This window comes from Musca vetustissima, unplaced genomic scaffold (assembly GCF_032173495.1).
Source record: "Musca vetustissima isolate MV318-11 ecotype Yass unplaced genomic scaffold, APGP_CSIRO_Mvet_v1 utg28317, whole genome shotgun sequence".
NCBI lineage: Eukaryota > Metazoa > Arthropoda > Insecta > Diptera > Muscidae > Musca > Musca vetustissima.
In genome coordinates this window covers 105,747-167,965 of record NW_026874637.1, presented here as the reverse complement: position 1 = coordinate 167,965, position 62,219 = coordinate 105,747, and the positions used below count along the sequence as shown (strand labels likewise).

Sequence of the window (62,219 nt, the reverse complement as noted above, 5' to 3'; positions counted from 1 at the left end):
GGAGCTATATCTGAACCAATTTACACCAATTTCAATAGGGTTTGTCCGTCGGCCAAATAAGTGGCCTCTGCCAAATTTGATCCCATTGGGATGATAAATGCGACCTGTACTTTGTTTAAAAAATACATGGACAGACATGCGTATATCGACTCAGAAAGTGATTCTATGCATATTCTCAAAAGGAACCATGTGTCTATCTCGTTTCCTTTTGCCTGTTACAAACATATGCACAAAGACATAATACCCTGTACCACAGTCTGGTGAAGGGTATAAAAATCGCGGCGAGATCAGGGGAATTATCAAGATGAAAAGGAAAATTTTAATTTTTCCATAAATCCAACTGGACTTCCAAACTGTACAATATTGCATAATTAAATGACACTCTCTTAGAGACGAATATTTTTAAAATGTGTATTTGTTTTGTTGATACTTTTACGAACTTAACTCCTAAGTATTAAACAATTTGTAGTAGAAAATACCTGCTGCATCCATCTTATATTCAATTTGTCCTAAGGTTATGGAACCCATAACCTTTAGTTTCAATTGATCCCTTTGAAACCTTGCAACAGATTCAATTAATTGCTTTTCTAATTGTTTGCGGATTAAAATCACTTTTTTAAGATTAAAAATTCTCAACAATTGCACCAATGGCGTAAGGAGATTTTATCGCCACACAAAGGAACAATTTTATTTCACACCCATTTTTTATTTTGATATATTTTTGGTTAACACTTTTTTATTCATTATTTTCTTCAGACATTTTTTATGACATTATAATGTTATCCAAAAAAGAGATTGTGATCTTTTGATACGCACAATATATCATACAAAGCCACAAGATTACATCGGGACTTCTTTAATGCCGGCGACAACAAGAAAACACACATTCACATGCACAAAATGAATGGGGAACCCTTCATTCTCAAGGATAACAGTTTAACCCTTAAGTAGGGGGTTACAATCAAAATTTAACCAAGCGAAAAACATTCCTAAGGATCTATAAAAAATGAATTACACACAAGGCGGCAAACTACACAACAACATTCCTTTGTGTCGTATACTTATAAAATAAAAGAAGCAGGAGTGTGAAGTAAAAGAACTATATTTTTTATCAATGAATTGGGGGATAAATAAAGAAAGGAGTACGGCCATTGTCATTGCCATCGTTAAAATACCACATCAGCAGTAACAACAACAACATCAAAAGAATGAAAAAGGTTAAGACAACTAATGCAACCCTAACTTTTAACACCGCCACAACTCAACTATTTTATAAGGATACTCATATCCTTGTGACAGGATGTTAAATTGTTCATAACAAACAATTGATATTGGAATGAATAAAAAATAACCGTCTATAAGGATAACTGAACAGAAATGAAAGGATTCATTTGCCATGCTTAATTTGTTTTCTCTTCTTGGAGTAGCTTCTTTCAATGGAATGCATTGTCCTTTGGCGTACAAGTAGAAGTGTGTGTGTGAAGGTGTTTTGATTTATTAATGGGCATTGTTGCCCCTGTATTGTATTTAGCAAATGTGTCTATGATATGGAGCAATTGATACTTTTGTGAAATGCGTTTTTTTGTTTTTTTTATTATTTGACAGAAAATTATGAGCCATGAAAATCAATAACTTGTTTGTGTGTCGAAAACTAAATGGGCCATTACATGTGGTTCTTGAATCGATATCGGCAAGAGATTAAAGAAAGAAATTCTATGCTCGATAGATCTGGTATTTTATACGCCAGTTATAAATGTTATAAATTTTATAAAACGAACAAAATTGCAAATCAAATCTGGGAGCTACTCTGGCGGTGATTTTTTTAATTTCGGAATCATTACAGGTTAGAAAACTCTGCTTGGTACTTTAAGGGTCAGGACTAGGGTTGTCAGCCATGTGGGACTTTACTGGATTGTCCAACTTTTTTGGTGCTTATCCATTTTTAATATAACATGTTCTCAGTTACTCATAATCTCCTATTTATACGAAAATTATTTTTGTACATATACGGATTTCTGACCACAGAGAAAGGTCCTTGAGAACCGTATCTGCAACATTGTGAGCTAAATTGTTGTATATCAAAAAATTTCGTCTTTTGACATTTAAAGGTCGATTTGATTCAAAATATGTAGATAGTTTTAATAACGATGTGCTGAAAAGGCACAGAATATATAAATTTACGAGCTGAAAGACTTTAAGAATATGACATTGAAGATTCGAGGTCCTTTGAGGGGTCTTCTATATAAAACAAGCACTCTACAGACCTTCTATAAATTGTAGGAATACGACGAAATATCTTAATAGGCCAAAGATCTTTATTTCGGATATGGTAAGGTTTTGCAGATGAAGGGTGGTCTTTCGCAGGATTTTAGGCTATTGATCTACCGGCAGATGATCAGACCTAAATGTCCATCTGGTTATCGTCACACCAGATGGAAATGTTAATGATTTGGGAATGGAAAATACTATCCTCTTGCGTAAGGTTGCGCCATATTTAGTTGGAAGATCATGAAAATATATATCATACATTTTGTTTTGCATTTTATTTACGTTTACTTTTGAAACCACGAAATATATAACACTATATATATTTAGAACACTGTACTAAATGCACTTGCCCGTGATTTAAAATGCAAGTGTAACACAATGTTGTACAGCAAAGGATTTTAAAACACATAGCCACGCTTAAATACTTTCGTCCTTAATAATCCTCTGAGCTTATGCAAATAAGTTGTAATCTCTTGTGGGATTACAACTATTTACAAAACTAATGAGTAAAATATTTAAACCATTCAATGCTAATGATCTACGCCTACCAAAACGCCTCGAACAGCCTTAAGGTAGAACATCCACGGTGTGTTTGTAGAGCATGATTGCTCATTCGTGTGCTGGTATTACGCGATGTAAATCCATGATTTAGTTAATCGCAGTGTTTTTAGACCCGTGTTTAGTGCCTTAGTTTAAATACAAAGCTGATAGTGAGTATTAGCAACGAAAACATTTTGTAAGCAGTTTGAATTTTACACAAAAAACACATCGTTGTTGAACACGCTTAAGGCCAATGTGTGGTGAAAACATTTGCAAACAAATTGTGTGGTCGAACAATTGCCAAGGGCTTATCCCGAGGATTGTTTTTTCAACAAATGCAGGACAGGATTGGTAGATGGTCGACATAAGAACTTATGCAAAATCTCTTCTCAATTTTCAAAGGGCTACTTATGTCCTTTCATTTACCGACAACTGGTGGTTCGATTGTGTATCTGTGCAGCCGTTCTTCACTCATTATCCTTTCTTTGCGGCACTCTTTTTTTCTTGTAGATAGAAGACCTAGTTTTAACAAATACTTTTTAATCTGGAGCACACGCGCTGTGTCTGTCGTCATACTTAAGACACTCTTTTGCAGAGATTTGCATCTGGATTTTTAATTCCTTCTAGTCCTTTGAATTTCTTGGAACTATAGCAGTTTGTTTGGCTTGTTTTGCAGTTTATTTTTGGGTGTTTCAGTTTTCACTTTATTAGGTCTATTTGCTGTAATCAATGAAGGCAAGGGGTGCTGTTACAGTTTCTCTTCGGTTGAATTTGCGTAAATACTTTTCTAAGGCCAAAATTCATAATCTCAGGCACATAGCCCTAAGGTATTTAAATATGGATTACAAAGATTTATCAACAGCACCTGCCTTTTTGTATTTAAATATTTCATTATATTGAGTAAATAGCCACTGGTTTACATAACAGGAGGTCTCAGAAATATGTGAGGGGTTATTTCAACGGAGTTCGACCAGAATGCATATCTACTACAGTGAGATCAAAATGTCTCCATAAATAGCTCCATCAGAATTATATTATATGTCGAATGTTGCGATCCCCAAGTTTCAGTTGAAATCACATATAAATATGTCTTATATTTAATGCGCATCTTATGGTGAAGGATATAAAAAATTCGACCGGCCCGTTTTTACTTGTTTAAATCGATTAATGATAACCTATAGAACAATGTTGTGTTAAAAACTCGAAATATTGGTCTACTACTCACAATATACCCATCGCCATATTTGATCGATGGACGGACTAGCTGAAACGATCAAAGAATATATCGCAATTATGAACGGATTCTCACGAAATTACAAACATTCAGGTTGGAAAATTGGGCATCTTGAACATAACGGAAAGTATGCTTGAACTTTGTACTAAGGCTATGTAGAAATATGGACCGAGAACACAAATTGCCAAAACTTAAAAAAAGGGCATAGGGTCATCACAATGACCGCTTTTTCTTTTACTATAGAAAAAAATTTGTGGAGACCACAGGGCAAAAAACTTGTCCTTTTTTGTACAGAAAAAAATTGCATACACCTCAGGGCAATTTTTCCAATAGAAGAAAATTTGTGGAGACCACAAAGCAATTCTCATGACACTTTTTTAGAAACAAATTCGTGAATACCTTATAGCAATTTTTTCTATAGAAATAAATACGCGGAGACCTCAGGGTCTTTTTTTTTTTTTTTTTTGTATAGAAATAATGGAGGTCTATCACAGCAGTTTTCTATGGATACAAAATTCACTAAACCGCTGGGCAATTTTTTCTATAGTACCCCAAATAATTTTATTATATATCGACGCCTCCGAAGAATAGTATGCTAAGTCTGAAAAAGTGAGTTTTTCAGCAGAAGCTCTCAAAGTATGGAAGTTTCTTAAATCTTACGTGCCATGCTAAGTACATTTTTGCTTATAACTTTGGTTTGGATTGGCCGATGATTACCAAAATTTCACAGAATTTAAATTAAGGACCGTAGTATCTAAAAACGTAAACAACTTTAAAACATGCTAAGTCGGCTTAGCATACTATGGTTCGGAGGCGTCGATATCTATATTGAACATTTTCTGCTTCGATATATTTCCGGAATGCCACATTACTGCCCCCTCTGCGGATAAAGCCATCAGAACATAGAAAATGGACGTTACTCTTATATATGTTAGTCCCAACACCTGGTACTGTATTTAACATTTTCTGCGACGAAATTTTAACCCATTGCAAACATGTTATGCGAAAATATTAGGTTGGGGAAAAATAAATCCATTATTTTTATATCAATTATAAGACTTTATTTAACATGCTTCAGAATGTCTGATTGGGCCAAATGTGCACCGTTTTATTTTATGATTTGTTGCCATTTTAAAGATAACTTCATAATGCCTCTCTCATAGAAGTCCTGCTCTCTATTTGCAAAACAACTCTAGTATTCGATTTTCACATACCAATTTTTTATCATTAAAGAAATTTTGCAATGCAAGAAAAAGATGATAATCGCTTGATGCCAAGTCCGGACTGTATGGCGGATGCATTAAAACTTCCCAACCAAGCTCCCGAAGTTTCTGGCGTGTCATTGTATATGTGTGTGGCGGATGACAGTAGAGATCAGAATTTAGCGTTTGGCCATATGGAAGCAACTCGTAGTAAATAATCCCCTTCCAGTCCCACCAAATACATAGCAGAACCTTCCTAGCCGTTAGTCCTGGTTTGGCCACCGTTTGAGGTGCTTCTCCGCTCTTTGACCACGATCGTTTTCGTATGTGAGCCATTTCTCATCTCCAGTCACCACCCGTTTAAGAAATGGGATTTCATTCCGTTTGGCCAAGGCTTCGCAGATGGCAATTCGATCCATCCGATTTTTTCTGTTAATTGGTGTGGCACACACACATCGAGCTTCTTTTTGAATCCAGCTTTATGTAAATGTTTTAAAACAGTTTTATTGTAGCTCCTGGGCGATGTTACGACTGCTAACATGCCGGTCAATTCCATAATGGATTTCTTTTCCCCAACCGTATCCGTATTTGTTGAAAAATTTACCTATAATGGAGCTTTGCCGACAAATCTGTCAGGATCATCTGAATTGCATCCACCTCTGATTATCAAAATATCTGCCGACATATCAACAGCCACACTGTTCAACATTTGAACGACTGAAATGTAGCTCCCGCTGAATATAATGGTCGATGGAGAACATATTCCGACTACCAACTACCGTTCTATAGCCTTTTCAAGTCGCCAGCGCAGTGCATTAGTATTTGTGATAAGCTGAGAAGAAGCAACTGACACGAAGACGCTTTTGGCCGGTCAGTGGTAAACTATGCAACGCCAGTTAGTTTTGCGAATGTTATACGCAGCAGATATTCAGACCTTTCATTTGGATTATCTTCCTAAAGATGTGAAGGGTATGATCTCCATCGATACATCCAAATGTTGCCGATGTAGTAACTTCTTGAATGTTGTCGTCGTGGCAAGGTGTTGCTATACTACTGGATTTCCCCTGACAGGCACGTCTGGGATTTCATGATCAAGAGAGGAGGAGATAAAGGGATAAGGTGACAAACGTGAACCTGTAGGTCAATAGGCCGATCAGGCATAATAGCAGAGGAGAAGAAGTTGCCTTCACAATATGAGTAATCTTAGCGCAGCCAAGAACTGAATGGTCGGACCACATAACACGTTAAACACATTCAACTCCCCAGTTAAGCCATTAGCCAATACAAGTTTCAACCTTCCTGAATTTGCAGGAGCCAGAACCAGACAAAGACTAAAACAACAAAACAAGGAACCAATCTATGCAGTAATCGCTATCAACAGGTGAACTCGAACAAATTAATAAAACAATTAAATATCTGATAAAATTATCCAATAGAGCTCATAAAGCCCGATTTATATGCCGAATGATGTTAATGAACTTTTCATATACAGATTGCCCAAAAATCTAAATGTTGGGATTTCTTTCAGATAGAAAACCATTAGTATCATACCATAAATTCCAATTTGAAAATACTATACACTAAGACGATGCTGAAAAATATAAATAATTTTCAAAACATCATAAATATTAATGAAAATTATCCTTTCAGAAACGGAAGTGTAGCATTTGGCATATTTTGACAAATGAATAAACAAATCAACTCATCTTTCACTGGAACTTAACTAAATGATGTGAGAGCATTGGATTGGAAACGATACCTTTAAGAAGAAAACAGTGATTAGAGTTGTCACTGGGGACTCATTAAGGCGCTAAAATATGTCTCCCTTTCACCGACACTGACACATTCACATAGAAGAGTATTGAAAATATTAAAATTACTCGCACAACGGACATTGACACTTAAGGTTGCAAGGGTCGTCGAAGGAGAGGCAATTCACGAATGTATGTGGAGTTCTATTTGTCACAACCAACACTTCATGTGTGTGGGATCATCATGGGAAGGATTCTGTTCCTGAAAACGAAGAAAATATATTTATTATTTTTTGTTCACTTTGACAGGATATAGACCAAACCAAAATGTTAATGATACTCTTTTGCATGGGAATGCGTGAGAAAATGTCAATAGGAATCCCTATTTTATTTTAATGTTTATTTTCAAAATTTAAAGGACACTTGGATGTCAAAATGTCAGCTATGGACGGTGTGCACTGCACACACAAACACGGCTCCATTAGTGTCATCCATGTTGTAGGTGTGAATGGAGTCTGGTTGTAGGTGCAACAAGTTGCAGTAGTCGGGTTTTTGGTAATTTGAGATCCATGAGAAAATTAGATTAATGATTTTGCTGTTTTTATTTTTCGAAAATATTAATGATGAATTAAGAAATAGGTTTCTTAATTATTGCAGAAGATAGAAAAAATTGCAAGTAGAATTTACAGACAGATGTTTCATACACTACTCCAATTTTTGTCACATCTTAATATAATGATGGTAAACCATGCTTCATAGTAAGAATTGATGGTGAATGATGCTTCATCGTCTACAAACAAACGTCAGAAGGCCAGTCTTACATGCACACATTTCGACTTTGGGGATCTAACACTGCAGTGGTATTTAATTATTTCAATACTGATTATACCTTCCGTCATCAATTTTTCATTCCATTTGCAACACTTCGTCGGAGAATAAAAACTTTATATTATTGCTGATCAGAATACAATGTTTTGTCGATTAGCCATGCCTGTTGAAAATTTTAGTTTTAAAATTGTGTCCATATATCGGTCCAAAATATTAGCTTTCTCCATAGGAAGTGTCTTTTTGCCATTCCGGGTACATGTAGGATAAAAACCAATATTTACTGAAAACATTGGTTCATGTTTTTAGATTACCTCCATATAAGTCACGAACTGTTTTAGTTATTTCCATGTTCATAGGCATATTTTTCCACCAAAGTGACTGAAATTTGGCATTACTTATTCTTGGTGGGCCAAAAACATATGGGCTGAAAATTTTATTAAATCATAGATCATCCATTTTCGTATAATATAATAGAATTAAACTAATAATTGTTTGAAGGTGTCAAAGATTATTCCAATTCTAAAACTAAATAACTCCTCTACCAACAACAACAGAATTTTACAGGACGATTTCCGGTCTTTCAAAATAAACACAAATATTGGGAATGGTCTTATAAACGACATCCTTAAAGTGTTGTCAGTAGGAGAGTGTAAAATAACGTGTGTCAAATCGATTCAGATTTATCCGATCGAAATATTTATATACAACAAGCTGACCCGCCCAACATTATGTTGCCTTCAAATTTTATTTTCACTTCAAGTCTAGCCGTGATAGTTTTATAATTCGAAGAAGAATGAAAAATGCACTAAACCAACATAGCAATTATTGTTCAAATATCGATTGCTGAAGCAGAATATTGCACCATCTTTCGGACGAACTTCAACTTACACAGAAACACTCCCCATAGATCATGTACATAAAATTTGGTCTTGAGTTTAGCGATCACAAATATGGGTGCTACTTTAAAAAGTCTACTAATCGTGATAATTTTTAGTACGCAGACCATGATAGAATACAAACCAGTGAGCGGAGCAGTATAGTCGGACGGGGCCGACCATATGATACCCTACACAACTTCCACGAAACTTTAACTTTCTGTGGTTATATATTCTAAGCTTGGGCAATATTTCGCGATATTTACACCCTCTTGACCGACTATAGGTCAGCAAATATTACAAATATTCAGTACAGCCCTTCTAATCACTTGTCCAGATTCCCTTCACCGTGGGTTGTGTTGTGATGTTCGGCTTTCAATTTTGCCCTATAGACTCGAAAAAAAGACTCCAAAAAATAAGTTTTCGGTCCACTTCATCCCAAAATTATTATCAGATCATCACCGAAAATTATAGGCGTTGTCGGTGACCATAACTTGAACCTCATGGAAAATTTCAAAGCGATCAGCGCTATATTTCCGCCCTCTAGTTTGGTAATGGGTTACTAAATAATATATGAATACGTATGCACCTGTAAATATTTATGTGTAAGTCCCGCATCCGAGTACATACGACAATATAATTAATATGAATTTAAAGGTCAACCACTCCTCTTGAACATACTATCAACTACTCGGTTCTAGGACCTTCAGGTGCAAATACATACCCCTGAGAATACAAATTTTGTAATTTTTCACATAAAAATCAGGGTCCAATTGACCCGCTAAATATTGACCGATATTTATCAAAACAGGCATGCTTATTCTTTGGTCCGATCCACTTCTCCATGCAAAATTTCACGATGTTCGGGCCATTATTGCGGCCTCTGGAGCGACCAGAAAAACCGACAAAAATAAAGTTTTTGGTCCATTTCATCCCCTAAATATTAACCGATCTTTTCCAAAAACAATAGTGGTCTTCATTGGCCAGAACCCATCCTACATGCAAAATTTCGTGAAGATTGGTCCAGAACTGTGGCCTGTATCGTGTTTACAAATTATAATGGACAGACGGACGGACGGACACACATGTCTAGATCAACTCAGCTAGTCGAGATATGACGATCGGTATACTTAAAGGTGGGTCTAGGACCAATATTTCGCGGCGTTACAAACTTTTGGGGCTGCACAAAGCTATAATACCCTGACAACATAGTTGTGTAGGGTATAAATACAAAATTACATCCAATTCTTTTGAAATTCGAATAGCCTAGAATTATTAGTAATATTTGTACAAAATTTCAGATCTCTATGTTAAATATTTTGATCTATATCGTGATTTCATGTGACGGACAGAGAGACCTGGCTAAGTCGACATTGAATTTTATTCTGATTAGCATTGTACTTAATCGGGTCTCCGAAAATTATTTCGAGGTGTTTCATACGGAATGACAAATTAAATATTTAAAAAGAAGTTAGAAAGTGTCAGTCAGTGTTGCCGACAGATATATACCCTCAGCCTATAGTTTGCGGTGGTCTTCGGAATTACCTGAAACCTGTGTTTCATTATTCGATTTGTGTTTATCAAAGAGATTGCGTATTTAATGTCGATCAAATCAGTTCGCTTCAAATATAATTTACAAGTTTATAAATTATTGGCCCTTTGTGGGGAAAGTACCAGAAGGAGACAGGCAACGGGTCCCACCTTCGGACTTGATCTAATCTTGGTAAAGATAATAGGTTGTTCAAAGTTTGATTCGAAACGGACATTGTTTTCGCCTAATATTGAAACTGTGATTCAGACTGACTATTTTGCCAAAAACTAATATTGAATTTATAAATATTGACCCTTTGTGGAGGAGGTACCAGAAGGACTAGATCAATGGGTCTCATCTTCGGACTTGATATAATCTTGGTAAATATAAAAGGTTGTACAATGTTTGGTTCAAATCGGCTAGTCCGTTCACAATTTTGACCATTTTGTGTGGGAGGTATTATAAGGAGTAGACCGATATTCCCCATCTTCAAACATGAACTAAGTTTGGAAGAAATATTACGATGTTCAAAGTTTGGATGAAATCGCTTACTCCTATGGACATTTATCATGCACACGAGCCCGCCAGACACCCAGACGGACGGACATTTTTAAATCGACTCCAAATTACCTGAAACGGATTTGGTCCAAAGAAACATAGGTTCTAAAACTAATATTTCGATGAGACACATTTTTCCATATTAATGTGTACAAGGACAATATTGCCAATTTTTAAGATAGCTGAAGTGGATGCATTTGAGTGGCGCAAGGGCAGCAGTTAAAGTCGGAATGAACCTCTCGGAGCCCATCAATACCTAACGAGGATTCAGACAAGGCGACATTTTGTCGTGTGACCTATTTAAAATCCTGCTGGAAAAGGTCATACGAGATGCTAATTTGAACAGAAATGACACTCTGTACTCCACGCAGCTGTAAATGGCGAAAAGACCAAGCAGATGGTATCAACGCGCAAGAAGTCCAGTAGACTCGGACCAACTATGGAACTTGAAAACTACAGCTTCGAGGTAGTGAACGATTTTATATACCTCGGTACCGCCATAAACAAAACTAATAACATTAGCTTTGAAATCCGGAGGAGAATAGTGTTGGCCAACAGATGCTACTATGGTCTAAGTAAGCAACTTACATGCAAGGCCACCTCTCACCAGACCAAACTCATAAAAACAAGCCAAGTGATGGTTCACGCAGAAGGGGAAGGTCATGAATCCGATGGGAAAAGAAAATAGAAGACAACATCTCGGAACATGGTCCTGATGATCCTACCTTAAATTTCGTTTTTACCCCAATCAAGAATCTTGAAAGAATGTGATACTCTGGTTGACGATGGAATGCTTCTCAGAGTATTCTATATATGGGGCGCTCTAATTCTTTTTTAAAATGTAGCAGTGTCAAGATGAGTAACACTGCTATATTTTAATTCTAAAATTACGCTTTCAGGTAAAATTTAATATGAAATGATTTCTGGTATTTGTCTTATTTGCCCATGGAAATGACCAGTATTCCCTTGATTGTGAAAACTCTTTTCCAAAATGTCAAATAGTTGTGATCGGAAATGTGTCGCATTCAACTGTTATAAATGAGCGTAACCAACAACACCCCCTCCTTTTTCGATCCCACAATCTTCAGCTGCTTCGATCGATACCATCACCAACTGTGATGTAATAAATCCAGATCTCAATAAAAGTATAACTATAAAACTCCTGTATCACATGTTTTCCCCCGATGGCAATAACAAAAACCCCAAAGTGTTGTAATAAAAGGATCACATTTAACCCATTCAACGCCACGGGATATTGTCATTTTTCACATCACTGGCCATAATAAACGCACACACACGCGCATCATTCTCCTATCACACAACAACACCGATTCTACTACGATCCCAACGTTTATTGGTTTAAAAGAGCGTTAAACATGCCGGACAATGTTCTCCAACTGTGCGCATTATAAATTTACCAAATAAAACTGGTTGTATACCGGAGTAATATCAATACCCCCTACCCCCTTTCCAGGACATTTCAAAATAATGTCAAAGCAATGTGGGAAAGAGACAGAAACGTTTTTAAAAGGGTTCTATAGGATTTTGCACATGTCCATGGTTCGGCACAGTTGGTCACCATTTAAACATTGTTTTATAGTTTGTATTCGTCCGTCCAGCCAAACCCAAACAAAAGACTTTTTGTTTTGTGCAACCCTTTTGTTTCGTCAATTTTTTGCTTCGTGGGAAGCGAACGAAAACAATTGGTTATGGCTGCATCCTGTTGCGTGCCAATGAATTGCCTAATAATACAAGTCAATGTTGTAAATGTCCCATTATTTAATCCAAGTTTTACGAATGGCGAACAGCAATTTTCGTGGTTGTAGATGTAAAAGGGTTAATACTAGGACATCTTACATTAAATTTGTATTATGAAAATTATTTTGCAATGGAAAATAAAGTCAGATTTTATATCAGCCGAGGGAAAAAGAAATGGGCGTTATTGGATAAAAGATATCATTTCAAAGAGTTGGCTACAGAATTAAAATCATGAGCGGACAAAAATTATATTGAGATTGCAATTTTCTTTTTCATCGCCAAATGTGCTTTAATTTTTTAAATCAGCTCAGCTCAAAAATTAGAGTAGGTCCATGTTTTTAGGTGACGCAAGGGATTATAGATACCAAGGAACGGCTCTGATTAACATTAACATGGCAAAGCCTTGTGCCATCTTGGTCCTATTTCATCTCAATTGTGGACAATGACCTCCCTGCGTTGTCACCCGTTGAAATAGTGAGCTGATATGTGCCGTCAGTTCACCCATTAGACCTATAGACACTCGGAAAATCCCACCTACTATGAAAAAGCTACGAAAAAGAAAACAAAACCACCCTAATGTTGACGAACCCACTATATGCGAATCGGCACTTGGAAGGTGCGCACACTGTATTATAACATGATTGCCCACTGTATTATAGCTGGCATGAAACGAGATATGAGCGAATTGCTATAATAATTAAAATTCGAAGTTCTATATAAGTCTTAATTGCACCCATGATCCGACAGAAGACAACGATGAGCATACCAAATACATATTCTATGATCGTCTAGAAACAGCAAATGAAACAGCATGACATTAAAATTCTGCTATTAGATTTTAATAGAAATATTGGCTCCATCGTCGTAAAATTCAACCTCCACTAAGAAACATCCGCCGCAAAAAAACATGATAGTTAGCAGCAACTGATTCAAGCTGATGCTGTGATAATGCTGTGATAGGCGGAAGGCGTTCATCAAGTGTTTTAGACATTCGAATGATTCGTGAAGCGAATAACGAATTTTATGTTGACCAAATATATAATATTGACCCATTTTATACAATGCAGGGATGAAAAAGGAAACCTGGTAACACATACGGCAGCGTGCTGAAGGTCTATATGGAGCATTTTGCAAAGCTTCTGGTATAAAATAGTAACCCCGGAACCAATAAGACAGCACAGAGTGTATAACACCTAGCCAAGATGAGGTTCGAATAACAATCAATCGGCTTAAGAATAAAAAGCAGCAGGTGCCGATGGGTACAAGCCGAACTATTTAAGACCGATGATCAGATGCAGATTTGGCTAAAGGAATGCATACCCAATGATTGGAACCTCAGCATCCTGTGTCCCTTTCACAAAAAAGCGATATGTGCCAATGATATTATTGGATCTTATCAATGCGGCTTCAGACGTGGAAAATCCACTATAGACCAGATTTTCACACTGCGCCAAATCCAGGAAAAGACCGACGAAAAACACATCGACACATTCCACCTTTTTGTGGACTATAATTCAACTTTGAACAAGGTGACAGTAAATGGCGAGAAGACCAATCTGATGGTATCAACGCGCAAGACGTCCAGTAGACTCGGACCAACTTTGGAACTTCAAAACTACAGCTTTGAGGAAGTCAGAGATTTCATCAACTGCGTCAAAGGTAATATCGGTGTCGAATGAACCACGAGTTTTATCGTCAATAGTCAGACATTGACATAGTCAGACGTATCGTGTTGCAGGGACTACGGTGGATAGGCCATGTTCTGTGAATGGATGACGATGTCCCAACTCAAAAGGCATATAAAAACGAGCCTGCTGATGGTTCATGCAGAAGAGGGAGGACAATAATAAGATGGAAAGATGGAAACACGGTCTTCCAAATTGGAAAAACTGCAAGATCGACGCGCCTGGAAATATTTTTTAAGCTCGGCTTGTGGAACAAATGTTCTGCCTCGACCCAGCTAAGTAAATAAGGTTCATGTTTTCATATTCCCCCATATAAATGTGACTGCTTTACACTACGAATATTCGAAGGATAAAAAATATTTTTCTGCAAATAAAGTCTATGTTTTGATATAGCTCCCATATAAACGCCCCACACATTTTCGTTATTTTAACGTGTTTGGGCAAGTACTACATGAAGTGGTAGTAATTTTACTTTTCGGGTTCATGGAGGGTGAAAGATCATTGGGAAATCTTTCAATTTAGGTCCATATAAAGGTACCGCAAAATTATCTGAATTTAGAAAGTTTTAGGCGCAATTTATCTCTGTAGGCTGGTGTGCCAGGTTTTCTCGTGTAAAGTTCAACCCCATCTGGCTTTTGTCTATTTTTGAACTGATAGTGCAGCTCAAAAAATGACGGAATACTATTGCTGACATTAACATAGGTTCCTTTCCCTCCAAAGTTATCAAGATGCATTCCCTCTTAATTTGAAATTTAAAATTCTTGTTCCCGTCGTACATCATACACTTGCATTTCAAATTAATTTTTAATTAAAAACATTTCCTTCAAGTTAATAATTTCCCCCCGCACGTGTGCTACAAGACCCACATCACCTAAAGCATCCCATTTTCAATTAAAAATTATATATTTCAAGCAAGAAAAGTATGTCAAAAATAATTAAAAACTCCTTTCAGAAGAAGCTAATCTTAACCCCCAAAATATCAATTCTTGCTACCAAAATGTCTAATCAACTCCTCCTACACCCAAGTCTGGTTTCAATTTTAAACGAAATTCCAAAAGGTAATTGAAAACACCCTCGTATTCGAATGCCAACAACACAACACAACCCGTGTCTGGAAATGTCACAGGAAATCTATTAAAAAAGTACATATGGAAATTTCCTGGAAACCATAAGGATCAAAAAAGGATACAGTAGTGGTGTGTCTGCTTTTTCGTCGTTTTTGAAAATAATGTCACAATTTCTTGTCTATGAATGATGGAAGATGAGTGAATGTAGGCGGGACAAATGTAGCAGCTCATAAAAAATAAACAAGTGAGGTTGGATGTTTTTTTTTTTTCGAAACAAAATAGGGTTCAAGAAAGGATGTTCCATCGGTGTGTCGTTTAGGAATTTGGGTGATATGTATTTTTATGAAATATTTTTTGAAATAGGGGAGAATTTGACAGAAACAAATGTCTGCAGTGACTTAATTAATGTGGTTTCTTGTTATACAAGCTATATGCCTCCATATTAAGGATGCAATATAAATATGGCAAACTTATTATAGATTTGTCAAGAACTTTGACAGTCAGTAATTTTATTAATAGAGCGGGGAAATATGTGGCAATATATGAAACATAGATCGACCAATACAGTCCGAAGTATAATCGACAGTCATTCGATATTATTATGTTGTGCCATAAGTTTCTTCCCTTTTCATGCCGATTTACATATCCCATCTTGATCAAATGCCTATGTACCGTTGTCTTGAGAATGTTAGTGTCATCCACTATCTCGCCCACACTATATCACGGATTTTCAGCTAGCATAGACTTGTTACTGGTTGGCCGCTAAATTTCTTAAACCAATTGCGGACGGTCCTAATGGTCGTAGTACCACTCCCGTAAACGGTGCAACTCTCATCTGCACTATTGCCTTTTAAAAGCAATGAAGCATAACATGCCGTAAATGCTTCTAAGAGATAAGCTTGCATGTTTATATAAGCATTGTCAGTCAGATTCATTCATAGCGTGGCGCGGAAGAAACTTATGGGACAACCTAATACATTACAAGATGTACCCGTCCCAAACAAATTAGAGTGAATTCAGTTAAACACGTCCTCCAAAATACCGAATAATGGGGGTAATGTTTTATGGGGGGATATCCTAGAAAGTTAATAAACATTAATAATTTTCGATAGGAAGGTTTGCTAACCATTCAAAATACTTAATTATAGTCAATTTAATTAAAAAAGGGTAATCCTAAAAGGTAGACCAATATATTTACCATTTGCAATGCCAAACATCCTAGGAGTAGTAGAAGAAAACTTTCAAAACTCTATTTTAAATATTTCGAGCTCTATCTATTATAATATTTCGTGGCGCTGCAACTTTATGGTGGAGGTTATAAAAACCATATATTTCTTTGCCTCCTGTGAGGATTGAACTCACGACCCCTGGTTTACAAGACCAGTGCTCTGCCACTGAGCTAAAGAGGCTCTCGTAAATGAAATTAGACACAATATCCGAAAAATATTGATTATTGAAGCATATTAGACCACGACTTTGTGGCACTTCTTTTGGTTCCTTCGACACAAAGTTAATAACCAGCGAATGGAGTGACCATTTATTTTAAAGTTAACACAAGTTAATAATATTACCAAGCCTAAAGTGAATCCGAATATGAAAATAATTCCTCCACTCCTTCTGGCCACATCCCACAGAGGGTTAAAATTAAAAACGTGAATAAGCTTTAAATTCGGCCGGTACGAAAACCTATCAGTATACCTATGGTGGAGTGGATACCCTCTTCCCTCCAAAAATAGGACGGGAAGATTCAGTATGAAGTGTATATTAAATTTGTCATTCCGTTTGCAACACCTCGAAATATTTACCGGAGATCCCATAAAATATATATATATTCTTGATCGGATCAAAATTCTTTAAGGACTTTATTAATTACGCTATGCCAAATCGAAAGATATATCGGGACTTTGATGAACAACTTACAATAAATCGGACGAAAATGTATATGAGAGCTATATCTAAAACTGTACCGATTTTCGCGAAACTCAGTTCAGTACGCTATGTTAAATTTCGTCCAAAACGAAAGATATAAAGGGACTTTGATGAACCATTTACCGTAAATCGGACAAAAATATATATGGGAGCTATATCTAAATCTGGAATGATTTTCAGGAAACTTAACACACATCATTCTAGACCTAATTAAGTATGCTTTGTCAAATTTCGTGCAAATCGAAAGACATATAGGGACTTTGGTACACCATTTACATTAAATGGGACGAAAATATATATGGGAGCTATATCTAAATCTAGACCGATTTTCAGGGAACTTAACACACATCATTCTAGGCCTAATTCAGTACGCTGTGCCAAATTTCGTGCAAATCGAAAGATTTGTAGGGACTTTGGTACATCATTTACATTAAATCGGACGAAAATATATATGGGAGCTATATCTAAATCTGGACCGATTTCAACGAAACTTAACACACATCATTCTAGACCTAATTCAGTACGCTGTGCCAAATTTCGTGCAAATCGAAAGATTTGTAGGGACTTTGGTACATCATTTACATTAAATCGGACGAAAATATATATGGGAGCTATATCTAAATCTAGACCGATTTTCAGGGAACTTAACACACATCATTCTAGGGCTAATTCAGTACGCTGTGCCAAATTTCGTGCAAATCGAAAGACTTGTAGGGACTTTGGTACACTATTTACATTAAATGGGACGAAAATATATATGGGAGCTATATCTAAATCTAGACCGATTTTCAGGGAACTTAACACACATCATTCTAGGGCTAATTCAGTACGCTGTGCCAAATTTCGTGCAATCGAAAGACTTGTAGGGACTTTGGTACACTATTTACATTAAATGGGACGAAAATATATATGGGAGCTATATCTAAATCTAGACCGATTTTCAGGGAACTTAACACACATCATTCTAGGGCTAATTCAGTACGCTGTGCCAAATTTCGTGCAATCGAAAGACTTGTAGGGACTTTGGTACACTATTTACATTAAATGGGACGAAAATATATATGGGAGCTATATCTAAAACTGGACCGATTTTTACGAAACTTAGCACACATCATTCTAGGCCTAATTCAGTACGCTGTGCCAAATTTCGTGCAAATCTAAAGATATATAAGGACTTTGGTAAACCGTTTACATTAAATCGGGCGAAAAAATAGATGGGAGCTATATCTAAATCTGAGCCGATTTTTCCCAATTTCAATAGGGTTCGTCCTTGGGCCAAATAAAGTGACCTATGCCAAATTTCATCCAATTCGGATCATAAATTCGACCTGTACTTTGTTTACAATTTAACATGGACAGACAGACGGACGGACGGACATGCATAAATCGACTTAAAAAGTGATTCTATGCATATTCTCAAAAGGAACCACGTGTCTATCTCGTTTCCCTTTGCCTGTTACAAACATATGCACAAAGACATAATACCCTGTACCACAGTGTGGAAAAGGGATTAATAGAGAATCATGTTTCAGTGTAGCCCCAATATAAGAGTACCCCCACGTCTCTGCACTAAAAATAATTTCAATACCCAAATTATAAATATTTATACCCGTTTTGGTATAGTCCCACCTATTATGTAATCATTTTCATGAGTTTTCTCTTGGGTGCCCCCATTAATTTTAAATATTTTGAATTTCATCCTCATGATGAAGGGTATAAAAAGTTCGGCCGGGTCGAACTTAACATCGTTTTAAATTGTTTTATATTAAAATAGTTAACTGATTTGTTCCGTGTGTTGGGGTTATCCCCATATAGACTTATTCCACCATAGTGTCGGTAGATATCCTACAAAGTATGGAATTGTAGACGATTTATTCATCGGCTGTAATCATTCTACCTTCGGACAAAAAAACTAGGTTCGAGAATGAAATACATCGGCCCGCATAGCTCTTGGGCCTAGCTCCTATATGAAGATTTTCGTAAAAATACCGATTTTCGGTATTTTTAATATTTAGCGTAAAGGAATTTATTGAGACAAAAAACTAAAATCTAAATTGAGCTATGTCGGTCCTCAATGAGGTCTAACCCCTCATATAATGATAACCCCAAACATTTGTTAATTCCTACACGATGTAATCAATATTGGTCCCGCTTTAGGTTAGCCTCCAGGGACGTACGCATACAAAAAATGTATCCAAAGTTTCACTTGTTTTCAGTTCTTCAATAATATTCCAGAAGAGACAGATTGATATTTGCAAAGGTAGTGAGTGTGGACGACATATCGCTCATTTACTGCAAAACCGGCATAAATCATACAAAAATTTAAATAATATCTCTTACACACTCTGATTGAAAAGTTGTAGAATTTCCACTGTTAGATTATTTTTTTATTTAAGCCAAAATCTAGGTATGTTTTTCAAGCACATTAACATCATGAAACTCTCTCTTATAAACATCATATAGATATAGAACTTATCAAATTTCATTATTCAGTTTCCGTAATATATGTGATATGCCCAAGAGAGTCTACACTTTGATTGCCTCCAAAATAATATCAAAATGCCACATTTCCCCTCTTTTCTATCAGAATCCCCTTTCCTGTTCCGCACGTACTGTTTAAAATATATTTTCCTAAATCTCCAAGAAATCCCAAATATTTTGTTTTGACGATTAAAAGAAATAGATCCTCTTAAAACTGTTAATAGTAACACCATTGATATCCTTTATATTCGTTCAACAAATTTTTATTACATTTTCCCCACTTCATTTGATACAATCTCTTTCGATCGATCTTTCTGTTATCAAAACTTGAACTCTTGACATTTTTTACAAAGGAAAAAAAAACACGAACAGATGCATGCATCCACATGTGTGTATGTCTATGAACAAAGATTTCAATATGTTAAAAAATAGTAGGAGCCCTTAAAAATCCTTTTCATTTAAATTTATGGCGTTCTAAAATTGACACATTAGCCGAACAACAAGGATTACAACATCCTTTTGTATGCGGCGATACAGCAGAGAGTGTGTGTGTGTGTGTAAGTGATCCCCCCAAATGGATGATCCCCAAAAGTGGTGAGTTTTGTTCAGTAGAACGGTAGCGTGTTTTAAGGATTGAGTTTTTTAAACACCCGTTCATTTTTGTGTGTTCTCCTTTTTTTAATTCATTAATTTTTTTCGTATGTCATAAAAATTAAAAAATTACAAAAATGTGTGTTCCATGTTGTTATTATTGTTGTTCCTAAGTACCATTATGTTAGGCTCCTAGTTTAATTTGTCGTTTAACTTCCTGTCATCTGCTGTTACCGCAGCGATTTTTCTTTTCCGTGATATGGAAAACTAAACGAAGTAAAACCCACGAAGACCTCGAAGATGAGGCACGTGCATACGTGTAGGGGTCCGAAAAACATTAATATATGTATGTACATACATATGTATGTTTTTTGTATCCTCCTCCGTAGGGTGTAGGTTTGACATTATGGAATAACCTAAAACATTGAATTCAATTGCACATATAGAATACCTTTTTCTAATATCCTCAATAATATCATTTGATAGACTAATCCGAAGAGAGATTCTATATTCAATAGAAATTTTTGGCTTGGTTAGATGTTGTATGGTAATGGTCACATAATGGTCACGCGTAAATTGAAGGTCCTAATCACGCTCTTAAATCGAAGTAGCAGTTTTTAACATAAAAAAAATTGCCACGGTTGGTTGTTGTTATAGCATCTAAAATTTGTAGAAATAAATATAGCTCCGGCCCATCCGTTTCATGATACCGGAACATTCAGCCCAAAGTGAATCCAAAGTTCGTTTCCCACTGGCGCCCAATGCGAATTGAGTCAGTTGAACAATTTATCTTGCCTCTGATAAAACCATTTGTTCCTTGGTTCGTCTGTGACAATAGTTGGGAGATGATCTCGTTTCGGAGTGAATGTTTTCAGTTCGGCTTGATAAACTAGTTAATGATGGGGTTTATATTTCTAGCTCTGGACTTGTTAACTCTCTAGTGTGTATTAAACTTGTCATTTCATTTACCACCCTTCCGAAATATTTGTCGAAGACCCCAAAAAATACATTCTTAACCAGAATAAAATTGTATGTCATGATACGGATTGACCCGAAATACTCTGCCAGCGGCTGCCACCCCAAGTGAAATGGGTGCAGATAGTGGGTGCATTTCAGGAATAGTTCCGGGTTGGCCCGGTTGCGAAATGAAATGGATTACATTGCCTTGTGTTGCTACAGCGCAATCCCCTGCGAGTCTTCTTCGTCGGATTACGGGATCCATCGCAGTCTCCTCAATAGCAGCCCAATATGAAGCATTTAACACCACACGTTGCTGTTCCTACTCCTGACAGTGCATCGTTTCTGCAATTTAATTGCAACGGTCTACGAGTAAAATAGACGAAGTAGTGCACTTCATGAATCGGATGAATATCTTGGTTGAGGCGGTGCAGGAAACCAAGCTCAATGAGAATTTTAGCCTACAGCGTTGGCTACAACGTTCTGAGGAAGGATCACATCAGAAGTGGAGTTGGGGGCCTAGCATTTCTTATGCACCACTCTGTTCAATACAGGCCTATCTCTCTTGACTCTAACTGCTACCCCATACATGGAATGTATGGGGTAGCAGTTAAATGTGGTACTGCCGAGGTAGATATGCTTAACGTGTATATTTCGCCTAGTTACTAGCCTTATTTCACGCGAGGAATATGAAAATATCCGCCACGAAATCTTTGGCCACATTTTTCACTACATGTGTTGAGGATATGTGAATGGCAATGAACGTGCAGGTCGAGGGGCACACAATTCCGAAAATCAACTACCCCAAAATACTGGGGGTCACATTCGACAGCATGTTCGAAACGTCCGCACAAAACACAGCTATCTACTATGAGTGGAAAAGTAGGAACAAGTTCTTCAAGTCGCTTGCCGGGAGCTTGCAGGGTACCTTCTCATGACAACATTGGACCATTTTTTATGAGGAGACGAAGTTCCTTTCCTTAAGTCAGTTTAGAAATATGCCTAACCATGGTGAATAAGACTCTCGCACCCAGGAGTGCCAGTAAGAATCTGCATTATCTAGAGAGATAGATCCAATGTTATAAAAGGGAGACTTTAGATCAAGTTGCCTATCGATCAGGTCTATATAGCATTCATACTGATGCAGTTGCCGCAGCGCTGAACAAATACAGAGTGAATGTCGCCCTTGGAGCTTCCACCCATCGCAGCTGAAGAACGTCAGCTGCCTAGACAAACCAGAGTAGTTTTGGTCCAATTACGTCAGGATGGTCCAGTCTTCTCAATTCGTATTGGGCACGAATGATTGATGCAGAATTTCTGCCCAGCAGGTGGTACAGAACCTCATACCACACTGCTCTTCCAAAACCTCAATTGCCCTGCCGAACCTACTCGACTTACTAAAGAAGATCTGTGGTTGCAGCCAGTGGAAGTTGCTGCATTTCTTAACTTGGAGACAGAACCTGACTGAATACGCAAAAAGAACAATATTCATATAAAACTGCTACAACAAAAACAATAGTATAGCAGTGGGTTACGCTGGTGTTTTTTAGGTGCTCCAGTCTTCACATCTCTCTACCGACCACAATTATTATCCGAACACTAAAAAAAATCACTAAGAAAGGTGTCTGGATACGGATAATACCATGTACAGACGAACGTTGTTCGCTCTCTCATTCGTTGTTCGACCCTGAATTATAAAGTAATTACTTAGTTCCCCATACAAAATTGTCTGAGCGAACACCGACTTTTGTACGTTGTTCAATTCGAATCACTCTCTGAATCACCAAAAATGTTGTCCCATCTCTAACAATTGAGAGAATTTATCGAAAATAAATTAATTTTGACAGCATGAAAATTTTTTTTAAATTTTCAAACTTTTTCAGTAAAATTGAAAATGATGAATGAAAAGTAACCACAATTCTAGTTTTTATATATGCAGAAGGATGTAAATTTTGTTGTCTACATAATGCAATGTGCATTTCTTTCCCCTTGGTTCTAATTAGCGTACAAAACGAGAAACTAAAGTGGGGAAACCCAAACAAAAATTCTCCCATTTTTTAAATGTGACATTTGAGTTGAGAAAATATAAAAATGTATTGAAAACAACAATATTTTCAGAAAAAATGGAAAACATGAATTAAAAGTAAAGTGATAGGGGTTGATATTATAGTCAGGAGAAAGAGAATTATTTTTTCTATTTAGATCCATAAGTTATTTACGCAAACATGTTACAATTTTGGTGTGAAACAAGAAACAAAAATTTTTAAATAAAAAAACTCTGATGACATGAATTAAGAATAGTGTTGTATGAACGGGTTAATTCATATACGTAATTCTGAGAGCGAACTACGTTGTTCGAATGCCCGTCAGAACATGGCATAAGAGAGGATAATAATCATGGCATATTACTCAAGACTCTGACTAGAACTAAAGTACTATGGTAGTTTATATAAGGCATCAAATGAACGGTCCCATAAGAAACAGTTAAATAGTTAAGTATATATTGAAACAAAATCCTTTGGAAACTATAAAGGCCTAAAGAACAGCAACAACAACTTTGCAAACATAATCGAAAACTACATACATCTGTAAACACCATCGTATCCTCTTAAACGCCAAATACCCACTTGAAAAGGTGCATATTTTCGCTTAAGCCTCGAACACGCCCACCTTGCAACGTCATTTGGAAAATACGAAACAAAGAATTAGTATTGGAATCTTTTTTATCCCCGTGTTTTTCTGTACGCCCCACAACAAAAGATGTTTCTTTTCTAATCGGCTTAAAAGAGGAACCTATAATTAAATTAGAAACGCATAAATTGCAATTTTATTCCAACATCTTTCCCCCTCCACAAAAAATAACAACGAGACACAAGATAAACACTTATTTCACCTACTGACACACATTCGCATTCACCTTCCGTAATTTTGTTGGTTTCAAGTGCATTATTATCATCCTTTCATTGAAAAGAAAACACACGTTTCTTATTTTCCTTACTCTCTTTCAATTGGTATCCTTTTTTAGGTAAAGAGAGTAGAGAAAAAAACTATGCACCAGAAGCGGCAGCAGGTTGCAGTATTACTACATACCATCGTCATCATCATCGAATGCCTCACGGATTATCACGCATGCCACACATTTGATAACGTGCAATTAATGCGGCAAAGATGTTTGATTTGCTAAAGATGCCACGCAAGATAATTGTGTGTGCAGCACACAGGACAAAAACAAAGCAGAACCACAAATAATTTAAAGGGAGTTACGTGTCTTTAACTAATCATTCAATTCCTTGTTTTTCATTCTCTCATTTGCCGCGAATGTTAGGAGCGGCAGCAAGTGTTTGATACTCAATTGTGGTTGGCGAAGGAATGCTAGCAGGTATTTCCTGGAACGTGTTCGCCATGAAAATGAAAGGATATTAGAAGAGGTATTGCGGATATTTATTCCATCCACCATAAGGTGGATGGGATATTAAATTTGTCATTCTGTTTGCAACAGCTCGAAATATTCGGCGGAGACCTTGGTCATAAAGTCAACTATTTTGCGAAATGCATCCCTTCCACTATGAGGTGAACATTCAGAATACCTAAAATGGTATATGGGGACGCATGACCTTTGTATGGGGGCTATGTAGAGATATGGACTTATATAAAAAATATATGTAAATAAGTGATTTACCCACCCATGCCTACCCATGCCTAAATGTGACTATATTTAGGCATTGCGAAGCTGGCTGTTAATTTGACAATTTGGTTGAAAAATGCGCCTAGGACCATCATAATACCTGTATCTGGCTGGACATTTGGTAAGAAGATTTGCCACTCAATGAACGCAAAATTAAAATTTGATACAACTCGACAACAAAACATGTATAAAATCCAAAAATAACCACAACTAGGAGTGCTTTTATATTCGGACCCTATGTTATTTCATAGTGGTAATTTTAAGTAAGAAAGATTGACATTAACTGGCTATATATATGTAACTAGCAAAGTACCCGCTACTTCGTATGCGGAAAGGGAATACAAAAACATATTTCATACGGAATCGTCAATACTGTAAATTTATTGTAATATAGTTTGCGATTTAGTACTTTTCATACACATAAGCACTATTATCCAAAATTTCTCTTACTTTCATTTCACAGATTAAAAATATATCAGAATTCCAATTATATATTTTATAAAAACGTACAGGTTCCAGATTTACTTCCATTTAGCACTTTTCGAACACAGAATTACACATTTTCAAGACTACTTCCATGCCACTACCCTCTCTATCCGTTCACTCTGATCTAAACTGTACCAAATTTAGTACCATTTAGTACACGTAGTGACAAATTTTCAAAACTACCGACATATCATGATCCTGCACTCAGTAATATTAATTCAAAATTTCAGGATCTCAACACTATCCGTTCACACAAAAACAATTTGTTCACTATTTGGTACCGTTTAGTACTTTTTGTTTCTATAATTAAGAATTTCTTAAACTACGTCAATCCTACATTCCCAAAGTAAATGTAATACCAAAATTCTGGAGTCCAACTCTATCCATTCACACTTAATCAAGTTATACCAAATATAGTACCATTTAGTAAACATAAGTAATATGGTTCCATATCTTAATTCTATATTTCAAAAGCAACCATTATTAAAAATTTTGGGTTTCCAGCTCTCTCCGTTCACCCAAATCCAAATTGTACCAAATCTGGTGCCGTTTAGTACTTTTTGTACACATAAATACGAATTTCCAAAGATGTCTCTATAGCTCAATCTTCAAAAGTAATCTGAATTCCAAATTTCTGGTTTTCAGCTCATCCGTTGAAGCAAAATCCAAATTGTACAAAAGTTAGTACTATTTAGTACTTTTCGACCAATAAGTACGAATTTCCAAAACTACTTCAATTCTACACTGCAATTTTAATTCCCAATTTCAAGACTCCAGCTCTATCTGTGAACCGACATCCAACATGCACCAAATTTAGTACCATTTAGTAGTTTTCGTACACATAAGTACGATTTTTTAAAGCAGCCTCAATCTTTTACTCCAATAGTAGTCATAATTCCGATTTTCAGGATTTCATCTCTATACACTCAACTAAATGCAAACAGTACCAAATTTAGTACAATTTTGTACTTTTTATAAACATAAGTACGAAATTCTTAAATCATTTCCATACATCAACACCACTTCCCAACCTGTATTCCATATAAAATTTCAAAATTTTAGCTATATATGTTCAATATATATATATATATATATATACAATTAGAATTAAATTTAGTACTTTTCGTACATTTTTAGGTCGAATTTTCAAAAACCCTTTTGTACATCTTTCTAACTTTCCATCAGTGACCCACATTCCAAATTTCAAAATTCTAGCTCTTCCCGTTCGCTTAATACAAAGGGTACCATATTTGGTACATTTTAGTACTTTTCGTACCCTTCTAGTTCGAATTTCCAAAAACCCAGCTTTATCTCACGCCTATCTAGCTTTAGTCGTTTCGTCTGGGCGATGATCTATCAGTCAGTGACTCACTCACTTAACACTAAGCTCTTTTATATATAGATGATAGCCAATTCGGTGGAAATAAAAAATTTCTGGTAGGAAATATTGTCACACAATGAGAACCCAAAATATCAATTACCTGGACAAAATTCAATTGAGAACTTCAGCCAAGGTTTTCCGACTGAATTAGCTGTAATTTAATTTTGTTTTTGGGAATTTGGAAGGCATTTTCCAACTGAAAACATTCTTGGCCGAAAATCTTCAATATACGTTCATGTTTTGCGTTTGTCCTCCATATAACGGTACGGCCGTTAGTTCCAACAGAAGTGCCCATAATTTGGCATTTCAGATTTTGGTGAATAAAAAATCTTTTCGTGGGAAATTGTCGGTATAGGTCCATTTTCACATTGTTCCCATATAGCCCTAGGCGATTTTTCCCACCGAACTGGATGTAATTTGGCATTCCAAATTATCGGTGGGATAAATAATTTCTTCGTAGAAAATTGTCACTATGAGTCTACGTTTTGGTATAGCCCCATTATAAGGGCCCAAGAATCATTGTACCCTCAGTCTTGTGGCTAATAAGGGTATACACTTTGTTACGGTAAAAATGTGCCTCATTTTAAACCCTACGTTTTAGACAATTTGGAGTCGATTTACAAATGTCCGATTTGAACCAAACTTAGTACAACCTATTATCATTAACAATCCTAAGTCAAGTCCGAAGATGGGATCCATTGATCCACTCCTTCTGGTACCTCCCCCACAAAGAGTCATAATTTTCATTATTTATAAATCTAATATCAGGCGAATGGAATGCCAGATTTTCCCCAAACTCTTCACAACGTCTTATATGTACTAAGCCAAGATCATGTCCGAATATGGGACCAATACTCCTATTGGTACTTCCGCTACAAATGGCCACAATCTTCAACATTTATAAATTCAATATCAGGCGAATGGAATGTCCGATTTAAACCAAACTCTGCAGTCCGAATATGGGACCCAACGGTGAAAATGTTTAATACTTATAAATTAAATATTAGATGAAAGTATTGTCCGATTTGAACCAAACTTTTCACAGCCTGTTATCTTTACCAAGCCTAGTCAGAAGGTGGGACCCGTTGGTCCTCTCCTTCTGGTATCTCTCCCACAAAGAGTAAATATTTCATAAACATTAAATCCGAAATAAACATAAAATTTAATTAAAAACATTAAATCATATAGTGCGAATAATAAAACCTGTGTGTCATTCCGAAGACTTCCGCAAATCATAGGCTGATGGTATATATCTGTCGGCTACACCGACTGACACTTTTTTACTTGTTTTAGTAGGTGTTCATCAATTTTATGCATTGTAGGATAGTTAAGTGAATCATTATACTTTTGACACCACGAAATTAGTAACTCCGCACCCTTACAAGACATTGGAAAAATACTAAAATTTTAAATTTAGCAACAAAGCAAACTTCTTAAACATCTTTATTCGCCTCCTCCATCATCATTGGCCGTTCATCATCTTCGCACGTTTCCATAATGATTTTAGAGCCTGAGAAAAACATCAAATATCAAGCCTATCAAAGTTCACTCCGACATAAAAAAGGGTATCCTAGCAACATTTGTCCAGGCGAACATGTGTCCCATTTTACACTGGCGTTCGTTTTTAAAGAAGAAGAAACGACCAAATATCCTTGAAAAGGATGCTTAAGGATAATTGAAATTGTAATGAAAATCGTGAAGTGGATATTTTAGCATTGAGTTATGTCTCCACTTACATTGTGTGGGGGTCTTTTGTGTACAAGGTACGAGTGTGTGTGTGTGTTTGTGCGTAAGTTTGGCTACTTGAGTGTGTCATTAGGTCGTAGCTGTTGTCCACTTTGAACAGGATGATCAAAACAAGTGCAAAATTTTGATAAGTTTCAGTACGTTTTTTTTAGATTTTTTTCTTTTCAATTTTTTGCAAAGCTGAGAATGGTCGTGCAGGAGTCATATGGACAATGGTAACACATCAATTTGATTGGTTGTTAGTGGAGTCGGAATTCTTTTCAGTTTTGTTTTCATTCATCCAAAATAAGGTATTTTTGATTAGAGTGTATGTGGGAAGGGAATGGGGAGCCATAAGGTGGTTGGTTGCCTCAAATGGGGTTTAAAGGAAATATTGTACAGTTGGGGATATAACTAGCTAGCTGTGTTGTTGTATTCCGGAACATAATATGTCCTTAGTTTCCTTTGAGGGGGACAATGTTTTTGTTGTTAGTATTTTTATTTTCTCTTCGAGCTTTTCATTGTAAGGACATCATAAAAATTTTTGAAATTCTTTTATTTGTCAATTATCTTAAATTTACACATTTCGTAAAGTATCCTTGTTTTTGGTAACACGGACAATGATGAGCAGCTAAATGTTTCCCTTACAAAAAATATGTTAGTATTATATCATGTTCATATGTATGTGGGAGAGTCGTCGTATGTGTGTAAAATGTTTAATGAAAAACACGAAATGTTTTGTTGATTAAAAACCATGTTAACAATGCTTAGCTTGTTAACATCATCAAAATTAACAGGGATATCTTAAAAAAATTTGAAACTAAATGTCGAAGGGCTTTTGTTTGGAAGAGTAGATAGGTTCGTTTAAGAAATTAAAGAAAGATTAAAACGTGTAAAAATGCCTCTAAGTTCAGGTGGGTAATACCATTTATACCATCCAACATAAAGTGTTCATTCAATATTTTTAAAATCGGCCAGACCATTAAGACACTCACCTTGGAAATTTGGCAAAGGCCTTCAGCAATTCGAAAATCACAGGAGGTTTTTATCATTTTGCTTGGAAAATGAGGCTAGAACAATAAAAATATTTAATATGGGGGATACATAAATGCATTAAAAATTGAGAGATGAATGATGAAGCCTTCAATATATCGTAAATAGGAGGTACCGACACGAGGACTTATATTGCATATTTTCAGCAAATAAGTTTTTATTCACTACATGTAACCATTAGTTTAAATGGACCTATTTCAAAGAAGAAGTGCAAATATGTTTTTCATCTTCTAGAGGGACGTTTATAGGGAGGCTATGTCAAAACATGGACCGACACGAGGACATGAATTGAATATTTTTCATTCGATTGGAAAGAGCGACCTTCAAAAATGTTGGTCTATGCCATAAACCCTCATTCGTCCAAGAACCCGGAAGGCCATATAACGACCATTTCGACCTTATTAGCAAATATGTTTCTCGCACCTCAGAGGGACCTTTATATGGAGAGTATTTTAAACATTGGATCTATATAGAACACGTCCTGCATAAAAGGTTTTGTCTCTCAAAACCCCGGAATTGCAAATGACAGCACCTTCGGTTAGATAATAAGAGTCAAATCATCAAAACACATAAAATCGGGCGGCAACTTTTCATGGGGTCTATGTCAAAACAGGTACCTAAATCGATGGAAAATGCACCTAATGCATTCAAAATGCCGAAAATAAAGCGGTGATTTTATATGAAGCTATACGAAAACATGTACTTAATATAGGCGGGACCTTTATACCTATGTCAAAAAATAGACTTATATTGAAAATTTTATAGTAAAAAATACAAAATGCCGAAAATGGGGATGGTACTACACAAAAGCGAACCTATATTGAAAATTTTCTACAAAAATTTAAGAAAATATTTTGAAACTCTCAGCCTAATGGGTATATACCCTTTGATACGGCAAAAACATGCCTCATCGAAATATTTGTTTTAGACCCCATGTTTCTGAGGACAAAATCCGTTTCAGACAATTTGGAATCTGTCTGTCTGTCTAGGCGGCTTGTGTGCACGATAACTCTAGAAGAGAGTAATCGGGTTTATCCAAACTTTGCACATCGTAATATTTTTTCCAAACAAAGTTTAATTTCGAAGATCGTCAGACTTATGGTGAAAATTAATTTTTTTTAAAATCGTACGAATCGGACTATCCGAATTCAAACAAAATTGGCAAAACATATTATCAAGGATGGGACCCATTTGCCCACTCCTTCTGTGTCAAAGGTTACAGATAAGGCTGAGTTTTTGGAAATTCGTACTAGAACGTAACGAATAGTGCTAAGTCGTACTAAATATGATATCATTTGTTTTTGGCGAACCGGTAGAGGTAAAAAATCTGAAATTTGGATTAAGGGTCACTGATAAAGTGTAGGATAGATTTACCAAAGATTTTTGGAAATTCGAACTATAAGTATCCGAGAAGTACTAAAATGTACTAAATTTTGTACAATTTCGTTGCATGTGAACGAATAATGTGAAATTTGGAATCCGAATCAAGGTTGAAAAGTAAGTTCGATATAAAGAGGTGATTTTGGAAGTGTGTACTCATTTATACAAAAAGTTCTAAACAGTACTAAATGTGGTACAATTTGAAACGGATGGAGCAGAAATCCTAAAATTTGAAGTTACCGTCGGAGTGTGGAATTAGAATATATAGGTCCTTTGAACATTTTTTACTTATGTGTACTAAAAGTACTAAATCGTACTTTAATTGGTGCAATATTGATTTGGTTAAACCTACAGAGCTGGAACACTGAAATTTGGAAATAATACTACTTTTAGAGTGTAGGATTGGGGTGTAGATGTAGTTTTGGAAATTCTCTCTAATGGGTACTAAATGGTACTAAAATTTGGTACAATTTGATTTTTGGGTGAACCGATAGAGCTGGAATCTTGAAATTTGGAGTTAGGATCACTGTTAGTGTGTATGATTGGGATATCTAGGAAGTTTTGGAAATTTGTACTAATGTGCACTAAATGGTACCAATGTACTAAATGTGTACTAAATTTGGGTGAACCGATAGAGCTTGAATTCCAAAATGACGAGTTACAATCATTGTTGGGGTGTAGAATTGGGTTATATATGAAGTTTGAAAATTCATACTAATGTGTTTGAAATGCTACTAAATTTGGTACAATTATATTTGGGTGACGTGATCGGGCTGGAATCCTGAAATTTGGGAAATATGATTTCCATTGTATTTATATTAATGAGTACTAAATGGTACCAAATATGGTAAAATTAAGATTTGGGTTAACCTATAGAGGTCGAATCATGAAATTTGGAATAAGTACTTCAAGACAGTACATACGAAAGGTAATAAATGGTACCAAAGTTAATATAGAGCTAGATTGCTGTTGCAGTCAGAATTGGTTTTCGAAATACATACGGAAGATAACAAAGGAACTAAATGATACTAAAATTTTAGTACCATTCTGACTATGTAGTTCTCTGTGAAAACAAAAAATTGTATTCAGACATGTTTAAATAATTCTCACGTTCGCTAACGAAGTAGCGGACATATGCTAGTAAATCAAATATTAGGCTAATTTTGGAAACTTTGTTAATTTTATATAAGCCGAATAGTGATATTTTACAAACCTACATTAAATTCTAAGATGAGGTCCATAGGGCAACTTTATCTGGAACATCTCCAAAGATGATCAACTCTTTCCAACAATTTCCAAGAACATGGACTTGGAAAATGCGACAAATCCCAGGAATGTACCTTAAATTAGACCTTTACATGATGGCTATCATGATTTGAAACCGGAATTCCAAAATACATACAACTCGTTAGGAAAATTGGGCTACGGACTACGAAATGTCTAAAGTGGGTCGGAATTTTTATAATTAGCTATACTAAAATTTGAAATTAAATTGAGATTTTTTTATCTAGCAAAGAGTCACTTCGGTTGGAGCGGGGCCTTGATATGGGAAACTATGTCAAAACATGGACCTAAACTGACAATTTTCTACGAAGACGTTTTGTTTTTTGCCGATGAAGGAATTTCGCATTACAGTCACATCGGTTGCAAAAGCCTTAAAAATTCTGTAAATTCGGAGTTACTGGAACATGAGCCTATACCAAAGTAGTAAAGTCGGACTGGGCCGACTATATGATACCCTTCACAACTTGGGGAATATTCTAAATATGTATCCTAACAGACGACGCGTTTTTATTATATATCTATATCTGAATCGATTTCAGGGAAACTTGCCAGAGACTAATTTATATTACTTCATTACGTTGTGTCAATCGGCCTAGCTATGGATCTTTTCACGAAGCTTGGCAACATCATTCTATTCTTAATTCAGTACCCCATACCAAAATTCATGCAAATGAAAAGATTTCCAGGGACTTTAGTGGACTATTTACTAAATCTGTGCCGATTATCACGAAACTTTGCACACATCATTCTAGACCTTATTCATTACGATGTGCCAAATTTCGTGCAAATCGAAAGATATATAAGGAATTTTGGTACACCATTTACCTTAAATCGGAGGAATATATATATGGGAGCTATATCTAAATCTGAACCGATTTTTCAATTTCAATTTCCAATTTCAATAGGGTTCGTCCTTGGGCCAGACAAATGTGTTGCGCCAAATTTCATCCAATTCGGATCATAAATGCGACCTTACTTTGTTTTTAATTTAACACCAACAGACGGACGGACATGCATAAATCGACTCAGAAAGTGATTCTATGCATATTCTCAAAAGGAACCATGTGTCTATCTCGATTATTTTTGCCTGTTACAAACATATGCACAAAGTCATAATACCCTGTACCACAGTGTGGTGAAGGGTATAAAAACCGATGCAAGCTTCCAAAAAACGAAGATGAACAAATAAGTTGCCCGTTATAGACAAATCTCTATTGAATTTGCAATATCAAACTAAAATTGTCGAAACAATCAGCAAATTTAAGACTAATTTTAACAGGAATTAAGATAACCGGTGTAATGATTCTAAATTTTTTAACATCAAATCTATGGTCACATAATAATAAAAAATGAGGAAACATTTCCTCATTCCAGATAAACCCCAATTTGTATCGAACAATTCTCAAGAATTTGCAACAATTTCTTTCTTTTATTCTTCATCATTTAACAAATTCTTTTGGTGATAAACTCTTTTTCTTTCTCTCTTCTATACAATAAAATTGTTAAAAAATTCAGGGAATAAGACACAAAAAATTCAGGCAGACAATTGTCCTGTCAATAGTTATTGGACCAGAAACATTTATCACTTTGCGTAATTTATTGAGAATCCTTTTTAAGACAAGAAAAGAAGAAAACGAAAGGATAACGAAACGATAACAACTAACAGTACATTGTCTTTGCAGACAGAATTCAACTGAAATCCTTTCTATGAATTATGGAGTCAATGTCAATCTCGGTGTGTGCGTGCGTGCGTGTGTTCTACACAAACAATTTTTGGCTCTGTCCATATGTCCTGAAGTGAAGACAAAACGAAAAAATAGATAAACAATAATCATTTTATGATCAGCATCGATCATTGTCCAATCAATGGTTGGTCCTGTTAGAAAGTCAACCAGCAACCAAAAAATACAACAAAAAAGAGTACAAGGAAGAAGAATGGACATTATGACAATGACAATGATGACACCAACGTAGTGCCAACTGATGTGTTTTGTGGGAAAGGCAAACATTGGTTAAAACCTACCAGCTAGCATTGTTCAAGAGATAGAGAAGAACAGAACAGTGCAGAAGCCTACTGCTGCTTGAAGAACATAAATTATGTAACAACAAATGCGACAACATGGGCGTTGTTGCAATATCCTGCTGTTTATATTTTAGTGCAGGGCCAGAAATAGTTCTTTGTGATTTTGGCAAATAATATTGGAGATCAGAGAGATTCCTGGAAGGAGTTGTTTTTTTCAGGAAGTGTTATATTTAGTCAAGTCAATGTGGCGTTATATTTTGTATGGTCAAATATTTTTGGAGCAATAAATCAAAGGGAAAAATTAAACTCTTTTATATCTTTTCGAAATCAGGATGAAATGTTATGCGAATAAGATAAGAAGGTGTTTATGGCTGTATATTAAATTTTTCATTTTGTATGCAAAACCTCGAAATATACTATGGATGATGTAGATATAATTTGTCTTCCGATGCTTTGTGGCGTTCTTGAGTGGGTGGACAAGTTTTATTATATATCACTCAATACCATTTGACTTCTATCAAACTAAAATCCCATATGTTGTTGTCTCAAATACAGCTCAGGACAATGAAAAAAGTGACTTCTATGATTGCCTCCTGTGAGGATTGAACTCACGACCCCTGGTTTACAAGACCAGTGCTCTGCCACTGAGCTAAAGAGGCTTCGTTACAAGAATCTCGACTTCGATGTTCCAGACAATCTTATCATGATCATTATATCTGTAACAGATATTATCAATATTCGTTACACGAATTTATTGATTCTGGTATCACACAAACTGTTATCATCAAATTGAACAAGTTCTGAGACACTCGAATATTGATTTTTTATCAATGTTATCTAATAACTGTGATAGAACATTGATAGGTGGGAGATGAGAAGTTATGATAAAACTGGACCAAAATGTAATAACCTGTTGTTTGGATTTTTTAGAAAAAAATGTTAGTCATCAGCCTCTTTAGCTCAGTGGTAGAGCACTGGTCTCGTAAACCAGGGGTCGTGAGTTCAATCCTCACAGGAGGCAATTTGCAATTAGCTTTTTAGCATAAATCCTATGAATTATAACATATATAAAAATATATTGGGCCGAATTTAGACCTTTACCCGAATTGTATGTAGAAGCCTAAAAAGCGGACTCTGTCTAGTTCTGATGTAAGTTTTGATTATTTACATTAACTTAATTTATCCACGTAAATTTATACTTACAACCTTCTTTGTTAATGAGCATATAATATAATATGAGGAAAGTCGTATCTGGTCTGCCTCCTGTGAGGATTGAACTCGCGACCCCTGGTTTACAAGACCAGTGCTCTGCCACTGAGCTAAAGAGGCCGGCGACAGTTATGCTTTTTTACAAACTGCTTCCCATTCTAAAATGTAGGATACACTGCGTATCATAACTATAGACGCACCCTTAATTCTATTGGTATGTTAGCTGAGAAATAAAATGGACCCATTAAGTTATTGTTCACAATAAAACGATCAAAAACACATATTATTCAACAAAAATAATTAATTTATTCTTTATGGTTTCGCCGAATTCTGCACTTTCAAAATTGCTGGTGTTGCATAACTATAGACGCACTTTTACAAAATTAGAAAAATTTATTTTTTAAAACTTAAATAAAATAAAATTACTTTTATAAATAATGGGTAGGACCTCCCTTATTTTGAATAAGTTCAAAAATTTTATCCATCACACTGTCGATCAAAATTATTCGCAAGTCTTCATCGATTGACCGCCATTCATCGAAAATCACTTCTTGGAGGTAAAATACAGTTCGGTATTGGAGGTTTTCGGCATAGACACGTTGAGTCAAGATTCCACACATGTTCTCGATCGGATTCTGGTCGGAAATTTTTAATATTTTTCGATTTTAACCATACTTGAGTATGGCGACTTTTATGAACTGGTGCGTTGTCCTGCTGAAAAACGAGTCCTTGATTGTTGCTGCTTTCCCGAAATTGCAATAATTTGTCTTCCAAGACTAGAACGTACTCCATTGAATTCATTCGACAACATGGAAATGCCAAATAAAGGCTATAAAATGCTCCCAAGTCCATTAAGGAACCACCACCGAAATATCGTATTAAGAAATAACGATATTTAGGTAACCGCCACCTTGGGAGCATTTTATAGCCACGGAATGCTTTATTTGACATTTCCATGTTGTCGGATGAATTCAATGGAGTACGTTCAAGTCTTGGAAGACAAATTATTGCAATTTTGGGAAAGCAGCAACAATCAAGGACTCGTTTTTTAGCAGGACAACGCACCAGTTCATAAAAGTCGTCATACTCAAGTATGGTTAAAATCGAAAAATATTAAAATTTCTGACCAGAATCCGATCGAGAACATGTGTGGAATCTTGACTCATCGTGTCTATGCCGAAAACCTCCAATACCAAACTGTATTTTACCTCCAAGAAGTGATTTTCGATGAATGGCGGTCAATCGACGAAGACTTGCGAATAATTTTGATCGACAGTGTGATGGATAAAATTTTTGAACTTATTCAAAATAAGGGAGGTCCTACCCATTATTTATAAAAGTAATTTTATTTTATTTAAGTTTTAAAAAATAAATTTTTCTAATTTTGTAAAAGTGCGTCTATAGTTATGCAACACCAGCAATTTTGAAAGTGCAGAATTCGGCGAAACCATAAAGAATAAATTAATTATTTTTGTTGAGTAATATGTGTTTTTGATCGTTTTATTGTGAACAATAACTTAATGGGTCCATTTTATTTCTCAACTAACATACCAATTGAATTAAGGGTGCGTCTATAGTTATGATACGCAGTGTATAAATAGAACCATTTTTTCTTTATTGCCATAATAAAATGAGGTTTGCTTTAGTCCAGTGACCTAGCACTAATCATAACTATCTGAGGATCGTGGGTTCAATCCTCAAGAAATCATATGAAACACATAATACACTAAGTAATCTATTATGCATATATTCCAGATCCGTGTGCCATCTTAGTGGTGAATTTAATATATCCCACTCTCTTGGTCTTTCATTTTGAGAAACTTGAAGTGAAGTCGAAAAAAAACCTTCTATTACCTCTGCATTAGTGATTACGAAATATCATAAAGTGTTTCTTGAATTTTGAACTTGTTACCACTACCTTATATCACGAAGTAATGTGTGAAATTTGAATTCAGCAAAGTCTCATGTTGCCTTAATTTTGTAAGCCCTTTTTATTTTTGGAATAGTGGATTTCCTCGCAATATCATATATTTGTGTTTACAAAATATCTCAAAGTAATTTCGAAATTTGAATTCAGCAAAGTCTCAATTTTACAGAATTTTGTAACCACGTATATTTTAAGAGTTATGGAAGTCTCCACATTGTCATTACATTAGTTCTTACAAAATATCACACGATATATGTATCATTAAATTCTAATTCAGCAAAGTCTCAACATATTAGAATTTTGTAATCATGCATAATTTTAAATTTTTGATGGGCTTTCGAAATATCACCAAGTAATGTATGAAATTTATTTGTGGAATAGTTGATGTTTTCTCACTATCATATATTTGTGCTTACAAAATATTTCCACGTAATGTCGGAAATTTGTATTCAGCAATGTCTGAAATTGAAAGAATTTTGTAAGCACATATATTTTTAGAGTTATGGAAGTCTCCATATTATCATTAAACTATTGCTTACAAAATACCACACGATATAGCATTAAATTCTAATTCAGCCAAGTCTCAAGTAAGTCGATTTTTGTAAGAATGCTAATTTTTAATTGTTGTAGGACTTATATTACCACCAAATGTATGCTTACAAAATAAAACGATGTAATGTAAGAGATTTGAATTCAGCAAAATATCAAGATCTCTTAATTTTGTAAGCTCTTTTATTATTTATTTATTATTATTATTTTTATTTTGGATTAGTTGATGTGCCCACATTATCATATATTTGAGCTTACAAAATATCTCCAAATAATGTCGGAATTTTGAATTCAGCAAAGTCTAAAATTGAAAGAATTTTGTAAGCACATACATTTTTAGAATTATGGAAGCTTCCACATTATCATTACATTAGTACTTACAAAATATCACACGGTAAAGCATTAAGCATGCAAAAGTTTTTAATTGTTGTAGGGCTTCTATTACGACGACATCAGCGATTAAGAAATATAGTATATTATTTCATGAATTTTGAATTCAGCAAAACCCAAGTTGGTAGAATTTTGTAATTATTAAACCATATACATTTTCTTTACATTAGTTCCAGCAAAATATTTTAAGGTAATGCATGCAATTTTAATTCAGCAATGTCTCGAGTTTCCAATAATTTGGAAGCAGGTATGCTTTTTCTTTTGCCGAATTTAGAAACTTAGAGATAACTTATAAAAAATCTGTTATACCCTGTCCAACTATTTTTTGAGGGTAACATTAATTTGTGTGGCCCACGAGTTTGTGACGCCACGAAATATTGGTCCTAGACTGACAATTTACTATACCCATAGTATATATAGACGATATGTATGATATGTGATCTCTCGGGTATAAGGTTATTTGGAAAAGTGGCCAATGCTTAAGAAAGGGTTGGCTGGCCTTTAGATAATATCAATTCTATTGATGTAAGATGTAATTGATGTAAGCACATATACGAGAGGTATCTACCAAAAAAAGAATGAAAATACCGTGATATTTTTCCAGACTCGGTATAAGGCTCCGCTGTAAGTTATAGTTGAGTTACAGATGTATTGAGAATTATATGCTACTGATGCTGGTTTGCTTACAGGCTTTAGGTTATGGAAATAGGTAAATAAGGAATCACCCTAATTTAATTTTTATGGGATCCAAGTTTTTCTTTTTTTTTTTTTTGAGGGAAAAATTTGACTCTGTAATGTTGACTCATTGTTTATAAGTCTCATGTTTATAAGTCAGGGCCATGACAGAGACTTTCTTGTCTGTAGAGTTCTTATCAATTGATTGCGAATAAAATTTATCAAAGATGTTATAGATTTTTGTTTTCATATTTGTTTCAAAGTATTTCTTGTAGTTCTTCCAGTCGAGCTATAAATGGTGCAAAGTAGCCAAATATCTATATTTTTTTATTGTTCCTTAATTGGTCCATCGAAGCCTCTTTAGCTCAGTGGCAGAGCACTGGTCTTGTAAACCAGGGGTCGTGAGTTCAATCCTCACAGGAGGCAGATATATATCCTTTTTTAATGTTTATATAATAATATATTTATTGGGGTACCGATACCTTGGCACTATATTGGTCCAAGATCCACTCATAGTATACTGGTCAAAATTCGACTAACTAAACATATCTAGCAGTTTGTCCTCCTGTCCATTATAAGTTGTAATCGAAGTACAGCTACGTCGTGCATCGATATATAGCCCATATACGGATTTTAATTATTATACCCTCCATCAAAGGGTTGAGTGTATATTAAATTTGTCATTCCGTTTACAACACCTCGAAATATTAACCGGTGACCCCACACTCTATATATACTCTATATTTATTCTGAAATTTTGCACAGACATTGCTAGTACTCCTAGGATGTTTGGTGTGGCAAATGGTATATACGGGTCCACGGTTTGGTGTAGCCCAAAAAGTTTGGCTGTAATTCGATATTTTGAGTTCTCATTGTGTAACACATCATACCAAAAATTTTTTAATATTGACCCAAGTTTCATGGTAGCCCCCATATAATTTGGTATTTTGGATTATCATTGTGTGGCACATCTCCATACCAAAAATGATTAATTTTTACCCAAGTTTCAGGGTACCCCCAGTATTCGGTGATCTAGGGATTTTGGACACGTTTTCCAATCGAATAGGCGGTAATTTGGAATTTTGTATTCTCATTGGCGGTCAAATCTTACTACCGAATAATATCAATATTGACCTCCGTTTTAATATAGTCCTATATAACGGTAGAATTTCAATCATCTTTTTCTTACATATCTTTCGTGTGCTCAAGGTCCTATTATAACATGAATTTTATCCTAGGAGCCCCTATTAATTTTATATATTTTGATTGTCATCCTTAAGTAGAGGATATAAAAAGTTCGGCAGGGCAGAACTTAACATAGTTTTTACTTGTTTTTTTTAGTAAAATTGGATGCAAGTTGGGAATCTTTGGTATATATGGGAGCTATATCTTAATCTGAATCTATTTAACAAATCGTGGCGCTATCTAAATTTTCTAGTTAATCTGACAAGCCTTGAGATTTTGGTGTTCCATTTACATAAAATCTGAAGAGGATATATATGGGAGTCATATTTAAATCAGAGCCGATTTAAGCAAAGCTTAACACACGATGTTCCTTTTTCGGGAAGGAGGGACCCTTTAAAATTTTCTCAGCAAATCGAGAATGGTGGACTCTTACAATTTCCTGTGGAAGTCGATAAGGGGGACCTTTACAATTTTGTCAGAAAATCGAGAAGAGGGGACCCTTTACAATTTTGTCATAAATTGAGAAGGGTGGACCCATTACAATTTTTTTAGGAAGTCGATAAGGGGGGACCCTTTACAATTTTGTCAGAAAATCGAGAAGAGGGGTACAATTCACTGTTATGTAAAATGTCGTGTAAGTCGAACATTCTTAGGGTATTTGGAGTCCATTTTCAAAAAAGGACAAAAAATGGGAGCTTTTGACAAAACTTTGCACACATGATTCCAGACTCCGTTTGATACGATGTACAAAATTTCGTCTCAATCGGGCAAAAATAATACATGGACAGACAAACGGATGGACACTTCAGCCTGTGTCCGCAACTCTTCAGTCTCCTTCATTTTTCGACTTTAGAGTTTCCAGTCGGAAAGTAAAACAAAAAGTATCGACCTTATCACACTATTTCTAAGCCCTTCATAATCCAGTTAATTTCGCTACTGCACTGCTCGTTTTTGTTATTTTTTAAGGACTTTTTCGGTATTTTTTTATAAATGTTTTTCGTTAATAAAGTCCATCTATTAGTTTTTGTCTTTTATCTTTTTTGCACACTGGTCAATGTTTTGAATTTCAATCATGTCCCTCATTAGTAGTAGGAGGTATCATTCAATATTTTCTAACAAACAGCTGTTAGCGCCCTGCTGCTTCAAACCATAACGCGTGGTCAATTTCGTATTTCAAATAAATCCTTTTTGACCGGCATCTCTCGGCATTTTTATTGGAAAATTTATGAAGCATTCGAAATGCATTATTGCATCATGCAGGCAGAACGGCCGACTAACAATTCCTCTCTTTCGTCGTCTGCTATACTCTTTCACTATTCTAGTGCTCTATAGACAGACAGTAAACGAACGTAAAAGGATTCGTATATGTATCTTACCTCTTGTAATGTCGAAATTTCTGGGCGTAAAATCTTACACATTTTGGAACATCTTTCACTGAGCCATCAAAGCCACACACACACACAGAAGAGAATCTATTCGCATTTCAATAGAATCATTGTGTGTTCTTGTTCTTCTTCGACGAATATCTCCATGGTAGGGAAAACCAAGCCAACCTCCAGACGTCATCGCTTATGAGCGTATCGAATGCTACCAGCAGTATCGCCTGCAGTAGTTCAAGCCTTTGAATAACAACAACAGCAGTAGTAACAACAACAAACAATTAATGATTTAACCATATGTCCTCCTAGCTAGCCAGACCTGACCACTCTTGAACACAAATCTCAACCATTGACGGTTAGATCGGTCGTGCCTACTCTTTGGAATTATTTTCGCTTGTCTATTTTAGTAGTTAAAGGTTTGGTTTTAGAATTTATCCACTTGTTAGTGCAGTTAGTCGGCATTGGTTTAAGAAAACGGACAATTTGTTTCCATATGGTAGCAATAAATTTTATTTCAAGTAGGGGTTTTATCCTTTTTTCGATTTTCTTGTTTGGAATGTGGAATGTCGCAATGTGTTATAATTACTGTTATTGAATTCCATATGAAGTAAAGTGTTCGAAATGTCCTATTTTGCATGTGGTTACGAAATGTGGAGTAAGAAGAGTTTTCTCGTGCAGATTTGTTATTGTAGCATGTCCAGTTCTATGGGTTTTGCTCAAAAGGATCGTGAGAACAATATTTTCAAAGGGATCATGATAATATTCGGGTAATCTTTTCACCAAACTTATGGCTTTGTGCATATGTTTGTAAGATGCAAAAGGAAACGAGGTAGACCCATAGCTACTTTTGAGCATCTGCATAGAATAACTTTCTGATTTATATATGCCCGTCCGTCCGTCTGTTGATGAATTATAAACAAAATTCTGGACAATGAACATATCAAGGGTTCGATTGGTCCAATACCATTAAAATATCATCTGGGTTCTGCAACTCAATTTTTTTTAAATAATATTTATGAGTATTGAATACTAAATTATTAATGATTATCTTCAAATTACAAATAATGTGTACCTTCATTATAATCACCACTTCCATATATTTAATTGACCGCCATTTTGTGTTAATATTTTAATAGAATGATATAAAAATTTACTGCTGTAAAGCTCAAAGTCTCTAGATTTATAATATATAACATTTTTCCACTCTACCTGAAATGGATTTTTTTCCAAAAAAATTGGGTTCCTGGCCCATAGTGCCTTGTCATGATATTTTCCGAATTACAGGTACTTAGGTTAGATAAGTGGGCTAGAAATGTCTACATATCGAAAATTAAACGATGCCTTTTCATATGGTGGATATAAAAACACATGGACATACATTACAAAAATTATCGGAAGAAGTATTTTATTCGCCAGCAATTTGGAATGTCAACTTATGTATACGGAAAATATTCATCGGGGTTCTCATTAAGTATATATTTCAGATGATGATAAAAAGTCGATGTCCGTCGTAACTTTGAAATTCTACACATGCATGTATGTATATCTTCAAAATTTCATGAAACAATGAAATATGAATGTCTGTAGCTTTTGCGTGATGGTGTTTGAAACAAGCCAGGTTTCACTGACGTATAGCAGAATGGACTTTATATATGCTTCGGATATAATTAAATATGGTTTTCCTGGATATATGCGAGTTTCTCCATACACATTGCAGCCGGATTCTAGGTCATATCATAACACATTTTCGGTATATTGAAGGTCCTAACCGAATTTCCCAACTAGATTAACTATAGGTAAGTGGGATCAAAATCGTCTGGACAAGCAACTTCAATATAGCTCCAGGTTTTAACATAGCCCTTATGTACGTGATCTGACAACCCCACATGAAACTATACTACATCGAATGATTTTGGATAGTGAATCTCAAACTTTCGAGATGATGAAAAAGTGCGGCGTCTTTATATTGGAGATACCACAAGTGAACAGTGAAATGTCCGAATTCAAAAATTCTAACGTTATTCGAAAGAGTAAATGTTTGACTCCGGTATGAACAAGTACAAGCCTCGACAAATTTAATGAAAATTTTTCGACATTGACTAATGTTTTGTATTTTTGTATATAGATTATTAATATAATTAGAGTAACTTCGGGTAATGTGGACCACAATTTTCTTTTTTGAGTATTGGGGACGTAACAACACAACATCGTAGATTTGTTGTCTAAATATATTCCAGATCAAAAATTATATTTAAAAAATCAAAACTGCGAATATAAATAACTTGGCGGGTAATGTGGACCAGTATGGGTGGGTAATTTGGAACAGTATGTGTGGGTAATGAGTATGTTAAAGGTAGGTAGTGGTTTGCTTGTGATAAATTTTAATTTATTGCACTCTTGGGTAACAATGAATGCAAAAATATATGGGTTTATGTTTTGGAATAGCCCCAATTTAAGGGTACCGCCCCATTTGTGGTATTCTGAAGGTCCTTGCTTCATTATCCAATCGAAGCACCTCTAATTTCGCATATCGAGTTTCCAGAGGAAAGAATACCTCTTAGGATATTAAATGCCCACATGTTTCGAACTCGCCCTCGTGAAAAGTTCCCACTTTTTTATAGTGGTCCACATTACCCGACATTGAATATTTTTATTTAAAAACATTTATCGGCTTAAAAAATGAATAAAAATTAAAAATCACCGATTGTAATTGCAGTTAGACGTATATTTTTGTTAAAGAAAACAAGAAAATCACATTACTTCTTTATATTCGAGAAAAACAAAGTGTTCGACTATTGTGCAAAAATGTTCGACTATTGTGCTAAAAAATGCTCAAATCACACTTTTACGATCAGAACTACATTTTCTACTACTGCATTTTCAACATTGCAATTATTTATTAAAAACCAAGTTTGATGTTTGTTTTCACTAATTAGGAAAACATTTATCAAGGCGGCATAGTCATATTTCAAGCAATTTCTTAGATATGGGGGATGGTCCACATTAGACGTGGTGGTCCCGTTTTTTATAGTGGTCCACATTACCCGACTTTGAATTATTTTATTTAAAAATTATTTTCGGCTTAAAAAATAGATACAAATTTAAACCCACTGATTTTAATTACAGCTAATGGTACATTTATGTTGTAGAAAATGTAGAACCAGATAACTTCTTTAATTTGAGAAAAGCAAAATGTTTGACTCCTGAGCTAAAAAAAATATTCAAATCACAGATTTCAATAAGAGCTTAACGAAATTTTCAATATTGCAATTATGTATTGAAAGTCATGTTTAATGTTTGTTTTCACTTATTAGGAAAACATATATCAAGGCAGCATTGTCATATTTCAAGTATTTTCTAAGATAAGGGGGTGATCCACGTATAGTCCACATTACCCGAAGTTACTCTATATGAAATGCATTATATATTGATACCAGAGGCAACGACCTTTACCTGCAACTATGGCTGATAATGTGCCAAAAATCCTCAAGATATCGGAATTTTGGGTACCCTAAAAACTTGACCAATATTAATAATTTTTGGAAGAATAATTTAAAAGCCAGGGAGTATAAAAGTAAGACAAATTTCGATGAAAACTATGGCGAAAATCCTCAAAATACCGAAAATAGGTGACACCTTTATATGTGAGCATTAGCAAAACATGATCCGATCTGGTGCATATTCGATTCACTATTTCGACAGAAATTGTGCAAATTTTTAGAAGTTATTTATTTAGCGCCGCTAGCTAAATTATGGGAAAATTCGCCCTAATCATTTAAAAAACCGCAAATGTGTCGTTACCGTAATAACGTAAGACGATATTGATAGTTTTTGTAGTAAGACTGGAAACTAAAAAATCGAATTAGAGAAAATTCGGTTTAAAAACGTACCCTAAACCCACAAAATACCAATTAATGGGGAGTACCATGGGCTATATTTGGGTGCTACCCTGTAACTTGGTCCAATATTGATCATATTTGGTAGGGAGATTCTCTACTCAGTGAAAATCCAAATCATAAGGTTACAATCAATTTAGTTAAAACCTGTGCTCAAACACCCCAAAACACCGACATTTGGAATGTTACGATATATGGAGGCTATCCTAAAAAGAGGACCAATATAAAAAATGTTTAGTGGGAAGTACCCAGTAAAAACCTAAAATACGAAATTACAACTGATTAGGTAGAAAAAGTATGGGCATAAATGCATAATTTATATTCCATTCTATTGCGACAGACGAGCATTGCTAAGTCGAAATAGTATTTTATTCTGATCAAGATTTTTTTTCATTTTAATTTTACTGATATTTGCGGTTTTCCGTTTAATACCATTACTTAACTTTTTGAGAAGAAAATTTTATGGACATACAGTCCATAAAATAAAATAAAAATGCCTTCGTTCTTTTGAAAAATCTGCTATAGCAAGGCTTATAAATCTAAAACCATAAGAAAAGGTATTTCCAATTTGAAACGACGTACAATAAACTTCGTTGAAAAAAATAAAAGGATACTAGTGAAAAGAATAGAACACCCACAATCCTTTAAGCATATACGCACACACACACCACCACCACCACCACGTGGTTATTCAATATTGCATACTGTGCCCCATCATTACAAATGGCCAAATGAAATGTGAAGAGAAAGTTTTTACTACCCCTAACTCAAAGGACCCACAGCTAAATATTCACAACAATTTTATGAATTTTTTCCCAAAAAATAGCCAGAAATTCACAAGAAACCCTTGTAAAACTTCCCAAAAAACTAAGAACAGAATCCTTTGCACCCCTTCTTAGAGACATTCGCATTCAATAATGAAATAATGTGAATTAATGATGACCATTGTCCAGTACATATTTATTGGAATCAGAAATGGTTAACGAAATGTTTTCAATAGTGAATAGTGGGATGCTCAACCACCCTTGAGATGGCACACACACATATAAACCAATAATAAAAATCTATTGAAAGGGTAACTTTACACACAGACACACACCAAATTACATAGACATACTTCTATTATATAGATATGATGTAAAAAACACACAATATGGACAACAGCCACATCATTTTGAAAATTGCCATCATGTCCAGTGTGGTAAATGTATGGCTGTGTCCAGCATTCAACCCACACAGCAGGATATTCAGTTTTTTATACAGTCGTGTCCTGTGTCCGCAACATCGCACATTTTAGCTTCGTCTTTTGTGGAAATTCGACACATACTCTCTCAGCATCATCATCGTCGCCACCAACATTTGTTCACTACACCCGTCTATGCGTCCAGACCTGACCAGACCCTGCAACAATTCAATCGATCACTATTACTCAGCATTGCCTAAATGGGGTTTTGCCATTTAAAAAAAAATATTTAGCATATGTTGCGATCATTAAATTGAAATTTGTTAAATTAAATCGATTTGAATAGATGTAAAAAATTGGAGAGATATAATTAATCATTGGCACGATATGAATGTAAAAAATATTTTAATTTATATTGAAATAAAAGTATGTATTGCAACAACAAGTAAAAATGTCTTTACGTTGGAAGGGCCGAACTATTTCTACCCTTCGCCATAAGTTGTAAATTCAAAATACCTAAAATGGATGGATATTTTTATATGGATGCTATGACATTGTATGCCAAATTTCGTGCAAATCGAAAGATATATAGGTACTTTGGTATACAATTTACATTAAATCGGACGAAAATATATGTGGGGGCTATATTTAAATCTGAACCGATTTTTTCCCAAATTTCAATGGGATTCGTCCTTGCGATCTGTACTTTGTTTACAAATTAACATCAACAGACGGACGGACATGGAAAGGAACCATGTGTCTAACTCGTTTCCTTTTGCCTGTTACAAACATATGCACAAAGACATAAAAGCCTGTACCGCAGTGTGGTGAAGGGTATAAAAATGGACCAATATTTATTATTTATGGTAGGATGATTTACTACTCATTAAAAACTCAAAATAGCAAATTACAGTCAATTCGATTAAAAACTTGCCCCACACACCGAATAAATTGGGGGTGCCGTTAAATAGGGACCATACCAAAACATAGACCATTTTGAATACACAAACATCCTAGGAGTAGTAGCAATGTTAAAAAAACTATATTCTAAATATTTATCCTGATTTCAACAGACGGACATGCTTAAATCGAAATCTACCTACCAATATTAAAAATATCGGTTTATGATTACAAAGTGGTTGTATTTTCAACATTGGTGTATAGCCCCCTTACAAAGGTAACTCATTTCAAATATGTTCAGATTCAAAACCTAATTATTCATCCTGTGTATGTAGCTTGGTATTCAGTTTTCTATTGGATGCAATGAGGTAGGGTATAAAAACTTCACCCGAACTTACCCACGTTCATACATGCTATTATGAATTAAGTTTAGGATAAAATATAGCAAACTTGGGGCAGACGCACGAAGATTTGGATGACGCTGAGGAAAAATTTAAGTTGTATGCTTTTAAGTAATTGCAAATCATGAGGTCAAAGGGCGTCAAAGTACATGATGTTGGCGACCAATTATCTTCGGCTACACATTTGATGACACGGTCATTGATTTTGTTGCGGAAAAGACCCATTGTTCTATTAACTGTGTGGCAAGTAAGACAGTCCAGTTAAAACTACAAATCATGCTCAAACAAATTTGCCGATGTCAACCACATTGGCAGTAAGAATCCAATACTACAGCAATGGTATTCAATCGACTTCGTTTGTAACAAAACCGGCCAACCCCAATTCCGGAACCTTTGACTATTACTAATTAGAAATAAAAGTACCTTCTATATAATATATGTGAATTAATATGAGTATTTCTATTCATTCCAAATTCAGAATTCCAAGGAGTTTTAATTGGAATTGACTAATATTGAAATTGAACTGGTTTATGTCTAAATCATATTAGAATAGTAATTCACCTTACCAACTTCACAACCAATTATAGATGTCCCCGAATTTAATATAAATACATTATAAAACATTTATATTTTGTGTTTCTGCGCCATCTGTATGTGAACCCTTGAACTAACATTCGATGTTAATTCTGATAGTGACATCTGCTCGTCATTAAACGAAACACTAAATGCTATGTTTTCTATAGGAAATACCTAATACTGCCATCTATATTACACGATTAACACGAATCCATTATAACAGTTCAGTTGTATAAAAATTTGTCACCACAGACTCGCTTACCAATACTAATTTTCAATGCTGACAGTAATGACTTTATATCAGAATGGTAATTTTCTCAATATGTGTCCTAATTCTAGACAAAAACCATGATGCTAATAAATTTCGTTTTCAATTTCCAATTAGATTCGGGCCAAATTATAAAAACTTAACACTTTAATAATTAATTTAGTTCAAATTTATTTTGAGTTCATGTCGAAGAATATTGTAATTTTGTAAAGGAAATCGACGAAATTATAATAACATAATGCAGAATTTAGGAGTCTCGCCCCAGTAGACTTGGACAAGTTTATTTAAAAAGTGGAGTCTACATGTTCGATGGACATCAATTCGGATACTTCATTCGCTTCCTTTGAAACTAACAAGTTTTTAAAATGTTGTTCCTTAGTGGCGGAGGTATCAGAAGGAGTGGACCGATAAATGCCATCTACAGGCTGATTTTATAATATTACGCATCGTAAGATTTGCATCAAATCGGATATTCCAGTTGATTGACATTGTATTAACAAATTTCCAAAATGTTAAAACTTTGTGGGAGAGGTACCAAAAGGAGTGGGCCGATGAGATCCATCTTCAAACATTATGCGTGTTTGGTCCAAAAACGTCATAGTTTGTATTAACAAATTTACAAAGAGTTAACCCTTTGTGGTGGATGTACCCGAAGCAGTGGACCGATGGGTCCCATTTTCGGACTTAATTTAGAGTTGGCAAAAACACTACAATATGTTCACTTTGAAACAAATCAGACATTCTATTCGCTGTGTATTAAATTTGAATTAAAAGGGGGTGGTTTGGTTCCAATATTATTTTCCCAAAAGCTTGGTTGAAATGAATTTTCAACTACATTTTGACCATTTGTTGGGAGAGGTACCTGAAGGAGTGGAGCGATATTCCTCATCTTCGAACAAGATTTAAGTTCGGAAGACATATTTCGATGTGCAAAAGTTTAGATGAAAAAATATACGTAGGTGTTTATTTGACATTTTTGTAACACATAACTAAAGTAATTTCTTCCAGATGAATGCTTTATCAGTTTAATTTCAGTTGAATTTCAATAAAGAACTTTTTGTAGGGTTAACCCAATTTATGAGGATTTATTTCACAAATATACAATCTTCAAGTGGTAAAACTTCAATAAAAAACACAGATTTTCTATAAGAATAGCTACAGCTTTCCTACAAGAAGACATTCATATCCGCTACTATAAGGTAACCATACGTCACCTTTTTTAGGGGACAATCATGTATTTCAATTGTCATTCCCTTTGCATATATGCCAAATAACTCCTCATAAAGTAGGTTAACCCGGTAAAAAGTTCTAATGTACAAGGTGTTTTATAATCTGTAATCTTTAATCATCTATATTTTTTATAGTTTCGGTGAAGTATACCATTTCACTGGTCCTCTAAAGATGATAAATCTGCTACGTAAGGTTTTAGATTTTTTTACGACAGGTTATTTTACATAGGAGCATCTCTGTATGAACCCAAATTGGTGAAAGCCCCGTCCGACTTTGAACTTTCCTTACTGTCGTTTTAGATATAAAAATACATTTTGTGTCTTCTATATAAATGCTTTCTGGACTTTCATATAGAAAACCTTCGGGTAATCTATATAGAAATCGCCTTGGCATTCTATATAAAAAAAACTTTCTGTCTTCGATGTAACTCTCTGGTCTTCAATATATTACTCTGAGGGTTCTGTATTTATTCATACTGATTTCAAGACTTCCATTTTTTTCTAAATCGAAACATCCAGCTATTCTATAAACACTTTCGCCTGTTCTATAAGAAAACATACGTCTAAAACCACTTTCATAGAAACCAAGACAAGTCAGACTTTCTAAAAAGATCTCTTCAGACGTCTATCTTCATTCTTTTGGACTTTCTTATATGCAGAAGAATGAAGAAAATAGAAGTTAGCCTCTTGTTTGTTTACCCATAACTTTTTTGTTCAACCTTTTTATAGTTATTTCGGAAAAAATCAGACCCCATGATCTTATCTCAAAATAATATTAATTCAATAGGCCGTCACTTTACGATAAGAAATCGGCGTCAAACCTCAGTGGCGACGTCGATACAATTTAATTGTTGCTTGTTTCGACGCCGCCTATTCTTTCTGTTGTGGCTTGGAGTTTTGTTTCATTATCAAAGTCTTGTTGGTTTGGCGTGTAAATTGCAAATTCTGTGAGAATTAAAGGAATACCAAAGGCCAAGAGTCTTTTGTGTTGTGTTTTGGTTTTGTTGGTAAGACCAAAGCGGTAGAAAATAATTGAAAACTAAATAGGAAACGTTTGCAAAAAAATTGCCAATCACACCATTTCGCAAAATTTATTGCAAGAGAATGCAATTAGTGGAATTGGTAAAGAGTTGTTATTATGCACAATCGGCGTTACGTCGTTACGTGATGGATGTGTTGTGGGTGATGATAATGTTTGTTTGAAATGGAGAAAAGTGGTCCTTTGGGATCGGTTTTAAAATTACTATATCCGAGAGGAGAATATCCTCCAAATAAGTATAAAATAAATACATTTATGTCCAATACAGAGTAAAAACGTAATTTAATTATTCATGCCGAAATTATTTATTTATCAGCTGTTCTTACCGTGGCGCCCGCATATGTTTAGATTTTACACATTTCTTTTTTGTTTTGTATCGGTTACCTGTGAATTCTAAATTGTATTCAATTTATGACATTTTAAAACGATTTCACTAATCTAATTGACACTTTTCGTATTACAGCTGTGAAATGGATCTGATGCTGTATTATTAAATTATCAAAAAATTTATAAACAACATACAATATTCCCTGAACTGAATACAACACACGAAAGATTTAAGAGGCCACAACTAGCAACAGCACACACACTCTAAAAAGAATGTCAAGTTTTCGCAAAAGAAATGTACAGAAACAAATACCCTTCACAAGGACCAGTCCCCAAACCGGCCAGGTAATAACATCAAGTGGTAATCCATCGTTGGATGTAATCCTAGGTGAGTGTGAAAACAAACTCCAATGTAAAATATTTATAAAATTGTGGGTTTTTCTCATTCCTCCTCCTCTAGGTGGTGGTTTACCCATTGGTTCAATATGCTTAATCGAAGAGGACAAATTTGTCACCTATTCCAAAGTGCTGGCCAAATACTTTATGGCCGAAGGCATTTTGTCCAAGCAAACCGTATTCCTTGGCAGCTTAGATGACAATCCCAAGGATGTAATTGTAAAATTACCCAAACCCTTGGATGAGGGTGAATTGAAAATTGAAACTCAAATGGAGGCTGAAGAAAATCCCGACACAGCCAAGAATGGCCTTCGCATTGCATGGCGTTACAACGATCTGCCAATGGTCAATTCAGAAAAGACACAAACTCAAATTGGTCACCACTTCAATTTAATGGAACACATGGATATGAACATGCTGAAACATGCCGACACCGTAACATGGTCTGATGATCCTTTGGATAATGAAATTGTTGTCAATCAAGATGATTATGACGACGATGAGGAAGAAGTTGCCAATCTCTATGACAATGATAGTGATGCCACATATGTTATGGATTCAAGCAAAGAAATGGAACAAGAAAATGCCAATAATGCTTCCAATTCACTGAATCCTTCAAATACATCAGCATCAACAAATCCGGCGGGGGATGATAAAAATGCAACTGGTTCAACGGAGACATCATCATCGTTGCCTACACCTCCACCACCAATTTGTAAAGCACCAACAAAAACACAATTGTTTGAAAATTCCAAATATTTACGTTTACTCAAAGAGATTCAACAGCTGTTGCGCGATGACAAATTCCATTCCGGTGGTTTCCTTATAAAGAAAAGTCTATGTCGCGTGTGCATCACATCTTTGGGTTCTCCCATGTGGTATGATGATAAGTACGGAGATGATTTGTTGAAATTTTTAACGATTTTGAGAGCGGCAGTACGTTCATCGGTATCGGTTTGTTTTATAACAATGCCAATGCATTTGGTTGCAAAATATGTAAGTATTGTTCGGGGACTTTATTAAAATGAACGTGATTTAGAATATTTGGTTTATAAGACGTGAAATTAATTTCAACGAAATTGGAATGTATCTTGATGTTCATACTTCTTCATGGTGATTAATTAACCTACTACCTACCACAAAAGCTAACATTTTGTTTGCAACACTTCGAACTGTCAAAAGCGCACTGCCGATCATTTTGGGCTGATATCCGACATTACGAATGCCACAATATCTCCTATTTCGTTCAACATGTATCTTCAGTATAACATTATTTCTGCAGGCGTTAAAATTGACGTCGTTACAGAGCGCAATCTTCAAATATCCACCGCAAAGTCGGGCATGTCAGTTTTTACTTTCTTGACGCGAGAAGCGGGGTGGTATCAACCAGAAGGCGAAAACTTGGTAACGACATATAAGCCCATCGGCCAAAATTTATAGAACTTCTGGAGAGTATATCCAAGACGATTTGTTGATCTTCTAAAAGTATAATGTGGGCCTTCAATGAAATGATTAAGGAATTATTCTCATATACAGCTATTTTGCAGTTTTAAAATTATCTCCGAAAAAGATTTAACACACAATTGTCCTCTTCGACTCCAAAAATATCCAATTTTTTTATATGAATGAGAACATTTGCCATAAGTTGCCTCCTTTTTAATATTAATCTTTAAATATGCCCATAAATACTAACATGTATCTAATTTCTATACTTGCAGGATGAATCCTTGGTTTCAAAAATACGTAATTTGGTTGATTTCGCCATTGAATTGGAATCGTTTGCCGGTTCGGACAAGGAAACAAATCCCGCCTTTAAGGAATACCATGGACTGATTCATTTACGTAGAATAACCGCCATTAACACATTAAGTGCCTATATGCCTGAGACAACTGATTTGGCGTTTAAATTGAGACGCAAAAAGTTTGTCATTGAAAAATTGCATTTGCCTCCTGGTAAGTTCAGATCTCCAATAATAATCTCAAACCTATAATATCCACTTCTATTTTTTAATATAGAATTACAAGAAGACAACAAAGATGCGGATACAAAATCACCCACATTAAGCTGTGGCAGTAACATCAGTCCAAATGTTAAAAATTCATTGGATTTTTAAACAAGAGTGCATTAACAATATAATAACAACAACAAGAACAAAAGTACAAGCAACACGTTAACCAATACAACGGCCTAAAAGAAAAAAACAACAAGAAACAAAATATATTTTGTATAAAAAGAAATAAAAACCCACAACCAAATAAACGGTTTATACAACTACAATTATTGAAAAAGGAAACAGAAAAAGAAAACATTTTAAATCTTACAGATTGACGACAACATGATTTCTACACAACGAAAAATCTAAAAAAAAAATTTAAGGTGTATGAAATAACGTCCATCTACACATACAATCTCGCAATTTTTTTTAACACAAATCGATGTGTCAGATAAATGATTGTGTTATAATTTGCTGAAACCACATATTTGTATATTTTTTATAACAAAATAAAATATTTTTTCTACATACAGATTTTTTTTTAAATTTTACAGGTCGTACTAAATTGGTTTTTATTATGTGCGTCTTTAATTTTTTTGAGTTGATCTGATTCTAAATTATATGTATATTATTATAAAGTGTGTTCATATCATTACCGATTTGATTAAAAAATTCATACGAATAAAAAAATCCATATTTGTACAAATGAAAAACGGATTTTTATTGTTGATTTTAATTGTAAAATAATATTTAATGTAAATATTTCGATGACATTAGACTGTTTTAATAGGGAGAATGGCCGATCAAACAATTTTAAAACTATATTTTAAAGGTCACAATGTTTTACATTTTCTGTTTTAATTTTCCATTATCCGCCGGTCGACTGCATTGATACCTTCGCAGATAGAGCGCTGATACATTTGAATTTTCTTATTTGATTAAAAATTGATAAAGCCGTTTGTAAACAAATAACGTATAATATACAAATCAAATTTTACATTATAATGTTGAAGGGAGTAACAAAGAATAGTAGATTATTGCAATACGGGAACATATTTTTGAACATATCGAAAATGACCTTGGTATGGAGGCTATGTAGAATCATGTTTATCCACCAATGTCGCGGAATGCGAAATTATAGCCATTTCGTAATTCTAAAACGTAGGCACTTGTGCCTAGACTCAAAAAACCCTTAAAGGGGCTGGATTTTTATATGGACAATACCCAAAGATCGACCGTTATAAAAATTGTTGGTAGCAATATTTACAAGCCAATAATAACTCGATATATCCAATTAGAGCTAACTCGGTTGATACACTTGCCCAGAAGGGTTATCGTAAAAAGTACACAGATATTGAGCAAATGTACTAATGATAACCTAAAATAGAAAATTCGGTATAAAAACGTGACGAATATATGGCGGTACCAAAATGTCATCTATTTTATTCATTTTTGGTTTGACACCAAATAAGAACATTAAATATCAAATTAAATCAAATTCGGTTTAACAATTTTTGTTAGGAAAATTTGCTACGCAATGACTTGAATTTTTTCTGCACACGATTAAATATACTCCGGAGAATATTTTGAGGCGTTGAAAAATGTACCACACCTTATGATGGAACGAATGGAGTGTCCGATTTGGTCCATACTTTGTAAATGGAAATATTAGCTCTGTCTGTTAACTCGATATTTGGTAACAATTGTTACCAAATGTTACTAAATGTTGTCTGTTTACACAAAAATCCAGTAAAAGAGAGTCAAGTGCGAGAGCAAGTTTGACAGTTGAACAACAACAAAGTTGCTGGAGTTTACTGAAACAATTTTATTCAGTAAGATTTTGCAACTCAGCCATTTTCTGATCAGCTGTTTTCTGACCAAACACAAAAATTATTTAAAATATTTTTTTTTTTTAATTTGCAAAGTTCAATTTGAAGTTAATTACAGAAAATGGAAGAAAATTCGTAAGTAATGCAACGTTTCATTAAATTAGAAACTAATTCCTTATATATTTTTAGGCAAGTTCCAGATAGAGTGCAATGTATTGATGCAGGGAGCTTAAATGTTCCCGGGGAACATACCAGATCAATTTTTCTTTTATTATTCATTTTATTTTTAATATTAAATGCAATACAAATAATTGTGTTCGTCTTTTGTTTGTTGTTTATTTTGGCGCAAATCAAATGTTTTCTTGAATCAGCTGTTTATTTGCTAAATCTTACTAAATGTTGTCTGTTTACTTTTTTCAGTATTATCGCAAAAGAGAGTAAGAAAGGCTTACTCTCTGAACTAAAACTTACTGAATAAATGTTACTGGAAACGTAACCAGACACACTTATTTTTAGATCGAATCGAAAATTGTTTATTCCTTAGCCTGTCCACGAAGGGACAGGTTAAGGAATAAAAATCTCATATTCAGAAAACGTCTTATCGAGTTTTAAATGTTGTTTTTCTATTTAGAAATGAATATTATCGAATTTATTGTTCAATTTATCTAATTTAAAGTCCTCCCATCTCAGCCAGACAATAAATAATTCAAATTTATTTAACTTTCAAATTTAATTTTATTACATACTACTGCATACACTTTGTGAGCCATAGAAATTCTGATGATGTTAATGTCACAAAATTATGATGACCTCTGCAAAATCATCAAATATCATATTATGTGTCTTATTTAAGAGAAAAAACGGCAACACATCAGTTTCGATAATGCGACGACTGTCGTTGACAGTATCAACTATGTGTGGGGTGCAATAGAATTGAGTTATGCACAGTATTTAGATCAATTGTGTTGTCGTCTAGATGAATAACGGGACAACATTTTGTGTTGTGTTTTAAAGTATTGAAGAGTAAAGATGTACATATGCCAAATCATACTTTTCACGCATTATCAAAAAACTACCTATTTGACTTCCTACCTATTAGAGGCAATGCAAAATTTTGCTACACATTGAAATATAAACCTCTCTATCGCCAATACAAAGCAGAGATTTTACCAACCATAAAAACAGCTGAACCGGTCAAGAATTTAGGTTTACAATTTAGGAACGTTGACTACATATATATCTAGTAGCATACACCCGCTGCTTCTTTAGCGGATCTTTCCAAAACTACATACAATTTTATAGTTAAAATAAACATTAATTTAGATGCATAATTTTTTGCATTTCTAAGTATATTAATTTTTTAAGAAATTTTAGTATTTTAGCATTTCTTTCAAACAAGGGTTTAAGAAGCTTTGATGCTCGAATCCTACTACTAATTTGTATATTTTCCGAAAGTCAACAAAATCCTCATTAGAAAGAATTGTTGGTATATATTCTACTAAAGATCCCGCTGATTATTCATTACATCGAAAGTCTTTCCAGTTGGATCGGAAACAACATTGCAAAGAAATATCAGTACTGTTATGGTGAAAGTTTTAGAAAAATTTGCCTTTAAAAAAGGCAATAATTTAGTACTTGTGGTGTTCAGTGGCTTGTTTGCATAGTTTCATTTAGTTCTATTTGATGTCCCGTCTGTTTAACTATATCAAAAGTTTAAACCACAATTCACAAAATCATTCGCTGTAGTATAGGTCCATGATGGGTTGGAAACTATATTTGATGTCTGTAATTTTTAGTACACATTTTCGTAATTATAAATTTACGTAATATATTTAATTTATCATAACTAAATAATCATACAAAATGCGAAAAGCTTTGTTTTCCATGGATAAAGCTGTGTAAAAAATTTCTGAATTCTATATCCACCCGTACCGCAGTAGTACTTCTTAGTACCTTTTAGAACACATTTCTGGAAATGTTTCCATATATGTGTATAATAAAAGTTTCCTTTTGTACTTGTACTTGTTTAGTACTTTAGTACCTTTACTACAATTTACAAATTTTGTGGAGTATTCCATTCTGTTCATAATGGGCGTTGATGATCAGTCAGTAACGTATATTGCATGTGTTGATGGCATTAGGAGTAATTATACTATTATTTTAGAAGCCACATACACGAATTCGAATTTCTACCATTCTAATCGCTCCATACCCATGTACAATATTTAGTAGTTTCCATGCCTTTTAAACCCCATTTAACGAAAAACGGTATGAATACAATATTTTGTTTGCGTACAAAAGTTATTCACTCTTAGTACAAATTATTAATTATTACCATTCTCTGTACAAATATTTAGTATATTTATTAATGTATATTTAGTATATTTAACTTATTTGTAAAAAATTATGCATATCATTCTATTTAAAATATTAAAGCTACATACCATGTTTCAGATTTCAATCTATACTGTTTTCATTATAATATAATGTTAGTACCATTTTAGTACTAATGTCAAAAATATATTAATGCCTGCCATAGTCTTTGTAATAGTGAAATCTACAACGTTCCCAATTTCTACCGGTTCCATGTAATTTTTATTTTCTAATTTGTATCACCTCTTTAGTACTAATTTCCATAAACAAATTATGCATAACATTATATTTGTAATATTTTAAGTTATATAAGAAGATTCATATTTCTATCTCTATCGGTTCTATTTTCACATAATATTTATAACTTTCTATTACATGTTTGTACTAATTTTCTTGTTTTGCCATCACTCTATTTGTAACAGTTAAAGCTAAATATCAAGTTTCAGATATACAGTAGCGTGCAAATTAATAGCAGTTCAGTACTGCTTCTTATATTTAAAATAATGTTAAAAGTTGATTTCTTTTTTACATTTTTTAAATCGCTATTTAGTTGCATATTTTATGCCATTGCTTTTTAAAGAATGAAAATAATCTGAAAAAATTTACCGATATTTTTTCTCTGCCTTTCTCTTAATTTCGCTTGCATAATAATAGCAGTGGAGTAAGAAAACGTGTAAAATCGCATTAATATTCAAATTTTTAGTTTGTTTTTGTGATCAGAATATTTTTGGCTTATAAAAATTTTTAAAAGAATCCAAATACGTGCACTTTATGTTAAAAACTTTTGGAAAAATGGGCCGCGAAAAACATTGACCAAAAGAAAAACGAGAACTCACTCAAAAATTGATTTCTGAAGGAAAAATTTACAAATGGATACAAGATGTGGTTGGCTGTTTTGAGAAAATTATCTCTAACGCCATAAAATGGTCTCCCAAACAAGAAACGCGTGGGCGAAATAGAAAAATATATCAATTTAATGAAAAAGTTCATGCATATACAATCAGGAGACTCTTGCTGCACCACAGTTTGTATGCTAGATCTACCAGAAAATTACCTCTACTTAAAAAATAAATGCCTTCAAAAGATTAAAATTTGCAAAAGATCACCTAGATTGGCCTATGTTTAAGTGGCGTAACATTTTATGGTCTGACGAGACCAAAGTGGTTTATACTTTAATTTAAAGAGAGCAAAGAACTAATAAATAAATAAAAAAAAAATTAATTCTTTTGTTTGTAAATCAAGAACACCAAAATTGTATGCTCAATATAATAAATGCTATTATAATGCACGCTACTGTATATTCCTACCTGTTCCATTATAATATAATATTTGGTATTTGTAGTACCTTTATACTAATTTCACACATTCCCTTTTATCATTGACAAAGCTACATACCATATTTAGTAGAACAGTTTTTGATATTTTTAGTGCCATTTTAGTACTATCTACGGTTTCATTCAAATTTGTTATTTAGTACTTTTAAAACATTAAAACATTTTCACACATACACCTTCCCTTATTACAAATTTCAGAGTTCAACATCCAACCGTTCCGGCGTAATATAGTTTTAGTACCTTTTAGTACTAATTTCCAAAAAATATTTTGCACCTCATTCAATTTGTAATACCTTAAGCTAAATACCAAGTATCAGATCCCTACCGATTACATTCAAATACATACCAAAAAGTGATATTTCAGCAAACTGATTATGTAAACCATAATGTACACCAAATATTTTTAATGGGTATTTATACCCTTAACCTTATGGCTAATGAGGGTGTATACACTTTGATACAGTGCAAATGTGCCTCATCGATATATAGGTTCTAGACCCTATGTTTCTTTGGACCAAATCCGTTTCAGAAAATTTTGATTTCATCCAAACTTTGTCTATCCTATTATTTCTTCCAAACTTAGTTCAAGTTCGAAGATGTGGAATATCGGTCCACTTATTCTGGTACGTCCCACACAGGGGCTAGGCCTAGGCCTAAATCCAAAAAAGGAGTCGAATATTAATAATTTTTGGTAGGGAGATTTGGAAGTGGGTATTTTGATGAGTTACAATCGGAATGACAATACGTAATAAATGACCAAAAATGTTTGAATTTATCCGGTTAATATTATTTTTATGGCGGAAAAAGTGCTCCATTCGCTTCTGCATGCCACTGAATAACATGTCTATGTCCGTCTGTTGAAATCACGATAGAGCTCACAATATTTAATATAGCAAATTGAGTTTTGCACCCGAAATGGCTGTAATTTTATATGTTGGATTAATATCCCTAATGTATCCCATATTATTCCGTATTAGCTCTAATTTGATATTTTGGATTCTTATTGGATATCAAATCTAGCTATCTATTGGTTCACTTTTTAGTGTAGCACACCACATCTTCCCAAATTCGGAATGTTGGAGAGTTTCTGGTATGGTTTTCAACCAAAATTTACAATTCTAGTCACACTGTGCAAAATGTATTACTTTCAATCATTCCCTAACACCCAACGTCAGTTACAGTATTCAGAACATTAACATGCAAAATCAAGTCATACTTCTATTGTTCTACTTCCGAATTCTTTTGTAGGCTTATATATTGAGTGGAGGTGTGGGTGATATTTATTATTTCGAGTACTGTAAGAGTTGCACAAAATATGCATAAACTCCTACATACTAACAATCAAACATATGTACCCACAATGTATACATAAGCCACTGCGAGAAAGATAGAAAGTTGGTTGATCGTATGAATAAATGTCGATCTGCTACCCCGTATCCATATTGAAATATTCGCGCCAGAGTATGTGTGTCGGTGTGTGTTTGAATTAATTTAATTGTAACAAAGAGCGCTAATGTTTTGACCCCAATGATTATTCTGCTCTATACTCTGCTGGGTATTCACATTTGTTACGCTTTGTTGGGGATCAACGTATGGTGGACGCTCAACAAAACAGAAAAGGGGCACCACAAAGCACGAGTCAAGCCGACAACGAACATGAATCATGGAATTTAGAGCAAAACGGGCCCATTTGTTTTACATTAACATTATTCATCAGTCTGTGCAGACCTACAGATACGCAGATGCCAACGTACTTATGTCCATATATCGTAGACCTGAAATGTAAATTGTTTTCCAAATGCGTTTGCATGTGAGAATCATTTGACCACAGTCACGTTTCCTAGGCAGCACAGAATTCAATGCCAATTAGTGGGAAAATTATATACAAAACTTTTCAATACTTTTGAAAATGTATTTCATATATTTTTTTAATGAACTGCAATATTGTAACAAATTTTATACATTGCTCAGAGGCGTAGTCGGATATTTTGAGAAAGAGTTTTCAATCAGTGGTCTTATAATCTTCAAATTATTCTATCTAATAGAATATTTATAGGTAACATGATTTAGTTCCGAGCCTACCCAAATTTATTTCCCACCAATAAGTATACCAAATTAATTAAAAAACAAACAATTGAATTTCCGTTTACCTATAGGATCCTTAGCACATTCCCCCTAAATATTGAACCACAACCTTTGTTGCCCAATCCACAAGAAAGCATCTGTCAATAACCCTCCCCCCAATGGTGTCAATGGTTTTGTAAATTTGTTCTTTTGTAGTTGTTGTTGTTTCAACATCCGTGGATATGAGTTGTTGTAATTATTATATTTTTGGCGTACTTGTACATATTTCACAGAGACTTGTTTACAGGTTAATTTTTTCTTTCACAACAAACACTCCATAGCTTCATTTAGTGGTTGTTGTTGCCGTTGTATTTGCCTAACTATTTATTATTGTAAATTACAATAGAAGAAATGTTCCATATGGTTGAGCACGCGTCCCTTCTTCGAACTGAGAGATATGATCATACAAACTCTCCCAATTCTGTATGTAATGCAGAGATGGGAATTTTTTTTACTACGCTTGAAAATATTTTCGAAAATGTCTATACCCTATAATATTTGCCCCTTTACGATTCACCTCCTTTTTACGGGTTGGAAAGATGAAATAGGTGAGAGGTTGAGTCAAGTCGTAGAAGTCAGTCACGGCCAAAGTTCTTCGAGTTTCTATTCAAACTGTACTTTGGGTTCGTTTTGCAGTTGACTTGATGAGGGTTTGAATGCCCTTCTTGTCAATAGGATTTTAGAATTGTTTTGTAATCGGAGGTTTTTGTGAGGTATACATATTCATGGTAGATACAATGAGAGCGACACATTAATCACTGTGG

General features: G+C 34.6%; 1 protein-coding gene and 5 non-coding genes across 6 annotated transcripts; 3 read left to right on the top strand and 3 right to left on the bottom strand.

Annotated features, from left to right (window-relative positions):
• Positions 1–16,634: 16,634 nt before the first annotated feature.
• Trnat-ugu (transfer RNA threonine (anticodon UGU)) lies at positions 16,635–16,706 on the bottom strand. Its single transcript has one exon. It is a non-coding gene; the product is annotated as a tRNA-Thr (tRNA).
• An 18,153-nt stretch (positions 16,707–34,859) lies between these two features.
• Positions 34,860–34,931, bottom strand: Trnat-ugu (transfer RNA threonine (anticodon UGU)). The gene has a single exon. It is a non-coding gene; the product is annotated as a tRNA-Thr (tRNA).
• Positions 34,932–35,221: 290 nt separating this feature from the next.
• Positions 35,222–35,293, top strand: Trnat-cgu (transfer RNA threonine (anticodon CGU)). The gene has a single exon. It is a non-coding gene; the product is annotated as a tRNA-Thr (tRNA).
• A 236-nt stretch (positions 35,294–35,529) lies between these two features.
• Trnat-ugu (transfer RNA threonine (anticodon UGU)) lies at positions 35,530–35,601 on the bottom strand. The gene has a single exon. It is a non-coding gene; the product is annotated as a tRNA-Thr (tRNA).
• Positions 35,602–39,376: 3,775 nt separating this feature from the next.
• Positions 39,377–39,448, top strand: Trnat-ugu (transfer RNA threonine (anticodon UGU)). The gene has a single exon. It is a non-coding gene; the product is annotated as a tRNA-Thr (tRNA).
• Positions 39,449–51,669: 12,221 nt separating this feature from the next.
• On the top strand, positions 51,670–54,002 carry LOC133335149 (elongator complex protein 4). Its single transcript, XM_061543456.1, has 4 exons — positions 51,670–51,793; positions 51,866–52,797; positions 53,520–53,754; positions 53,818–54,002. Exons 1-4 carry the CDS (start codon positions 51,679–51,681, stop codon positions 53,913–53,915), a joined length of 1,380 nt encoding a protein of 459 aa, XP_061399440.1. The 5' UTR covers positions 51,670–51,678; the 3' UTR covers positions 53,916–54,002.
• Positions 54,003–62,219: the final 8,217 nt, after the last annotated feature.

Bases quoted from the DNA above. Each gene is read 5' to 3' on its own strand.
- LOC133335149 (XM_061543456.1), top strand. From the start codon at position 51,679: ATGTCAAGTTTTCGCAAAAGAAATGTACAGAAACAAATACCCTTCACA. The intron at 51,794-51,865 runs GTGAGTGTGAAA...CTCCTCCTCTAG, and splicing joins ATCGTTGGATGTAATCCTAG to GTGGTGGTTTACCCATTGGT. The intron at 52,798-53,519 runs GTAAGTATTGTT...CTATACTTGCAG, and splicing joins TGCATTTGGTTGCAAAATAT to GATGAATCCTTGGTTTCAAA.